Below are 72,089 nucleotides of genomic sequence, written 5' to 3'. Positions count from 1 at the left end.
TGCTTGATGCTCTTTTTATTGAATTATTCACCTTGATGACCTCTGCATGCATTTTCTACCCTGCTTTATTTAAATGAGAAATATTAAAGCCTGAGAATTCCATGATTAAATGAATGGTTTGAAAAATTACTGGATATGATATAGGAGATAGCTCAAATTGGGAATAGATCAGAAGGCTGGATGGTGACACTGTCAATGCAATTATGCCTAAAGCCTTTAAAGAGGCAATAACAGTGAGGTGGAAATAAATGAACTACATTTGATAAATAAATAAAAAACTGAATTGATAACAATTGGTAAAAGGTCCATACATGAGGTTCAGGATGAGAGGATAAATGTATCTATTACTTCCAGAGTTTCTGGTGGTGTTGTTCAGTATTAGGAATAATGGAGGAAAGGGATGTTTGAACAAGTTTAGATTTTGGTACTTTGATTTGAAATGTCAATGGGATTTCAAGCCAGGCCCAGTGGCTCACGCCTGTAATCCCAGTACTTTGGAAGGCCAAGGCGGGCAGATCACCTGAGGTCGGGAGTTTGAAACCAGCCTGACCAACACGGGGAAACCCCGTCTCCACCAAAAATACAAAAGTAGCCGGGCATGGTGGTGCATGCCTGTAATCCCAGCTACTCAGGAGACGGAGGCAAGAGAATCGCTTGAATCCGGGAGGTGGAGGTTGCGGTGAGCCGAGATTGCACCATTGCTCTCCAGCCTGGGCAAAAAGAGCAAAACATCAATCAATCAATCAATTAATAAGAAATGCCTACAGGATTTCTAGGTGGAATGTCTACCAGGCAGTTGGATATAAGCCTGCAAATCAATAAATGTGATTCATCACATAAACAGAACTAAAAATGAAAACCACATGATTATCTGAATAGATGCAGAAAGGGCTTTCAATAAAATTCCACATCTGTTCATGTTAAAAATTTTCAACAATAGGCATTGAAGGAAAATACTTCAAAATAATAAAAGTTGTCTATGACAAACTCACAGACAACATCATGCTGAATGGGTGAAAGCAGCAAGCCACACCCCTTGAAAACTGGAACAAGACAAGAATGCTCTCTAGCAGCATTCTTATTCAACATAGTATTGGAAGTCCTGGCCAGAGCAATCAGGCAAGGGAAAGAAGTAAAAAGCATCCAAACAGGAAGAGAGGAAGTCAAACTATACCTGTTTGTAGCCAATATGATTAAATACCTAGAACATCCCATAGTCTCTTCCCAAAAGCTCCTTGATCTGAAAAATAGATTCAGTGAAGTTTCAGGAAGTGAAATCAATGTACAAAAATCAATTGCTTTCCTACACACCAACAGTATCCAAGCTGAGATCCAAATCAAGAATGCAATCCCATTTACAATTGCCAAAATAAAATAAAATACCTAGGAATACAGCTAACCAAGGAGGTGAAAGATCTCTTAAATGAGAATTAAAAAAAAAAAAAAAAAAAAAGACATCAGAGATGACACAAACAAATGGTAAAGCATTTCATGCTCATGGATAGGAAGGATCAATATTGTCACAATGGCCATACTTCCCAAAGATATTAATGGATTCAATGCTTTTCCTATCAAACTACAAATAACATTCTTCACAGAATTAGAAAAAAATTATTTTAAAATTCATATGGAACGAAAAGAAAGAGCCAGCGTAGCTAAGATAATCCTAAACAAAAATAACAAAGCTGAAGGCATTACTGTTACCTGACATCAAACTATATGACAACGCTACAGTAACAAAAACAGTATGGTACTGATACAAAATCAGACACACAGACCAATGGAACAGAATAGAGAGTGCAAAAACAATACCACACAGCTACAACCATCTGATCATTGCCAAAGTAGACAAAAATAAGCAATGGGGAAAGGATTCTCTAGTCAATAAATGGTTCTGGGATAACTGGCTAGCCATATGCAGAAGACTGACATGACCTCTTCCTTACACCATATGTAAAAATCAACTCAAGATAAATGAAATACTTAAATGTGAAACCTAAAACTGTAAAAATCCTGGAAGACAACCTAGGAAATACCATTCTGAACACTGAACTTGCCAAAGATTTCATGATGTAAACATCCAAATCAATTGCAACAAAACCAAAAATTGACAAAAGGAACCTAATTAAACTAAAGAGCTTCTGTACAGCAAAAGAAACTATCAATAGAGTAAACAGACAACCTACACAATGGGAGAAACTATTTTCAACCTATGCATCCAACAGTGGTTTAATATCCAACATCTGTAAAAAACTTAAATTTACAAGCAAAAAATAAACAATTCCATTAAAAAATGGGCAAAGAATATGAACAGACACTTTTCAAAAGAAGACATACCTGCGGCCAACAGAAATGACAGATGTTCGACATCATTCATCATCAGGGAAACACAAACCAAAACCATAAGATACCAACTCACATCATTCAGAATGGCTATTGTTAAAAATTAAAAAATAACTGTATTAGTCAGTGTTCCCTAATGGGACAGCACTAATAGAATATATATACATAAATCATACATAGAAGTTAAATGTATAAATGATAAGTATATATCATATATGATAAATATATATCATATATTTACATATTTAAATAAAGGAGAGCTTATTAAGTATTAACTTACAGGATCACAAGATCGCACAACAGGTTGTCTGCAAGCTTGAGGGGCAAGGAGAGTCAGTCCAAGTCTCAAAACTGAAGAACTTGGAGTCCAATGTTTGAGGGCAGGAAGCATCCAGCACCGGAGAAAGATGTAGCCTGGGAGGCTAGGCCAGTCTCGCCTTTTCACATTTTTCTGCCTGCTTTATATTCACAGGCAGCTGATTAGATTGTGCCCACCAGATTAAGGGTGGGTGGGCCTTCCCCAGGCAACTGACTCAAATATTAATCTCCTTTGGCAACAGCCTGACAGACACACTCAGAATCAATACGTATTTGCACCCTTCAATTCAATCAAGTTGACACTCAGTATTAACCATCACAATAAAAGATGCTGGCAAAGTTGTAGAGAAAAGGGAACACTTGAACACTGCTCATGGAAATGTAAATTAGTTCAGTCAATTTGGAAAGCAGTGTGGTGGGTCCTCAAAGAACTTAACACAGAACTACTGGCCAGGCATGGTGGCTTACACCAGTAATCCCAGCACTTTGGGAGACTGAGGCAGGTGGATCACCTGAGGTCAGGAGTTTGAGACCAGCCTGGTCAACATGGTGAAACCCTGTCTCTACTAAAAATACAAAAATTAACCATGTGTGGTGGCGGGTGCCTGTGATCGTAGTCACTTGGGAGGCTGAGGCGGGAGAATCACTTGAACCCAGGAGGCAGAGGTTGCAATGAGCCGAGTATCACTGCACTCCAGCTTGGGCAACAGAGCAAAATTTCATCTCAAAACAAAAAAACAAAAAAACAAAAAACAAAAAACAAAAAAAACAAGCAAAAAAAAAAAAAAAAAAAAAACAAACAAACCAGGATTACCATTTGACCCAGTAATCCCATTATTGGGTGTATATCCAAAGAATATAAATCATTCTACCATAAAAACATATGAACACATACATTTATTGCAGTACTATTCACAATAGCAAAGGTATGGAATCAACCTAAATCAATGGTAGGCTGAATTAAGAAAATATGGTACATATATACCATGCAATACTATACAGCCATAAAAATGAAAGAGATCACGTTCTTCGCAGCAACATGAATGGAGCTGGAGGTCATTATCCTAAGTAAACCAATGCAGGAACAAAAAACTGAATACCACATATTCTTATGTGTACTGGGAGGTAAACAATGGGAACACACGGACACAAAAAGAGAAACAACAGACACTGGAGCCTACTTTAGGCTGGAGGACGGCAGGAGAAAGGAGATTTTAAAAACTACCTATCAGGTGCTATGCTTATTACCTGGAGGATGAAATAATCTGTACATCAAACCCCTATGACATGCAGTTTACCTATATAACAAACATGCACATGCGTGCCTGAACCTAAAATAAAAGTTAAAATGTATACTGTTAGAGAAACTTGGCAAATATTGTTAGAAGAATTGAAAGTAAAAAATCTGAAGCTCAAAAGTGCACAGAAATGCAGTAAAAGCAGTAATTCTAACATAAAGAGAGTTCTGATAATAACAGATTATATGACCATAGTTTACGTGTATTGATTTTTGGCTCATGGTTAAAGGTATAAGTTTCAGGCAAATAACTCATCAGAAAGTGTTTGATTGTTTCAAGATTTTCAGTAATTTTCCAGAGGTGGTGACTTTGATGCTCTTCCTTAGGCATATATGACAATGTCTGGAGACATTTTAGTTTGCCTCAGCTGGACAAGGCATGCTGTTGGAATCGAATACGTAGGAACTAGAGATTCTGCTAAACATCCTACAATGCTCAGAACAACTCCCCGCTCCAAACAAAGAATTATCCAGCTCAAAATATTAGTAGGGTAAGGCCAAAAAAACCCTGTGCTGGACTCATCTGATCTCGTCATGGATGAATATTTTTATTACAAAGTGATGCATATTTTTTGTAATTTTAAAGGTGTAGATTAAATACTTTTTCAAGGACCACAGACTCTAGCATCAGGTCAGCCTACCCCTGGGCCCAGGCACAAAACCCACATGCTAAAGGTCCCTACTAGCTAGTCCATCAAAAATATCTGGCCAGGATGACAGGTAAAGGGCTTTCCATGTCAAAGCCAGTCTGTAAAGACTAGAAGAGTTGAGTATTTCTACAAATGCAGAGACATGAATGCAAGTTTACAAGAATCATGAAGAACCAGGGAAACATGACACCAGCAAAGGAAAAAAACAAAGCTCCAGTAAACCATCCTAAAGAAATGGAGATGTAACCATTGCCCAGTATTGTACCTCAAGAAACAAGAAAAAAAGGACAGCCTTAATTTAGAGGATGAAAGGAAATAATAAATATTAGAGAAGGAATAAACAAAATAGAGATTTTATTAAATAATAAAAAAATAAATTTTAGGGTTAGTTTTGTGAAAAGATATAAAATGTAAAAACTCTTACCTAGACTAATTTAAAAAAGAAGAGAGAAGATTCAAATAAAATCAGAAATGGAGGAGGCAATGTTACAATCAATGCCACAATTTTTTTAAAGAAAGAGATTTTAAGAGACTATCATGAACAATCATACACCAACAGGACAACCTAGAAGAAATGAATACATTCTTAGAAACATACACTCGACTGAGTCAAGTAGAAATCAAAAGGCCGAACATATTAATAACAAATTAGATTGACTCAGTAATTAAAAAAGAAAAGCACATGAATTAATGACTTCATAGATAAATTGTACCAAACATTTAAAAAGTATTACCAATCCTTCTTAAACTCTTCTGAAAAATAGAAGAGGGAACAGCTCCGAACTCTTTTTATAAGGCCAGCATCACCTTGATACTAACAGACAGAAACCACAAGAAAGAACAACTGAAGGTCAATATCCCTGGTGAATCTGATTGCAAAAATTTTCATCAAAATATTAGTAAACAAAGTTCAACAGCATACTAAAAGGATCATACACCATGACCAAGTGGGATTTACCCCAGTGAGAAGGGATAGTTCAACACATACAAATCAAATGTTATCATATACTCCAGAAACAGAATGAAGAATAAAAAATCAAAAGGTCTTTTTTATAGATGATGAAAAGTCATTTGACAAACTTCAACACCCTTTCATGATAAAAACTCTTAGGTGTAGAACGAACTTAGCACAATAAAAGCCAAACAGGCATACCTATAAGAAATTGCAGGTGCAGTTTCAGACCACTGCAATAAAGGAAATATTACAATATAATGAGTCACGCTGGTTTTTGTCTATTTTTCAGATCATATAAAAGTTATGTTTTTACACAATATTATAGCCTATTACGTGTACAATAGCATTATGTCTAAAAAAAATGCATTACTTAATTAAAAAATACTTTCTTGCCAACAAATGCTAATGATCATCTGAACCTTCAGTGAGTTGTAATCTTTTTCCTGGTAGAGGATTTGCCTTCTTGTTGATGGCTAATGACTGATCAGGGTTGTGATAGCTGAAGGTAGAGATAGATGCAGACATTTCTTAAAATGAGACAACAATAAAGTTTGCCACATAAATTTGCCCTTCCTTTCATTAAAGATTTCTCTGTAGCATGCAATGTGTTTGAACGCATTTTACCCAGAATAGAGCTTCTTTCAAAATTGCAGTCAATCCTCTCAAGCTTTGTCATTGCTTTATCAATTGAGTTTACATAATATTCTAAATGCTTTCTTGTCATTTCTGCATTGTTCACAATATCTTGACCAGGAGTATATTGCATCTCAAGAAACAGCTTTCTTTGCTTATTCATAAGAGGCAATTTCTCATCTGTTTAACTTTTATTATGAGATTGTAACATTCATTCACATTTTCAGGCTCCACTTCTAATTCTTATTTCTCTTGCAATTTCTACCATATCGGCAGTTATTTCCTTTACTGAAGTCTTGAACCTATTAAAATTGTCTATGAAAGTTAGAATTAAGCTGTACTTTCATATTATCCTGATGGCTTCTTTCCCTTAAACCCCGTGAACCAACCTCTGCTTTCTTCATTTTTTTTTTCCTTCAGATTCCTTACCTCTCTTCACCTTCATATAAGTGAAGAGAGTTAGAGCCCTACCCTTGAATTGTCTTTGGCTTAAGGGAAGGTTGTGGCTGGTTTGGTCTTCTATCCTGACTACTCAAACTTTAGCCATATCAGCAATAGGTCTTGTGTTAGGCCATTCTTATGTTGGTATAAAAAAACAATCTGAGACTGGGTAATTTATAAAGAAAAGATGTTTAATTTGCTCATGGTTCTTTTGGCTTTACAGGAAACAGGATGCTGGCATCTTCTCGGCTTCTGGGGAGACCTCAAGAAACTTACAATCATGACAGGAGTTGAAGTGGGAGAAGGCATGTCACATGACCAGAACTGGAGAAAAAGAGAGAGTCAGGAGAGGGGGGAGGTGCCAAATACTTTAAAATAACTCAAACTCGTAAGAATTCACTCACTCATCACCTAGGGGATGGCACCAAGCCACTCACAAGGAATACATCCCTCTGATCCAAATACCTCCCACCAGGTCCTAACCTACAACACTGGGAACCACACCTCAATATGAGATCTGGTGGAAACACAGATCCAAATCATATTAAGTCTATCTCACTTTCTTATCAGTTGTGTGTTCACTGGAGTAGCACTTCTAATTTCCTTCAAGAACTTTTCCTTCATATTCACAAATTGGCTAATTATTTGGGGTAAGAGGCCTAGATTTCATCATATGTTGGCTTTTGATATACCTTTCTCACTAAGCTTACTCATTTCTAGCTTTTGATTCAAAGTGAGGGACATGTGACTCTTCCTTTCACTTGAGCACTTAGAGGCCATTGTGGGATTATTAATTGACCTAATTTGAACATTGCTTTGTCTCAGGGAATAATAGTGAGACCCAAAGAGAGAAAGAGAGATGGGAATTGCTGGTCAGAGGAGCAGTCATAACACTCATAACATTTATGGATTAAGTTCACTGTTTTATATGGGCCTGGTTCATGGCATCCCAAAGTAATTACAATAGTAGCATCAAAAATCATTAATCACTGACCTCCATAACAGATATAATACTATTGGAAAAGTTGAAAATATTATGATAATTATCAAAATATGACACAGAGACCCGAAGTGAGCACATCACATTAGAAAATGGTACTAATGAATTTGCTCAATACAGCGTTGCCATGAACCTTCAATTTGTAAAAATAACACAATGTCTTTGAAGCACAATAAAATGAAGTGCTATAAAATGAAGTATTCTTGTACATAGAAAGCCCACAGCTAACATTACCTCAGTAGTGAAAAACTAAAGCTTTTCTTCTGAGACCTAGAATGAAGAAAGAATGTCCACTCTCACCATTTCTATTCAACCTAGTATTGGAAGTTCCGTACAGAGCACTTAGGCAAGAAAATTTTTAAAATGCAATCAAATCAGAAAAGAAAATATGAATTAGCTTTCTTTGTAGATGATGTGATTTTTATGTAGAAAATCCTAAATACTACACGCACACACACATGCGCGCACCCACACACACAACCTCTTAGAACTAATAAATTCAGCAAAGTCGGAAAATAAAAATCAAATATAAAAATAAGTTACATTTTTATGTACTATGACTATCTGAAAAGGAAATTAAGAAAACTGTCACATTTACAACTTAACCAAGGATGTGAGATTGGTGCACTAAAAACTATAAACACTGATGGAACAAATTAAAGCAGACATAAATGAAACAATAGCTCATGTTAATGGATTGGAAAAATTCATACTGTTGAAAGTTTATGCTATTCAAAATGATGTAAAGATTTAATGCAATCCCTATCAAAATCCAAAAGGCATTTTTTACAGAAATAGAAAAACAGTTTTAAAATTTATAGGGAACAATGAAAGAACCCAGGTAGCCAAAGAAATTTTGAGGAAGAAGAATAAACCTGGAGGAATCACACTTTTTGATTTCAAAATATATTACAAAACTATAGTGATCAAAACAGTATGGTGCTGATAAGAAAAAGCACATACATAGACCAATGGGACAGAACAGAGTTCCCAGAAATAAACTAACATATTCAGGTTGAGTATCCTTAACTGAAAAATCTGAAATCCAAAATGCTACAAGGTTTGAAATCTCTTGAAAGCTGACCTGATGCTCAAAGGAAATGTTAATTGGAACATTTTGGATTTTGGATTTTGAGATTAGAAATGTTCAACTGGAAAGTATAGTGTAAATATTTGAAAATTTAAAAAAGTCTGAAATTGGTCCCAAGCATTTTGAAAAAAAAATACTCCACCTGTGTATAATAAACTGATCTTCAAAAAGGATGCCAAGAATATACAGTGGGAAAAGGATAATCTTTTCAATAAATGATGTTGGGGAAACTGGATATCCACATAAAAAGGAAGGTGACTGGATCTAATGACAGACAGAAATACACTCAAAATAAATTTAAGAGTTAAACCTAAGACTTGAAACCATAAAACTTTCTGAAGAGAAAACAGTGTAAAAACATCTTGATATTGGCCTTAGCAATGATTTCTTGGATATGACACCAACATACAGGCAATGAAAGCTAATATAGACAAGTGGGATTGCATCAAACTAAAAAGCTTCTGCATGGAGAAGGAAAAAAATCAGCAAAATGAAAGGGCTACCTAAGTAATGGGAACAAAATGTGTAAACCATATATCTGCTAAAGGATTAATTTCCAGAATAAGTAACTCCTACGACTTCATAGCAAAAAAACAAAACAAAACAAAACAAAAACAAACAAACAAAAAAACCCCATAATTTAATTAGAAAATGGGCAAAGGAATTGAATAGACATTTCTCCAAAAAATACATACCAATGGCCAACAGGTATATGAAAAGGTGCTTAGCATCACTAATTATTGGAGAAATGATAATCATAATTACTGTAAGATGTCACCTTACAACTGTTAGGATGGCTATTATCTAAATAAAAAAGATAACAGCCGGGTGCGGTGGCTCATGCCTGTAATCCTAGCACTTTGGGAGGCTGAGGCTGGCGGATCACAAGGTCTGGAGATCCAGGCCATCCTGGCTAACACAGCGAAATCCCGTCTCTACTGAAAATCCAAAAAAAAAAAAAAAAATAGCCGGGCGAGGTGGCGGGCGCCTGTAGTCCCAGCTACTTGGGAGGCTGAGGGAGCAGAATGGTGTGAACCTGGGAGGCGGGGCTTGCAGTGAGCAGAGATCATGCCACTGCACTCCAGCCGGGGTGACAGAGCAAGACTCTGTCTCAAAAATAATAATAATAATAATAATAATAATAATAATAATAATAAAAATAAATAACAAATGTTTGCAAGGATGTGGAAAAAAAGAAACCTATGTATACTTTTGATGAGAATGAAAATTGGTGCAGCAACTGAAAATCTATATGTAGTTCTTCAAAAAATTAAAAATGGAACTACCATATGAACCAGCAACTTCTCTTCTGGGTCTATGGTAGTGGCTTCCGTCCTGTTATTCATGGAGGATACTTTTCAAGACCTCCAGTGGATGCCTGAAAGCGCTGATAGTACCAAATTCAATGTATACTATATTTTTTTCCTGTACATACATGTCAATGATAAAGTTTAATTTATAAGTTAGGTATCATATGAGATTTAAAATAACAGAAAATAATACAATAGAAAAGTTATAACAATGTGTCAGCATCACTACTCTTGCACTTTCGGGATATTATTTATTATTAGGTAAAATGAAGTTTACTTAAACAAAATTATTGTGATACCACCACAGTGGATCTGATAGTTGCAATACCTATGAAGCGATTAAGGGGTTGGGGACATCTACGGTGTGGGTATGCTGGACAAAGGGGTGATGCATTGTTTGGGGGAATGAAGAGGGATAATGTGAGATTTAATCACATTTCTCAAAATGTTGCACAATTTAAAACTTAGGAATTGTTTACTTCTAGAATTTTTCATTTAATACTTTTGGACCATGGTTTTTACAGGTATCTGAAAACCTGCAAAGCAAAACCATGAATAGGAGGGAACTACTGTACATCTGAAGAAATTGAAATCAGGATCTTGAAGAGATATCTGCATGTCCATGTTCATTGCTGCATTGTTTAAAATAGAGAAGGACACAAAAGCAGCAAAATGTCCATCAAAGGATGAACTGATATAGAATCAATGCATACAACGGAATATTATTCAGCCTTATAAGAAAGGAAATCCTGCCAGTGGCAACAACATGGATGAACCTTGGGGACATTATGCTCAGTGAAATAAGCCAGATAAAGCAAACACTAGACGATGTCACACATATAAGAAACCCCAAGTAGTCAGCTCATAGAAACAGACAACAGAATGGTATTTGCTGGTGTCTTCGGAAGGAAAAGTGGGAAGGCATTAGTCAAAGGCACAAAGTTATGGTTTTACAAGATTAGTAAGTTCTTTGGATCAACAACAATATTGTACAATGCCTTTCATTCCAATTATTGTATTATATCCTTTAAAATTTGCTAAAGTCCTGACATGGTACCTCATCCCTATAATCCCAGCACTCAGGGAGGCCAAGGCAAGAGGATCACTTGAAGCCAGGAGTTTGAGAACAGCCTGTGCAATATAGTGAGACCCTGTCTCTACAAAAAATAAAAAAATAAAAAAATTATCCAGTCAGTACATGCACCTGTTGCTCTAACTACTCAGACAGCTCAGGCTAGAGTCCAGGAGCTCAAGGTTGCGATGAGCTACCATGGGGCCACTGCACTCAAGTCTGAGAGACAGAGCAAGACCTTGTCACAAAAAAATGTGTGAAGAGGGTAGATCTTATGTTAAATGTTCTTATCCCAATAATAATATAATAATAAACAGGGTACAACGAAACTTTGGGAAGCGATGGATAAGTTTAGGGCATAGATTGTGTTGATTATTTTATGGGTGTGTACATATCTCCAAACTCATCAAGTTGTGTATGTTAAATATGTACAATGTTTATACATCAATCATACTTCAATAGAGTGGTTTAAAAGCACAATTTTATATTCATATTCATAATTCATCTGTAAGTCTGTAATCAACCAAAACAAACATTTAATAGCATAGCTAAAAATCTGGAAGAAGGTAAACAGGAACGGTTTCTGGGAAGGAGCAAACTGCCATCAAACCCATGAACTTTGCTCTGCAGAGCTTCTATAGAAAAATACTCACATCCTCATTCAAGCAAATTAGAAAACTAGACAGTAGAAAGGATGTAGCAGGGTAAGCCAAGAGCCACAAAGGAATTGATGCTGAAGGAATATCATAAAGGCACAGTGCCTTAGAGTATTTCGGTATAAAGACAAAAATAAGAACCATTCGTTAGGCCCTGTAGATGTTATTGTATCTTAATATAGTACAGCAGAAGTAATATTATATAAACTACATGAGTTTTTCATATAGATGATTTATCTCCCTTTGGTTATCATTTCTAAATTTATCTTTTAAAAATCTGAAATTTTGTTTCAAGTCATTTTCAAATGTTTAAATCTCTTCAATGTCTTCTTAAATAAAATGTAGGGAATTTAATTAGCTTTCTTCTCCCTATATATACAAAGATTGTAATCTCTGAATAGCCTCACCCACATGTAATATATAGCACACACATATATAACAAGATTATTCCTTTATAATTATATTAACATGTAAGTATAGGCTGAAAGACTGGTTAAAATCTAATAAATCATAGACAAATTTTTAACAGTTTGAATCATTTATGAATTGACTCTGAATTTGCCAAGTATATAATTGTCAGTTATACTGCCTTCTGAAAGCATAAAATAATGATGATAGAGACATATGAGGAGTTGTCCAAGTTTAAATTACTCAGCAATTGTTGATACCTCCCAGATGACACTGCCTAACTTCAATCATTAAATATTGACACTTGATTTTCCTTGGCAACTTACAAGTATCATTTAAAAGAAAAGCATTAAACACTAGTCTACGTATGACAATTAGCCTTTAGAGACAGTGAATAATACAGTTCAGTCTTCTTTAACTAGTAATTTCTCAATGCCAATATTAGTTTTACTCAAGTTAAGGAAATTTATTCCTAGAATTTTGTTCCAATTGTCCTGAAGAGAACATTTTAAATGATAGTTGGGGCAGATTATCTCCCATTCTTATCCTATTCAGAAGAAGAGATTTAGTAAAGAGTGAGAATCAGATTAGATAAGTATTCAGCAAACACAGATTAAACAGATTAAATATTTTTGAGTTGGGCAGTGATCCCTATACACTTGAGAACCTCACAAGGAAAGAAAATGTCACAGCTTCTTCTTGTTAAGTTATTTATAAAATATGCAAAAGCAGCAAAAAAATAAATAAATAAATAAAAAGAATGAAAAAGAAAAAGAAACTCCAAAGCTCTCACAGGAGCCCTTCAACTCATAGACAGGTGCATAAACATACATGCATGTGCTTGCACACAAAGTTCCTCAGATCAGGACTCCTGGAGATGTCCTATTATCAGGAGACTCTCTGTGCTGTTGCCTGCCAAGAACTCTAGCACAGCGTATCAGGCTATAATGACAAAACTGTTCATTAGCTAGCGGGTGGCTAAGTTAATTGATTTGGGAGGCAGTGTGGTGTAGCCAGAGCAGAAGATCAACCTTTGGAGTCAGACATCTCTTTATCTGTAATCATCGTGATGGGACTGTCTGTAATTCCTTTTCCATTTTTGAACCTCAGTTTCGCCAACTCCAAACATCAGCTTGAACATCACTCCTTCTAAAGTTACAGATTGAAGTGTCCTCAGGAGTCATTTTCTGTTTTTCTTTCCCCTACATGTTGGTATTGTTAAAAGGTTGACTCAAACACAGAAATGAACTCTCTCTCCATAACTAAGTAGCCAAGTCACTAGTCAGGAAAGAAGCTAGTGGTTCATCATTAGTCTAAGCTATTTTAATCGTAATAGTAATACAAGATTAACTGACTGTTGGCTTCAAACCCAGAAAGGACTGCAACTGAGTGCAGAACTCCTGTGGTCAACTGGTGGGCTGAATCTCCTGCCAGGGAGAAGTTTGTCTCAGGCTCCCATGACCTAACTGGAAAAGTCTTGCGTGATTACATTAGACATATTCAGGATTGGGTGTCATGATGGATTTAGTAGCTGCCATTCAGATCAATGTGGATTTTTCAAGAACCGTGCTCTGGAGATAGTAAAGCCCTGCCCTTAAAGCATGCACAGATTTATGGAGAGATAGCCATACACTGATAAATTCAATACAACACAGATTTCATTAGAATGCCAAGAAAGACAAGACCCAGCATCTGGTACCAAGAAAAGCTTCCTGTAGGACAAAATACTTGAAAAAAAATACAGACATTAAATAGGGAAAACAGGAAAGGACTTCAACAAAGGATATAACAAGAGGAAAATTCTTTCCAATGTGTATATTCAGATTGCACTTTTTTTTTTTTTTTTTTTTTTTTTAGACTGAGCCTTGCTCTGTTGCCCATACTAGGCTCATAGCAACCTCCATCTCCCAGGTTTAAGTGATTCTTGTGCCTCAGCCTCCCAAGTTGCTGGGATTACAGGTGCATGCCACCATGCCTGGCTAATTTTTGTATTTTTAGTAGAGACGGGGTTTCACCATGTTGGCCAAGCTGGTCTCAAACTCCTTATCTCAGGTGATCCACCCACCTTGGCCTCCCAAAGTGCTGGGATTACAGGTGTGAGCCACTACTCCCAGCTGGTTGTATTTTTTTTTTAAATTATATTAACTTTTGGGGTACATTTGAAGGTTTGTTACATAGGTAAACATGTTTCAATGGGGTTTGTTGTATATATTATTTAATTACCCACGTATTAAGCCCAGTACCCAATAGTTATCTTTCTCTGAAGAAAATCACACAGTAAATTTAAATTTATGACTGTTGACAGATTCCTTAATGCTGTCTAGGAGTTGCTTTGTAGTGTTCTCTCTCTCTCTTTCTCTCTCTCTCTCTCTCTCTACTCTCTATCTCTATCTCTGTCTCTCTCAATCTCACTCAACACTCCTCTCTTCACCTAATTTACTTCCTACTCATCTTTAGGTCTCAGGTTAAATAGCCAAACAGTGAAGTGCCTTTCATTTGGGAAACATTTTCTGCCCACTCGGTCTAAAGTCTGAGTTACGTGTTTTTATAGCAACCTCTATTTTCCTCCATCAGCATTTGTTCCAGCATACAATAATTGCCTCTTTACTTTTCTTGCCATTCTCTAGTTCTTTTGAGTTCCACAAGGACAGAACCTCTTTTCATCTTGTTTATCCTTATGTTTTTATTTTTATCATACATTGTATGCATCAATAAATATGCCAAATAAACTGATGAATAAATGCATAGATATAAAACTACATGAATATATGTGTATACCTATGTACTTACACACATCTACGGTGAAATTTTTATTTCTTTTATTTTTAATATTTCCAGTTTTTCTAGCATGTACTTAATGCGCCGGGCAGGAAATGAAGGTAGGCACAAAGTGGCAGTTGTCAACCAGAGGCAATTACTGGAAGTTTGTTCTAGGCAGGTTCTTGACTACAGGAAACAAGTTAAATGTCCGATGACTAAAGCTGTGTAATATATCTGCTTTACTATTGTAAATATCAAACTAGCACAAAATTGGGGCTTTGTACATTTCTTATTGAGCTCAATATTAGCCATGGGAGATTGAAATCATGGGGTGTAAAATACTACGATTGCATAAATTAGAATGATGGATTCAGTCATAGAGACTTACACACGTAAAATGTTTTCTTTGCCTCTCTTCCAGTACCATAGCCTCAACCAACAGAAACTACAGTCACTAAAACATTAATTATATTCTTGTTTCCTATTTTCTATTTGATTGCTTTGGTTTTGTCAAAAGATATAGGTATAGTTCCAAGAAGCTCCACTACCTGAAACATCTGGAGAAAGAAGTAGCTACCTTGTTTATAATAGTGTCCAAAAAGGTATCTTGCTTAATAAATTTCTCTTTCTCTGGAAGCTGACAGACACCTGGGTAACTAGGCAACCACCCGTTTCTCACAACCAACAAGTATCGTATCACACATCATAAACTGAAGAGGTATCAATATGCTGCTCTCCACAAGAATGAACAAAGATTTACAAGTGACAGTGATAGAAGCCTGGAATAAGAGGTAGGTGAGGGGAACCAGATGAGGAGTAATAAATAGACCATCCAGCAGATGAATGTATGAAATGGTTGGGAATCTTCCCTCACCCTAACTGAGGGGCTGCAAGCAGTATTTCGTCAACATACCCTAGGACTCAGTTCACTTGGTGAATGACTTGCTGGCAATGACTGCTGCCAGCTGATGAACAACACACCATCTGAACAGCTGAAAGGAATTTTCCTGTTAGCCTTGTATATGTAATTGGCATTGGACGCAGGATTGCTAAGTAGCAAGGCCTTCTATGCATCTCCCCAGGGTGTTATAGCCTGAGGATTAAGCGAAATGGTGTGCAGGTCTTGTAGTGTGGCCAATTTGTCTAGGTGCTATGCTCCGTGCACTTTATTAATTAAATAGTGGAGAGGCGAGATATTCCTTTCCTCTAATACTTGGAAAGCCCTTCAGCTCAGAGGTAATCTGTTTTCTCTGCCTAAAGCTCTAAAGAGGATGTGTGAGGCAGTGTTCTATTCAGTCTTGAAAGGGCAATCAAGGAATTGGTGAGCCCCAGGAAACAGGTCTCTGGAAATGATGGCGAGGTCTGAGCAGACATTGTGTAGTATTTTTATGTGGAGTAAGTGGTTTTCTCTGTTATATTAAAAAGGGCAAGAATTCACTATAACATGAGACCGTGGCCCTGGCAAAAGCCCTGAAAGTTAAACTCAGAGCAATTTCTTTGGGGTCTCATCCCACTACCTTCCAAGTACTGATTGTAGCAACAAGTGTAAACTCTCTCTGTCCCACTCCCCCTGTTGTCAAGTTCTGATAATAATGCCAGTTTCAGTAGTGCTTTTAGGCACACCAGGAGAGAGATAGTGGATTCTCAAATTAAGAGATAGGGATCTAGCAATAGACGATGCTTATTTAATTACAGTGAATAACAAAAATGTAACTGTCGATAATAAAAACAGTCAACTTATTGAGCTCTTACTATTATCAGGCGCGATGGTGGGCTTTAAATACATAATTGTATTTAACTTTCACAAGAGCCCTTAAATGATAAGTACTAGTATTATCCCATTTTGTATATGAGGAAACTGAGACATGGACTTTGGACCTTCCTAAGATCTACATGTCAGTGAATGGCAGGAATTTGAACCCAGACAATTTCATTAGAGAATCTATGCATTGTGCTGCTTTCATTTGAGCACATATTTTCAGCTTTCAAAACCTTGCACAGCAGTCTGTCAAACCTCATTACTTTATAAATAGATAGGAGGATAAATTACATTTTCTCAGAGAATGCTTCACTTTTATTTTTTCTTTGATTGACTTTTTTTATTTTTAAATTTTTACTTTGAAAGAGTTTTAAATTTACAGAATACAAAGACAGTTTTGAGTTTTTATATTGTCTTCAGTTCCCTTAATATTTACATTCCATGTAACCATGACCCATTGATGAAAACCAATAAGTTAACATTGATATATACCAAGATGTTAACTATTCAACAGTCTTTTATATTCTTTGATCTATTGTTAGAGGAAAACACAACCAATTCCACTGGTGCCAAAAAATAAACTTAGGCCAAATCTATCCAGACATTTCTCTCTGATTTGCAAATTGAGATCACGTTAGGAATTTGGATCCTCCCAACTCATCTGATGTAATCCCTGCTGATTATTATGAAATGTGGATTCTTAATGATGATGAGAGGAAGCTGGGTATGTTTTGTTGCTTTTGTAAGCTTTTTTCCTAGATGTGCTCCTTTGAGCCTTGCTCTCAAGAGATAGGAAACAGCTATTTCATCAAACAAGTCTCCTGAGAATCCAAACATGAGTAGATTGTATATTATCTGCCTTGTCTAATCTTTTTAAAGGAGGTGTATCCTTTCCCAGATTTTTCCTTCTGACCCGTGCTCAAGACATCTGAATTCTACAGATAGGATTCACTGGACTCCAGCCTCTTGTTGGATTCTGCCAATGGAAGAGGCAGGCAGGAGATGAGAAGATGAGAGAGAGAGAGATTGAAGTATGCTCCAATATGTTCTCCCAATCCAACTTTTTGAGCTGTACTTTTGGCAGTAGCTGTATCTTAGATTACAGGTTCTCTCTGGCAGCCATAGCTCTCAATTAGGCTGAGATAATATGGTTTTCTCTCTCTGAACCTGCATGTCCTGGCTTATAATGGGTCCCACTCTTTCTAGTGCCTTGGGTTCTCCCAGCTCTAGTTGGTTCCCCTTCCTCTGCCCAACCTCTCGAAATAGCCACTTCATTGAAATCCTTTTTGATAACCTTTCTGAGAGTGCCATCTGCATCCTGCTATGATCATGTTTATTATATTATATATTTAGAATAATAATTTGAACTCTTAAAAACTTTCCTGTGAAAAAAAATCATAAACATTTCTATTCATTTAGGTGAGCAAATTATAAACAAACATTTTCCATTGCCTAAAGTATCAATTAGAAATTTGTATATGAATCCTCTTTAAAAACCATACTTTAGGGATACTAGCATGTCCAAGATTCCAGTCACCTCAAATAGAAGGGAAGCATTTAAAAACCCTCTTTGTTTCTTCTTTGCCTGAGCAGAGATCCACCAAACTAGTAACGTCCTTCCTGCCTCATTTATCTGGTTAACTCTACTTGTCTTAATCAAGCTTAATTGTTTCCTATTTCACATGGATCCAATTGCTTTAAATACTTCACCTTTTTATTATGTAATAATTTTTATAGAAAGCACAAGGTTCTTGTATTAATAACTTTAAAAAGAATGTATCACAATATATGTATTGCTAAGAATTTATCCTAAGGAAATAGAAATCTGAAACCACATTGAAAGTATTATTTGTAATACTTTAAAAAATAAAAACTTAACCCTTCTGACTTACAGAAGAAAATGTGATGTACTTGAGTATGCAATGAAATATTAAGCAGCCATTAAAAGCCATCTTCACTTGGACTCGGGAAGGGGAACATCACACACCGGAGCCTATCATGGGGAGGGGGAGGGGGGAGGGGGGAGGGATTGCATTGGGAGTTATACCTGATGTAAATGACGAGTTGATGGGTGCTGATGAGTTGATGGGTGCAGCACACCAGCATGGCACAAGTATACATATGTAACAAACCTGCACGTTATGCACATGTACCCTAGAACTTAAAGTATAATAATAATAATAAAAAAGCGCCATCTTTTCAAACCATATTTATGATATAGATATAAAGTATCTTACACACACGGGGAGAAATAGAAAAACAGATACTGAAAGAAACACACACAAAAGTGTTGATGATGATAATCTATGTACACTTGGTAGTGGTCCCTGATTATATAATTTTATTTTTGATATTGAACATGCTTTACTTTTAAAATAACATAAAATCTAGAGTGCAATGCACTAAATAAAAATAGGAATTCCTCTTTTAAACACATAACTCAAACAGCCCACATGCTACCAGCACACATTCTGAGAATAAATTCTAAAAATCACTTCGTTGGGCAATGTAAAATTGGATTGTGAAAAATTTTGCATCGTAGAAATTGTATAAATCAAAAACTTGCAAGTGGGAACAATAGTCATTTGTTCTAAATTTACCTTTCTGTATTTCATGTGATGACTAGACCTTTTGTGAATCTTTATCTTGCTTTGTGATCCAGCTGTTTTGCCCAAGGTTGATGTAGCATTCAGGTCAGATATGCATCAAGCACTCTATTTTGTAGATTTCATGTTTTATTTATGGTTATTGTTTTAGATGCTATTTCTTCTATCTTTCAGCTGAATCCCTGCCAGAGTCACTCTTTAAAAATCACAAAATAGTGTGAACAATAGCAATTGTAGTTAGAATATTTTTCTCTGTATAACAGACACAGTCGACAGGAAGTGAGAATTTTGGCTTGGCCTGAAGGCTCAATGTAAATAAAAATCTAAATAGCTCGGTTTTTTTTTTCTTATTACTAAGCTCTGCCTGTGATAAAATTCTTTGTCACTTCAGCCCTTACAGGAAGAAGCTGACATAGGTGCCAGCCTGTGCCAGAATATTCAGTTAACTATGCATCAAGGTGACCCATTTGTCCAGTGGGTGCCAAGGCTGAAACTTAAAAAAAAAATCCATTATTTTTCCAGGTGAATGTATTAGATAACCTTGCCTGCCAACAAGTCCTTTCTGATTTCCTAATTGTTGGTTTGTGATTTTTTTTCAAGGCTCCATATGCTAATCTATAGATTACAGATACAAAATATAATAATACTAATACTTACATGAGGCTTTAGAGTTCACAAAAGTCATTTTATATATCTCACATCTCATAAGAATTCACAGTACTTTAGGTAAATAATATTATTGTCTCCATTTTACAGATAAGGAAATTGAGATTTAATTTAGTTGAAGGGCTTGTCCAAGGTTACTAGGTAATTGATGAAGCTGGTATTCACACTATAGGCTGTTAGCTCTTTAGGGTATGTATTTTTACTGTCTCATGTTGCTGTGTAATTGACTGTTTATAAATGCCCATGGTTCACATCACTTTACAGTTACTAATTAATAAAAATCAGTAAATTACAATTTTCTCCAATAGTTGCAAATTGAAACCCTAACCCTTTTAATTTTATCATTTCAGAACTATTTTTATAGCATTAAAGAATTCTGAGTTTCACATATTTTCAATGTCTATCACAAGTGTCTATCACATATTTCAGATCATCAATCACAGATGTATTAGTGGGAAAAGTCTCAAAGACACTCAATAGAATGCCATTCTGTTAGAAAAACTGACTTTGCTAAGAAAATACTGTGGTAACTATTTTGTTAATAGAGATATGAATAATAGTCCTCCAATTTGTATATTCTGTAAGTTTAAATGTTCTTACAACAATGGTTCATAAAATCTGGATGCTTACTTTTCCTAAAGCTAGGAAGAAACACTTTCGAATGTGAGTGGCTAAAAATCAAAAGGCATGTTTTGCTTACTGGCACCTTGTTCCATTTGAGCCATGCTGAAAGGTCACCAAAGAAAGAGACAGTGACTAGTTCATGTCAAAGCTGAGAGTTGTACTGGTTTAATATCAATTTGAAGAGGTACAACATTTTTAATAAGAGAAATAGTGACTTTCTTTTCTTTGTTTTTTTATTTTGATTCTCAGACCTAATACCAAATCCTACAGTTTTTAATACTCTCCCAATCCCATAATTCCTTCCTATCCAATCTAGATCACAGAACAAAAAACTCTTCAAACTTTTGCATCATCACAACTCTCTTCAAGTTGCTTTCCCTATCACCACCACCATCCCTATAATCATGTCATGACCCATACCTTTCTCTTTACTTCCCGCATATCACTAAGAAAATAGTGGATCTTTTTATTTATTTATTTATTTACTTATTTTTGAGATGGAGTCTCGCTCTGTCACCCAGGCTGGAGTTCAGTGGTGCGATCTCGGTTCACTGAAACCTCCACCTCCTGGGTTCAAGCGAGTCTTCTGCCTCAGCCTCCTGAGTAGCTGGGTGCTATGGACATGAGTCACCGCACCCAGCTAATTTTTGTATTTTTAGTAGAGATGGGGTTTCACCATATTGGCCAGGCTGGTCTTGAACTCCTGACCTCGTGATCCGCCTGCCTCGGTCTCCCAAAGTGCTGGGATTACAGGCATAAACCACTGTGCCTGGACTATTTTTAATCAAAACTCCCTTAACGTACTGCACTTTATCTCCTCACCCCAAAACTCAATTGCATTTTGATCTCTTCTTCCTTCTTAGTTCCATGAAATTGTCAGCCATTTGCCAAAACTATTTTTTAGAAGTACTTTACTGGGTCCAGGCTCTTCAAAGAACTGTTGTATTAATTAGACCTTTCCCTTTACTTCAGCCATTACTCTCTCTCTATATATATATATAGATACAGATATATATGGACATATCTATCTATAAAGATAAGAAGTCTATGCTTTCATTGGTTAAAAGACATATCTTATATATATAAAGGCATATATATGCATATATACATATATACACATATGTATTTTTTAACCAAAGAAAGCATAGACTGTTTCCGTATTAAGTCAATTTATCACCCTGTTAATCATATACAGGTCTCCTTTTAGTAATAGCACTAACTCTACCACCAAAGTATTGAGTCTTTATGTATTGTTTTCATTTTCTCATCACCTATTCATATTTCAACCCAGATATGGTGTTGAGCCTCCTAGCCCCTGATCATATTCTTATGAAAGTATTCCTTTTTGTGCCCTTGATGGATTTCATATTTTATAAAATTAAATGAATATATTTTCCTTTTGAAAAATAATACTCATTTCTGATGATGAAATCCAACAATATACTCTTATTGTAAAATATTTGACATATATTTGAAACACATATACTCTTTATCATTTTTAATGATATAAAAATAGATTTTAAAATCTATTTCTATTTTTTAATCTTAGATTTTCCAAATCTAAGAGTTTTTTGGTAGAGTCTTCATGTTTTTCTAGGTATCAGATTATGTCTTCAGCAAAGAGGGGCAATTTGACTTCCTCTTTTCCAATTTACATGTCTTTTATTTTTTTTTTCTCTTGCCTGATTGCTCTAGTTAGGACTTCCAGTACTATGTTGAATAGCAGTAGTGAAAGTGTGTATTCTTGTCTTGTTCTTAGAGGAAAGGCTTTCAATTATTCCTTATTTGGGTATGATGTTAGCTGTGGTTGTTACATATGGCTGTTATTATGTTAAGGTATACTCCTATGCCTAGTTTGTTGAGAGTTTTTATCATGAAAGGATATTGAATTTTATTAAATGTTTTTACTGTGCCTAATGAAATGCTCAGATAGTTTTTTCCTTGATATAGCTTGGATTTGTGTCCTGGACCTAATCTCATGTCAAATGGTAAGCCCCAGTGACGGCAGAGGGGCCTGGTGGGAAGTAATTAGATCATGGAGGCAGATTTCCTCCCTGCTGTTCTCATGCTAGCAAGTGAGGTCTCACAAGATCTGGTTGTTTAAAAGTGTGTAGCACCTCCCACTTCACTCCCTTCTTCCTCCTGCCTGGCCATGTAAGACATGCCTGCTCCCCTACACCTTCTGTCATGATTGTAAGTTTTCTGAGGCCTCACCAGCCATGTTTCCTGTACAGCCTGCAGAACCGTGAGCCAATTAAACACTATTCTTTATAAATTACCCAGTCTCAGATATTTATTCATAGCAGTATGAGAATGAACTAATGTAGAAAATTCATACCTAAGAGTGGGGTATTGCTATAAAGATAATTGAAAATATGGAAGCGGCTGTGGAATTGGTTAACACACAGAGGTTGGAACAGTTTGAAGGGATAAGAAGAAAACAGAAAGATGAGAGAATGTTTGGAACTTCTTGGAGACTTGTTGAATGGTCTTGGCCAAAATGCTGAGAGTGATATGAACGGAAATGACCAGGCTGAAGAAGTCTCAGATGGACATGAGAAACTTATTGGAAACTGGACCAAAGGTCACTTTTGTTATGCATTTGCAAAAAGGTTGGAGGCACTGTGCCCCTGCCCTAGGGATCTGTGAAACTTTGAACTTGAGAGAGATGATTTAGTGTGTCTGGCAGAAAAAAATTCTAAACAGCAAAGCATTTGAGATATGGCCTGGAGGCTTCTAAGTACCTAAGCTCATATATATGAATAAAGAAATGACCTGAAACTGGAACATATATTTAAAAAGGGAGCAGAGCATAAAAGTTTGAAACATTTGCTGCCTGGTCATGTGGTAGAAAAGAAAAAAAACTATTTTCAGGGGAGAAATTGAAGCAGGCTGCAGAAATTTGCATAACTAAGAGAAAGGGAAGTACTAATAGCCAAGATGATGGGGAAAAGGTTCCGTTTCTGGTATTTCTTTATAGCAGTGGGATAATGGACTAATACAGTCCTTCATTCTGTTGATATGATGTATCATGTATATTGATTTGCATATGTATCCTTGCATCCCTGATGCAAATCCTATTTGATCATGGTGTATTACTTTTTTGATGTGCTGTTGAATTTCGTTTGTTAGTATTTTGTTGAAAATTTTTGAATCTATGTTCATCAGGGATATTGGCATGTAGTTTTCTTTCGTTGTTGGGACTTTGTTTGGTTTTGATATCAAGGTGATGCAAGCGTCATAGAAAGAATTCAGAATTCCTTCTTATTTTATTATTTTGCAATAGTTTTAGGAGAATTGGTATTAGTTCTTTCTATAATATATTGGAAGAATTTGACTATGAATCCATCTAGTCCTAGGTTTTTCTTTATTGTAAGACGTTTTACTACTGATTCAATCTTATTACTTGTTATTAGTCTGTCCTAATGGATACACCTTTGGCAGACTAATAAAGAAGAAAAGAGAGAATAAAAAGGACACAATAAAAAAGGATAAAAGGGAGATCACCACTGATCCCATAGAAATACAAACTACCATCACAGAATACTATAAACACCTCTACGCAAACAAACTAGAAAGTCTCAAAGAAATGGATAAATTCCTGGACACATACACCCTCCCAAGACTAAACCAGGAAGAAGACAAATTCCTGAATAGATCAATAACAAGTTCTGAAATTGAGGCAGTAATTAATAGACTACCAACCAGAAAAGCCTAAGACCAGACTGATTCACAGCCGAATTCCACCACAGGTACAAAGAGGAGCTAGTACCATTCCTTGTGAAAATATTCCAAACAATAGAAAGAGAGGGAATCTTCCCTAACTTATTTTATGAGACCAGCATCATTCTGATACCAAAACCTGGCAGAGACACAACAAAAAAAGAAAATGTCAGGCCAATATCCCTGATGAACATCGATGAGAAAATCCTCAATAAAATACTGACAAACCTAATCCAGCAGCACATTAAAAAGCTTATCTACCATGATCAAGTCAGCTTCATCCCTGGAATGCAAGGCTGATTCAACAAATCAATAAACATAATCCATCACATAAACAGAACCAATGACAAAAACCACATGATTATCTCAATAGATGCGAAAAAAATAAAGGCCTTCAATAAAATTCAACACCCCTTCATGCTAAAAACACTCAATAAACTAGGTATTGATGGAACATATCTCAAAATAATAAGAGCTATTTATGACAAACCCATAGCCAATATCATACTGAATGAGAAAAAGCTGGAAGCATTCCATTTCAAAACTGACACAAGACAAGGATGCCCTCTCTCACCACTCCTATTCAACATAATATTGGAAGTTGTGGCCAGGGCAATCAGGTAACAGAAATAAATAAAGGGTATTCAAATAGGAAGAGAGGAAGTCAAATTATCTCTGTTTGCAGATGGCATGATCGTATATTTAGAAAACCATATCTCAGCCCAAAAATCTCCTTAAGCTGATAAGCAACTTCAGCAAAGTCTCAGGATACAAAATTAATGTGTAAAAATCACAAGCATTCTATACACCAATAATAGACAAACAGAAAGTCAAATCATTATCAAACTCTCATTCACAATTGCTACAAAGAGAATAAAATACCTAGGAATACAACTTACAAGGGAGGTGAAGGGCCTGTTCAAGGAGAACTACAAACCACTGCTCAATGAAATAATAGAGGACAGACACAAATGGAAAAACATTCCATGCTCATGGATAGGAAGAATCAATATCATGAAAATGACCATACTGCCCAAAGTAATTTCTGGATTCAACGCTGCTTCCATCAAGCTACCATTGACTTTCTTCACAGAATTAGAAAAAAACTACTTTAAATTTCATGTGGAACAAAAAAAGAGTCTGTATGACCAAGACAATCCTAAGCAAAAAGAACAAAGCTGGAGGCATCAGGCTACCTAACTTCCAGCTATACTACAAGTCTACAGTAACCAAAACAACATGGTACTGGTACCGAAACAGAGATATAGACCAACAGAACAGAACAGAGGCTTCAGAAATAACACCACACATCTACAACCATCTGATCTTTGACAAACCTGACAAAAATCAAGCAATGGGGAAAGGATTCCCTATTTAATAAATGGTGTTGTGAAAACTGGCTATTTGTAGAAAACTGAAACTTCCTTCCTTACACCTTACACAAAAATTAACTCAACATGGATTAAAGATTTAAATGTAAATCTTTAATTTTACCAAAAACCACAAAAACTCTAGAAGAAAACCTGTGCAATACTATTCAGGACATAGGCATGGGCAAAGTCTTCATGACTAAAACACCAAAAGCAATGGCAACAAAAGCCAAAATAGACAAATGGGATCTAATTAAACTAAAGAGCTTCTGCACAGCAAAAGAAACTATCATCAGAGTGCACAGGCAACCTACAGAATGGGAGAAAATTTTTGCAATCTATCCATCTGACAAAAGAATGTGCTAAAATCCAGAATCTATAAGGAACTTAAACGAATTTACAAGAAAAAAATTAAACAACCCCATCAAAAAGTGGGCAAAGGATATGAACAGACAGTTTTCAAAAGAAGACATTTATGTGGTGAATAAACATATGAAAAAAGGTTTATCATCACTGGTCATTAAAGAAATGCAAATCAAAACCACAATGAGATACCATCTCATGCTAGTTAGAATGGCAATCATTACAAAGTCAGGAAACAATAGATGCTGGAGAGGATGTGAGAAGTAGGAACGCTTTTACACTGTTGGTGGGATGGCAAATTAGTTCAACCATTGTGGAAGACGGTGTGGTGATTCCTCAAGGATCTAGAACTAGAAATACCATTAGACCCAGCAATCCCATTACTGGGCATATATTCAAAGGATTATAAATCATTCTACTATGAAGACATATTCACATGTATGTTTATTGCAGCACTATTCACAATAGCAAAGACTTGGAACCAACCCAAATACCTATCAATGTCAGACTGGATAAAGAAAATGTGGCACATATACACCATGGAATACTATGTAGCCATAAAAAAGGATGTGTTCATGTCCTTTGCAGGGACATGGATAAAACTGGAAACCATAATTCTCAGCAAACTAACACATGAACAGAAAACCTAAAACCACATGTTCTCACACATAAGTGGGGGTTGAACAATTAGAACATATGGGCACAGGGAGAGGAACATCACACACCAAGGCCTGTGGGGGGTGTGGGGCAAAGGGAGGGATAGCATTAGGAGAAATACTTAATGTAGATGACAGGTTGATGCGTGCAGCAAACCACCATGGCACATGTATACCTATGTAACAAATCTGCACAGAACTTTTTTATAATTATAAAAAAATAAATAAATGAAACTACTGTTTAGAGTTTTCTGAAAAAAAGAGTGGTATGTTAAATACTCTTGTAACAATTGTGTTTCTGTCAAAATGTTGACAGGGTGTCAATGCTTATGTTGATGCTATATCATTAAATGCCTAATTATACTGGTATGAATTTTATTTTATAACAGTATAAAATATTTTGAACTACAATTTACCTTATCTGGTGTCAATTTTACCAGCCTTTAGTTTCTTTTTAATCATTTTACGCATTTTGAGTTTCTCTGGACCATAATTTATTGACATCAGGACCTCTGAGCCTTTGGTTGTAATATTTTGGGATTTGGTAACTATGACAAAGTCCTGTGTTGATCGGAGTAACCACTGGACTTGTTACTAATTTTCTATTGTTCATTTGGACTATAAATTATCTGGCACTATAGATGTTGCCACCCTAGCCACAAGTGAGATTTAATGACACTAACCCAATATAGATGTGAAAAAATTTATAATAAAAATACAGATTTTTGGCTTTTCTTGAAAAATCAGAAGGTTAAGAAATTGGACCCTGGACCTACCTTTCCTTTAGTGGTAATAATGAGCTGAAGCTGGTTTAGAGCTACCTCCTTTATATAGAACATGTACTCTCAAGCCTGTATCACGCATTTGTTACCTATCTGGTCTTACAGTCATTTTTGTTTTCAATCATTGTTTATACACTTGTGGACATTGCTACTGCATAATCACCATCTTTTAGTACTGATTTGTCTTTCTTTCTGTCTTTATCTGTAACTATACATTTGTAATTCCCTTCTTGTCTTTGCACTTCAGAGAAGCATAGCAACCCAAGTAGAATAATCTTTGCCATTGGATCAGAAAACACAGCCCTATTTAATGACTCTTCTCCTGTTAGTCTGACAAATACCTGAATTATGTACTAGACCCTAACTTTCATGTCCTAACATTTGGATTTTCTGGTCTTTTTACTTTATTTGCCTACTTCAATTTGTTCTATTGCCTTTTTCAAATTCATTCTGGCAACCTGGGTTTGGTCTCTCTCCATTAACATAGCTCTCCCTCACCTATTTACAAGAACTTTATACACTTTAATATTGAATTGAGACCAACTTGAATCCATTGCTTTCTGCAACAGTGGTATTTACACTAACTGTTTTTTAAAACTTGGATTTAAAGAAGAGTTTTCTATGTTGGCTTCTGCTTCTGAATTGGTGAGATGCTGGCTCAGAAAGAGGTGAATATCGACTCCATGCATGAAGAAGAAGTCATTACTATAGTTCTGTAAAGGTATTCTACTTCATATCGAAGTTCCCAAATAGGAATCAAACCACTCAAAATAAAAACTGTAACAATACAATTATCTGAAAAGTGAATATATTCTCTCTCCTGCATTTAGAGGGAGTTCTCAATAAATGATCGTTGCAAAAGCAAGATACCTGAAATGTTTAGGCCCAGGGTGTTTAACATTATAACGGGAAAATAAGCAGAGCTGCTAGATACAGTGCTATTCTCTACAACTCCATCATAGATGCTTATGTTTCTGTGGCGTATTTTATAAGGCTGTCATGTTCAAATTTATTCTGCCAAGCAGTTATTTTCTCTTCCACTGAATTGTTCTATATATCTAACTACATATCCATATCTTCATCTCTTCTTTTTACCACTCATCCTTCAACCATTTATTTTTATTTCCACTATGACATATATGTTGACAGCTCCCTTTATATTTTCATGGTTTAGTTTGAGCTGGACTGCCATTCTTTTTAAAGATGTAAGGTGCCATTAGAAATAGCACCAGTTGCATCTCTTGATCATCACCATCTTCTTACCCAAGCAATTTTCACTTTAACATGGCAAATTATACTGACGTACAGTGCACATTTCTCTCTAGTGATAGTAATTAAAATGGGTTTCATGGGATTTTATAATCAGAAAGGATGACATTCTTGAAAATAAATGTGTTAGACAATTAACTAATAACTATTTATTTATATCCAAGACATGTTTAAATGTACATGGCACATGTGTTGTATATGTTAGTATCTTTGTATATGCCATTAATTAAACATTGTGGTATTTTGGTTTCAGATGTGCACTTTGCATTTTGAATGTGTTTCCCTTGATGCTTTTCTTTGTGCTGCTTCATCCTGTTCCTCTCTCTTACTGGCTGTTTCCACTGCTGCTGCCTGTGAAAAACCTAGAGGCTGAATCTCTTTGTTAAAAGATCAGTAATTGCTAAACAGTGTTAACCAGAAGTGATAATGGCTTATTAACACCTAAGTGTTATTTCTCCCAGAAAAACTAAAAGATCACAGAAGAAGGCAGAATATTGTTGAGATATATGGGCAGCCTTTGAGAACAAATACCTGCTGATGGAGACCATATTTGTGGATTTCCATAATTCTTTGCCTTTTAAACCAGCAACGGGTTAGTTACTATGTGAACTACATATGCTTAATCAGTGAGCGTTTCAAAGAGAAATTAGCTTTGATTTGAATTTAAGAGAGTGACCTATCTTGATAGCTGGGAATTTTTTATTTTAGACATTTTTGCAAGCTGATCACAGAGATGATAGGCAGTGAATAGATGACCTTTGTAGAAAATATTTGCTGGTTTTTAACTTTCTAGCACCCATGTCCCCTTTCTAATGATACCCTGATTTCCTTTTGAAAATGGTCTTACCAAATATTTTTTATGGTTGTGGTAGGTGATAAGTTGAGATCCTTGACTCCTCAATGGAAGAGCCGCCTTCTCACTGACTGGCACGTACCAGGAACAGGCTTCTGATCTAAGATTGGCTGAGTGCTGCTCTCTGCTAGGATACTGAATCATGAGCAGATGTAGGAAAGAAAAAGGTGGATAGTGCTCAGTTATTCTAGTGGTAGTGTCCCCATCTGAGGATTCTTTTCAAAAATTATTGCTGATGTTTCTGCATTCTGGGCCTTTTAATTGAACTGCAAGTCTGCAATCTTTCCATGGTAAAATACAGCTTCTCAGGAAAAAAAAGAAACACAAGATACAGCTTTATATGTTAACCCAGAACTTAAGAGCATCAGTATTAAAGTCAGCTTGCATTGACTTTGTGCTGACTTTCAATTAATTAGATGACTTTGGGCATGATGTTTAGTCTCCTCAGTTTTCCATTTCTCCTCTATTAAATAAGGATAAAAAAGCTGTTTATCCCACGCAGTTATATGTATATAAAGCACTTAGAATAGAGCCTGAGATAGTACATGCTCCCAAGACTTAACTATCGTCAAATTTTAATTTCATTCTCTTGCTCTCTCTCTCTCTCTCATCCTTAAATACCCCCACCCAATTATCTCAACTAACCTTTTCACAAAGTCCTGTACCATCCTACTTATAACAAATGAAAAATATGCTTAAAATATCCAAATAAGTTCTCAATGAAACAAGTCAAAATTACCAAGTTCCTTACTCAGCGAACAAGTTAACATCACTATTTTCCAAAACATGTGCATTGAATATTATTTTGCCAAAAAATTGCATGGTGGTGAATTTGAATGCCATTTGTATTCATTTCAGCCAATGTCTCAAAGAAGTTACGGCTGTCATAATTGAGGGACCACCTTGTCAGAAATCTCATCTTCATAGCATCTTACAGAATTCACAACAAAAAAAAATCACAGAGAGTCCGTATTGTTGCGGTTTCATTCCAAGCTCACTGGCTATTGTGGACATATTGCTGTTATGAGGTGGTTGACTGACTTGGAAAACATCAGGCTAAGAATTAAACTGCAGCATGGAAAACAATTGAAACATTCTGAGGCTTTTTGACATATTGAGTGTCCCTATATTCAAGGTTAACACTCACTGCTCAAGGGTAAAGTAAAAGAAGAAAAGCTGCAGTGATCTGGAAACCTATATCAACTCTTTAGGAGTCATAATACTTGAAAGGACTATTTGGCCATTCCAATTGTTTATATATTTTTTATTACACTTTAGGTAAAAAAGCCATATATCCTAAAATGCTCTGAGTGAGCAAAGAGAAATGTCCTGGAATGATAACTAGCTGGAAGTAATTTAAGTAGCTGGCCAGTTCTGGTATCTGTCAGCAAATAACACTAATAACATACTATTCACTCAGAGTCTATTTGTAAGATTAATGGTACCAGATAGGATATTTTATGTCTTTACTCTGTTTACCAGCATATCAGTCAGAATTAAAATGGTTTTGAAAGTGTAGAAATTCCATTGTATATTTTACTGAGAATATTTTTCAAGGTATTTCTATAATATTAGCATGCTTCGGACACATTTTACTGTTCTAAGAAGATTCAAACTACAAAATACATAAGCAGTCCCAAGGATAAAATGAAGAGATCAGAAAGGGAGGGGAGACAAAGCACTTTATTGTAGACTCTTCTGATAAAGAAAGAAGTTGAAAAATGTTCCTTTATCTGTTTGAAATTTAGGCCGCTAATTCCATAGCCATTTTGTTTTACATATATATATATGCCATAGAAAATTAGAAAATAAAATATTTAAAAATATTTGAAATATATTTCAAAAATATTTGAAAAATATTCAAAAATAATAGCACATTTTCAACGACTAAAATCAACATAAAGCTGATTTCAAATGTTGTAATTCTCACGCCACTGATTTTAAAAATATGGTCAATTATCCTATTGTGATGCTACAAAGCATTAGGTGGATTTTTCCGACTCAGTATTTTTATTTCTTATTGCATAAAAAATAAGGAAGTAGAATTTCTCAATTATTGGATAAGTTTAGAGTTGGTTCACTTTGGCATCAATATACCAGCAAAGACATTAAGTTTTCTACAATTTAATAGGTAACAGTTTCATTAATATGAATGGCATTTCCAGTAGGTCCTTTAATTACATTGTTTCAATAAAAAATAAATGAAGCAGTACTGAATTAATATTAAAATTTGATAAATACATTTTATGAGAAAGTTATTATAAGTACAAGATAAGAAAATACAGGATAAGGGACATGCTACTAAATGTCATTTTAACAAAGCTTCAATTACTTTCAGAGAGATACTGAACCAAAGTTGACATATTTGGAAGCAGTTCTGTAATATAGAGAAATGTCTTAATGAAGACTCTGCAAGAATATAGAGATATTCTGTGTGAAGGGTTGAAATACGTGCATCTATTACAATACTTTTTGTTAGGCTGGTACATATATAACCTCAATGTACTTTGCATCTCCTTTCATGGACTTTGCTACATTTATTTTACTTTATCTAAAACTCTATCACCAAAATCTTTTGAATTTCTCAAGTTTATTCCTCCCCATCCTCCCAACAAACTACATTAAATGGATCTTTACTCTATCACCACTACAGTCAGCAGGATGTGTGTAATAGGCATGGGTTAGAATCTATGAGAATACCCACCTACCTGGTTGATAGGTGGGTATTTCACTGAAAGTGTATGGTAAATTATGCCTCCATCAATAATTGACTGTGGAGGAACAAGAGTCAAGGAGGAGAAAAACATAGGCCAAGCCAATATTGACAATTCCAAGCTGTGCATCTGTGCATTGTGTGTGTGTGTGTGTGTGTGTGTGTGCGCGCGTGCATGTGTGTTGCAAAAAATGAAAGGTCAAATAGGTAAGTTGGCACTGAGGACATTTGAAAGTTTTGTTTTCCTACTTTGTGTAGTGCATAGATATTTAATGGATCCCTATAATGTACTAGGTTCCGAAGTATTGGTAATACAATGTGTACAGTGGAGTCCACAGGAGACGGGAGGAGAAAACAAGCATACAGGCAATTATATATTTTGCAAATTCCCTAACTGAGAAAAGTACAAGGAACTAGAGGAACATGTTAGACGGACACCTCGAACAATCTCTGATGCAAAGAGTAAAGCCTTCCCGGAAGAGATGCCTAATCTGAGACCCAAAGGATAAGTGAAAAGTCAACCAGTGGATGAAGTGGGTGAGTAGGTTCTGCCACATCACAAGGACTTTTTTTTTTTTTTTTTTTTTTTTTTTTTTTTTTTTTTTTTGAGACGAAGTCTCGCTTTGTCGCCCAGGCTGGAATGCAGTGGCGCGATCTCGGCTCACTGCAAGCTCCGCCTCCCGGGTTTACGCCATTCTCCTGCCTCAGCCTCCGAGTAGCTGGGACTACAGGCGCCCGCCACCGCGCCCGGCTAGTTTTTTGTATTTTTAGTAGAGACGGGGTTTCACCACGTTAGCCAGGATGGTCTCGATCTCCCGACCTCGTGATCCACCCGCCTCGGTCTCCCAAAGTGCTGGGATTACAGGCGTGAGCCACCGCGCCCGGCCTCACAAGGACTTTCTAAAGAGAAGCAGCAAAATGTACCAAGGTTGTACAGCGTATTTGGAAAGTAACATGTAGCTTACTTGGGTGATAGAGGTTTGAAGATGTGAAACTTGTCTTGTCTCTCTTGGGATTAGTTTTGGGATCTTGGCTAAGGTAGCAGTTGGAGATATTCTAGGAAAGAATTAAGGAAACACTTGAAAGCAGAGATGAAGAGGCCAAAGAAAATGCTGAGAAGCAAAAACAGCCCTTTATTGCCTTCACCCTGCTTCTAAAAATAAAATCTCTCAATTCCCTACGAGGAATTATAACGCTTAAGGTTGTGTCTGGTCATAAGCCAATTCTGGCTAACTTAACCAAAAGATAATTTATTCCAAGAATAATGGTGGCCTAAGAAGAAAAATAAAAATGACAGAAAATTAGCCTTGGAAGTAAGCAGGAAAGAAGTTCATTCTATATTCAACTGGGACTCAATTTCTATTTTAATTCAACAAAAACATTACCAAGCACCTGCTATGTGTCAGACAGCATACAAAAGTGGGAGATGAGGAAATATAATTGAACAAAACAGTTACATGCCTACTATTATTGACCTCAGAATCTAGTAAGGTTGGGGGTGGAGGATGGGTACATGAAATATTCCTAGAAAATAATTATGTAACTATGAAACATGGTAAGTGCTATGAGTGAGAAACAACATAATTTTAAATTAGGGTGTCACAAAAGACTTAGCTAAGGGGCGATTTTTAAACTCGGATGTAAAGAATAAGTAGTTATCTAAGTGAGAAGCATGTGTGAATTGCTGACATGTGAATGAAGTCAGTGCACTGGAACATCCTAGAGAGACAAAGCAGAGTGAGCCAGTGGGTGGAGTGTGGAATAAACAAAAGCTTTAGAAGTAATGCTGAAGCTAGGTCATGCAGGTTTAGTAGATCATGCAAAGGTTTGGTATCATATCCTAAGTGCAATGTGGGGGATTGCAATCTGAAATATAGAATCAGGTTTGCATTTTAAAGATCGATCTGGATATTACTTAAAGGATAGAGAGTAGGAGGCAAGAATGGAGATGAAAAGCGCAGAACAGTGATTCTCACAGTAATCTGGACACATCAAACTGTCACGTTAACCTTTTCTGTGCCCACTACGTTTTTACATTCCTCTTCTTCTAGTTGCTTTGGGGAATCTCTCCCCCTACCACATGTCCTAGAGAGGTTATTAGTCTTGGAGCCCAAAGAGGGTTGCTCAGAGTGCCCCCATCCCTCTAGTCAAAGTGCTTGTCACAAATGGACAATGACCCCATTGGAATAAATCAGTATATTCTGTGGGATTCACATACACATGACAGAAAAGAGAAATTCTTTTTCACTGCAGTGGCAAAGCTAGTGACAGGTGCTCACAGTGCTACTGGCAGCCACTTTTCAGAATACAGTGAACTAAGGGAGGTGCTATCCCCGTTCAAGGCTGGGCAAGGCACTTAAGATAGGATCGGTATTGCTGACTTCCCATTTTGCCTCAGCCCAAATATGGTGCACATGGCACTGGTATTGATCCTTTATTTCAAATTTTGACTTTTTGTTTATTATTACTGTTTTCATGCATTTATTTTTTAATATGACATTAAAGCAATCTTTATATTGATTTTGTTTGGTGATTCCTTAAATCTTGCACACTGGATGAGGGCTCACTCCTCTCACCCTTGTGAACATTTATCAGTTTGGATCTGTCTAGCATTTGAACCCTACTCTTGTGTTCAGGAAATACTTTGTACATCTTGATGGAAAGTAGTTTTCATTATTAATCTAAAAGTACTTATTACACTTATGATGGATACTGCAGGTTTATTTGCTTCACTTCCATTTTAGTGGGCTTACATATTGTCTTCCTCTATTTTAGAAGCTGGGAAACTAAAAAATATATTCCTCATACTTTCTTATAACTACTGGGCAGGTATATAACCTAGATTCTACAAGTCTTATAACTTCACATAAGTCTTGGTTGCAGATGAGGTAGAGGCTGGGTGTGTAGTGATCAGATATTTTTGTAAGCCGTATGGCAGAGGTAGACGTATGTAAACTTTTGTGAGGCAACTGAAATAGAGCATCTGGTTTCCAGTCCTGAGCCAGAGAAGTGCTAAGTAGCAATCTGTAACAGTATCTCACAATGCAAAAGTGCATTGATTTTATTGTATGGCTATATAGCATTCACAGTTGGTTGTTTTCACTGTCCCAAATATTCTGAGAGTTGGCTATTATTATTTTCCTTATTTCTTTCCCTCCCTTCCTTCCTCCCTTCCGTCCTTTCTTTTCTTTCTTTTCTTTTCTTTTCTTTCTTTCTTTCTCTCTCTTTCTTTCTTTCTTTCTCCTTCTTTTCTGTCTTTCTTTTCTTTCTTCTTTCTTTTTCTTTCTTTTCTTTTCTCCTTCCTTCCTTCTTTTCTTTTTTTCTTTTTCTTTTTTTTTTTTGCTTAAACAAGCTAAAAGGATTCTATGGTATGTCACAAAGAGTTCTGTCCCTATGATAGCTTTTCCAGCCTCCCTTGCAGCAAAAGCCCAGACACACAAATTAGATTCAACAAGCAGCTGTGTCGGCTTTGGATATTAAATCAGAAATTAATGACAAAATAACAAAAGAGGCCCTGAAATATCTTTGTTTTGATGGAAATGGCAGTAGAAACAATATCCAATTTGAAAGCAGCAGTGGCAAATACCAGAGGCAGCAACTAAATACCTTGATTTCAGCCCAGTGAGACATTGAACAGAGGGCTTAGCTAACCTGGATCTAGGCTCCTGTCCTAAATACACTGTGAGATAATCATTTTGTGCTGTTTTAAGTCCCTAAATTTGTGATGTGTTACACAACAATAGAAAATTAAACAATGTATTGGTATTTACTTAGGCATATGTTTGTTTATTTCTTAACAGTACATAAACCAATGATATTTCTCAGAATTGATACTATCAAGCTTAAAAAACATATTGTTCATAGTGATTTAAATATTTCTTATTTTGTTCAGAAGTACAGCTTTCAACTGCATGATTAAACAAATCAAGTAAATTGGTTTATTCTGTTGGAGTGGGATGAAAGGAAGAATCAAAAGTGTTGAGAGTATTTGGAAGGTTTTATTTATGATAAGGGCCCACATTATATAAGCTAAAGATGAAAATAATGGGGAAAAATGGATAACAAGAAGTGGAACTGCCACTTCCTATCTATGAGACTTTAGATAACTTATTTATATTTTAAGTCTTTTCTCATGTGTAAAATGGAGCTAATTATACTACTTCACAGAGTTCCGGTGATAACGATAAAAATAACATATTTATACCATGTATTCCAATGTCCAGCATATGGTAACTGTATTCTGCCATCAAACCCTATTTAAGAGAATCTCTAATTTCTTTCCTTAGAGGTGATTTCAGTGAAAATAAAGTTTCTTAAGTTGCCACTCCATTGATCACTCCATCGTGTCTTGAACCTTTCTAGGCTCATGGTTCAAAGTGAAAATAATTTCTTAGTTTTATAGGACAGAATAAAGTTTTAACTAAATCCATAAGATAGTAAAAAAATGTGACTATAGTTATTCATGTCCAAGAAAATATACCGGTCCTTCTCTCTCTCTGTCTCATGCACACCCCACCCACACACAATCACACACACACACACAAAATCACACACACACACATACACACAACCTGGCTTATTCCAGCATGTGTGCAACCCTACATAGTTTTTAAATTCTATATTTTTAAAATAGATTTTAAAATGCTGAAATACAACACTTTGGCAATTGAACAAATCTTTGTGAAGTTGAGTTATATTCGCCACATGTTCAAGCTGTCTGTACCAGCATTTCAAAACTACAGGCTTGAAATCTTTCTTTCCTGAAGGGAGGTCCTTCTTCCTCAGTATGTTACTTATCTAGTATTTCAGTCTCATAACAAATAAGTATTGTAGGGAAACCTTAGTAAATCTTAGCTCATGGTATGTTTTGCATTGGCAAGCTTAACCAACTGGAACAACTATTTAGTGATGCTTCTTTGAATATAACTGGCTGAAAACTCAAAGCCACTGCAAGTTAGAGATCCATCTAAAATAAATACATTATAGCTAATTTGTAAAACTTCCTGTAAACATTATTTTTCTATAGACATTCACATTCCATATACATATATGTACATATTTATACACACACACACAGACACTCAATTGTTTGTACAGCTCTTTGCAGATTACAAGAGGCCCCACAAATATTATCCTATTTACTTCTATTGGTTTACTACAAAACCAGGGAAGTTCTGACTACCAGCAGCAATGTTACTTTTTTAAGAATCTCTGAATTCAGCTCATTTACTTTATAATAATCTAACTTGTAAGAACATCGAAATCTTCACATTGAAGGTGAGCAACATTCAACTACTTCTCATTGAACCCTTGTAAAACAGGAAGCAAAACCTTCTATAAGAAGATTGATATTAACAGTATTTAATAATCTCTGTGGCCTGCATACTGAACTAGATAGAGTAGGCTCTATCAAAACAATAATGTATGCTGCACATCAGCCCTGATCTATAATAGTTTCAGATTTTTAATTTTTTATGAATACACTACTAATGATACAATTATAGTATACTTCTGTAAGACATCAGCTTTTTATAAGTTCTGTATGCACATTTAATCTTATACCAATTTTAATTTTGTCAATGATTTTATAGACATGAGAACAGAGAATCAGTAAACAATATATCCAGCATCATACATACAGTTGATAGAGGGGTATAGATTCAAACTTGAGAATCCTGGTTGTAAGTTTAGGCCTATATCACTTGTAATATATTTGTCATCTATGATTACAGCTATATATATATATATTTTTTTCTTAATGTTTAGCTCAAATGCCAAAAACCAAAAATCTAATTTCATTAACTGAAAATCTGCTAAGTTTCTCTAATTCTTTCAGTATTTTGGATGTCTTTATGAAAATATGTTACAACTCGACAATTATGCTTCTTAGCTTTCGAATAAACAAGACTTTTCATACGAGAGGCATGCACCAGAATAAGTAAAAACAGAAACATGCATGCTGTTTCCTGTTCCAACTCTGGTCCCAACACTGATTCTGATTCCAAGGAAATACATTACTCTACATATATAAGGCAAATGTCCTAATGAATCTACCTCCAACTCAATGAAAAGATACTGAATCCTCCCATGGGAAAACTAACATGCTTCAAGAATTCTGTGCTTCATTTGACTCTGTAGAAAAGGGTCCCAGAGTGAGAAGAAACCATTCTAAGCATTAAACATAGAGCCATGCTGGACCTGTACTTCCCTAAATTAAAAGACTGACATCTAAAGCATCTGCGTTTTAGAAAATATGTCTTTTTTGTATTCATTCATGGTACAGTCTATTTATCAGAACTTCCCTCCTCCTCTGGCAAACAAACAAAATGCCTCCATCTCAACAAAACATTTCTACATGCTGACTTTAGTCAAATTGCAAAATATAAGCCTTTTAAAATCTTTTAGCTTATCTAAATAAAAAGACCATTGACTTTTTATTTAGATAAAATATTTCTATGTATTATTTATTTTAAAACCCATTGGAAAATATCCTGTTCCTCAAAAGGTGATATCACTTACAGTCTTCTAATACTTTAATGCCCTGCCTGAAACTATCCCTCAAAACTGGATCATGCTCAGCCTAGACCTAAACACAGAATTCATTTTATTTTCAAGAGATATTTACTGAACACCATGTGTCAAATGTTGTGCTAGACACAGGGACACAATGTATATACATGGCTTCCATAACCCAGTGCTTTGGGATCTAATTATGAATGAAAACCAACACAAAAATGAATTACACTATGCCCTGTGTTATGAGATACAATGTTGGCAAAAAGTAAATCATAATCAACACTGCCTGGGCATGTCTACAAACTGTCAGTCTGAAAAGATTTTGCAGAAAAGGAGCACAACTGAGATGAAGCCTTCAAGGAGAAACACACCCATTATGAAACAAGAAAAAAATAGAATCCTAAGCTGAGGAAATTTTATGTGATGAGGTGTGAAAGGGGAAAAAGAAAATACTGAGGTGCTTTAAATGCTTGCATTTTCTCAGAATATCACATAGAGGGGAGAGAACAGTACAAGATAAAATTTGAAAGGTAAATAGGAGCCACATCCTGGAGGACCTAGATACCACAAAAAAAGGGGGTTTGGATCATTTCTGAAGTTCATTGAAGGGTCTTATTGAAAGGCTATGTAAGCCTGTAATCCTAACACTTAGGGAGGCTGAAGCAGGCTGATTGCTTGAGTTAAAGACTTGGAGACCAACCTGGGCAACATGGTGAAACCACGTCTCTATAAAAAATAAAAAATAAAAACATTAGCAAAATTAGCCAGATGTGGTGGTGCACACATGTGGTTTCAGTACTCGGGAGTCTGAGGTGGGAGCCCAGGGGACAGAGGTTGCAGTGAGCAGAGATTGTGCCACTGCACTCCAGCCTGGGTGACAGAGCAAGACACTGTCAAAAAAAAAAAAAAAAAAAAAAAGCTACATAAAATGAGGTCACCATTTCATAAATAACACTCAGAAAAAGCAATGAAAAGACATAAGGGAAAACTAGAGACAAGAAATTGTGGTAGCCTGAGGATCCTGTTCCAAATATTTAGTTCACATGTATGGCACAACTGTTCTCTTACATGTCCATGAAATCTTCGTTATTAAGCCAAACCAAGGATGGGGGTACTCTTCAAGAGCCTAAGTGTCTGCAGAGGTACATTTAATCTTACACCAATTTCATTTTTATCAATGATTTTACAGACACGAGAACTGAGAATCAGCAGAGAGACGATATACCCAGCATCACACATACAGTTGATAGAGAGGTATAGATTCAGAGTTGAGACTTCTGATTGTTTCTGGCCTATTTCTCTTGTTATATATTTGCCATGTATGACTAAAGCAATATATATAAATATATTTTGTTAATGTTTGGCCCACATGCCAAAAAACAAAAACCTAATTTCCTTAACTAAAAATCTGTGATCCACTTCTATTTGACTGGAATTTACCTCTATTTGACCTGAATGACTTTCTATATGTTTAGTGTTATTTAATTAAAAGTAATAAATCTCATGCTGAAGAACACCTTCATAAAGAGGGAAAAGTAACCTACATTACCTACAGAAGGGTTATATAATGAAGCATCTCAAGAATTTGGGAAGCCAGTTCATAGAGTGTTACAGTATTCTTGTAAGAGATAATCAGAATATGAACCAAAGGAGGGATATAGAGAAGAAAATGGCCTAAGAAATCTTTGAGAGAACTGGGTGATTGATCAGAGAGGGAGGCAATAAAAAAGGAGAGATCAGTGATGACTTGTGTACTTAGGTGATGGAGAATACAGTAGAGATTTCTTTTCTTTTGCAAAGGTTAAAAAATACAGGTTATATTCCAGAAACCTTCAAGCTCGCATGATATTTTAAACCCAATCAACAAACATTTGACTTAATATTACAACTCTAAAACAGATAGTGTCAGAAAAATTAGTGTGTATTAGAAATTAGAAAGCTAGCAATTTCTAAAACACTTACAATTGAATTATGTAATAAAATGACTATAAGTAACACTTGGTTTAGCTACATTACAGTCAGAGTAATGATTTCAGTCATTGACATTTTATAAAACAGAATATTATAAGAATAGTTATAATTAGGCAATTAGTTCTATCACTCACGGCATAGAGTTGGAAGCACAAAGTCTCCAAATGGGTAATCAATACTTCTACATGTAATTAATCAGTTGAATTTGGACTATAGGTAAACACAGGGCTAAAATAATTGAGGTCAACTATAACTATCCCAATGTGATTAAACATCACTGTTGAGATGTATAAAAACATTGGCAAAAACATATCCATTGCTTCCAGAATAAACTAATCTTACTTTTTTTTTTTTTTTTCACATGAGCTGAAATTTATTTAATTTAGCGGGCCAAAACTTTCCATTATTGAATATCAGAATTAATTTTTCTTTATTATTTGCAAGCAAATACAAGTATAAATGTGTTAAGTAGGTAAAATCTTAGGAAAATCTGAAATATGGCACTCAGAGACTCTGAAGTGCACAAACCAACTGCTAAAATATTGAAGAATCAATTGGATAATAAAGAGGTGAAATTAGAAAGCTGCCAGTAGAGTATAAATTCTGCAGAGCTAGCTACAAAATGTTGATCAGTGTGTCTATATTTTTCCTGCAGTCATTGCATAAAGATATCATTTTCATCAATTTTGGAAATGCCAATCAAATAGAAAGTCGCATTTAAAAGTTCTTAAGGAAAATAATATAGTGTATCATAATTCATTTGCAGTCATAAGAAGTATAACAGGTCATCAGTTTCAAAAAGAGTGTGTTTACTTGAATACCCCATAATTTTATTATCTGTATACAGTTGGTCTTTGAACAATGGAGGTGTTAAGGATGCCAACCCTGGGCATGGAATGACTTTTGACTTAATTAATCAATTAATTAAGTATTTAGAGATAGGGTCTTCCTCTCTTCCCTAGGCTGGAGTACATTGTCACTGCAGCTAGAACTTCTAGGCTCAAGTGACCCTCCTGCTTCAACCTCCCGAGTAGCTAGGACCATACACCAGGCAACCTACAGAATGGGAGAAAATTTTTGCAATCTACTCATCTGACAAAGGGCTAATATCCAGAACCTACAAAGAACTCAAACAAATTTACAAGAAAAAAACAAACAACCCCATCAAAAAGTGGGCAAAGGATATGAACAGACATTTCTCAAAAGAAGACATTCATACAGCCAACAGACACATGAAAAAATGCTCATCATCACTGGCCATCAGAGAAATGCAAATCAAAACCACAATGAGATACCATCTCACACCAGTTAGAATGGCGATCATTAAAAAGTCAGGAAACAACAGGTGCTGGAGAGGATGTGGAGAAATAGGAACACTTTTACACTGTTGGTGGGATTGTAAACTAGTTCAACCATTATGGAAAACAGTATGGCAATTCCTCAAGGATCTAGAACTAGATGTACCATATGACCCAGCCATCCCATTACTGGGTATATACCCAAAGGATTATAAATTATGCTGCTATAAAGACACATGCACACGTATGTTTATTGCGGCACTATTCACAATAGCAAAGACTTGGAATCAACCCAAATGTCCATCAGTGACAGATTGGATTAAGAAAATGTGGCACATATACACCATGGAATACTATGCAGCCATCAAAAAGGATGAGTTTGTGTCCTTTGTAGGGACATGGATGCAGCTGGAAACCATCATTCTTAGCAAACTATCACAAGAACAGAAAACCAAACACCGCATGTTCTCACTCATAGGTGGGAACTGAACAATGAGATCACTTGGACTCAGGAAGGGGAACATCACACACTGGGGCCTATCATGGGGAGGGGGGAGGGGGGAGGGGGGAGGGATTGCATTGGGAGTTATACCTGATGTAAATGACGAGTTGATGGGTGCAGCACACCAACAAGGCACAAGTATACATATGTAACAAACCTTCACGTTATGCACATGTACGCTACAACTTAAAGTATAATAATAATAAATAAATTTAAAAAAAAAATTGGATGAATGAACAAGTCAAATTTAAAATAAAGCATTGATTTGTTTAATTTTTATTTTAAAATAATGTACCAATGCCAAAGAAAATATGAGAAAAAATCTGTGATATCAAGCCTCACTAAATTTTAATTTATAAGTCTACTTAATGCAAATTTTGTATTTTATCATCATTCTTGAAGCAAAAAATAGTACACTTAGAACTTGAGAGATTAGTTGACCGCGGAACAAGTTGAGAATGAGCTCTCAAAATAATCAGATATCACTCTTCATGGCAACAACAATTTAGTTATGCAATAATTCTATATTTTATTGTTAACTGAACCCTCTTATAAGGCAAAGGGTTGTTATCAGAGGTACACGTGTTTTTATGCAGATCATAGCACTAAATATAAGAAAAATAAGCTGGGCAAGGTGGCCCACGCATATAATTCCAGCACTTTGGGAGGCAGAGCCACGAAGATTGCTTCAAGCCAGGAGTTTGAAACCAGCTTCAGCAGCATAGCAAGACCTTATCTCTATAAAAATTTTAAACATAAGCTGGTCACGGTGGTGCACGTGTATAATCTTACTTTTAAGACACTCGTGTATTCATTCAATCTACAGTTACTGAGCACTGATTAAGAGCCAGACACTATGGTAGTGAGTGCTGGGGACACAATGATAAATACTATAAGCTGGAGACCTGGCCTCTATGGTTTAGAGTTTAGAGGAGAAGATAATTGTGCAATAACCACAAAATCCTATAGTCACAAACTGTGATAAAACTTATGAAAAAAGATGTTGTTGACAGAAAAATATTTCTTCCTGAAGACGCCTACATCCCAATCCCCAGAAACTACAAACATGTTGTTACCTTATATGGCAAAAGAGATTTTTCATATGCATTAAGAATCTTGAAGTAGGATTATCCATATGGCTACAAAATAATCACAAGTGTTCTAATAAGAGGCAGGTAAAGCGGTAAAACTCAGAGAGGGAGATGCGATGATGGAAGCAGATGGTAGGAATCAGAAAGAAATTTGAAGGTGTATGCTCCTGGCATTAAGGATGGAGGAAAGGCCCATGAGCTAAGAAATGCCAGCAATGTAAAAATCAAGAAAAGGCATGGAAACAGATCCTCACCAAGAGCCTTAATAAGGAGCACAGCCCTGCTAACACCTTAATTTCAGTCCAGTGAGGCCCTTTTTGAACTTCTGACCTCCAAAACAATAAGGTCATAAATATGGGTTGCATTAAGCAATCAAATTTGTAGTGAAAGTTTGTGGTAGCATATAGGAAATTGGCACATTAGAGTTGAGAAACAATGTAGAGAATATGCAAAAAGAGTATCTCTTCCAGAATCCCTCATTTTAAACATGATTTGGAAATTCTAGTATAATTGTGCTAATCTCCTTTAAATGTCTTCATTCCACATTGAAAACACATTTCAAGATACCACAGTATACCCCATAAATATATACAATTTTTAGTTTTTAATTAAAAATAAAGTGTTAAAAATGTTTCAACCATTTTCTTTTGCCATTAGGATGAAGAACAAAATCCATAACATGATGGGCAAGGCCCCAGTGACACATCAGGTGTCAATTTCTTCAATCTCATAGAATGCAGCATTTCTCTTGGATCTCACCGATTCCAGCCTGCTGCTCTTCTTTCAGTGCTTTGAAATAAGTGAGATATTCACTCCTCTCACCACAAGGCCTTTACACAAGAGGTTTGCATATTTCTCCTGCAACCTTTGCCCTTTGTCCAGTTTATTCAAACTTATCCTTTAGATCTGTGTTCAACTGTTACTTTCCCAGTTCCAGGAATGCTAAGTAACTAAATATTGGAGGAAATTTAAGCTTATTTTTGTATTGAGGGAGAACACCAATAAAATAGAAAGAGGTAGCCAACACAAGAAAGGATAATCAATACTGTGAGTTTCCTGAAAAGATAGAAAGTCATGATATCCAGGGGGCAAAAAAAAAAAAAGAGAAAAAATAAGAAAGAAAGGATTAGTCTTAGATTGAAGGAGATGACATTTCTTCATTTTTTCCTCTCTTCTTTGCTATTCATTCCCATCTTCACCACCATCAATTTGAAATGTCTCAAGTCTTAGTTCTAGGACCTTTTTATATTGCAAGGTGCTTTGTTTTCTCTTTATTTTATTCTTGGTAGCCTGGTGTGAAAGTTACTATAAAGGGAACTGGGAAGAACTGGTTATCAAACTGCATGCTAAAGGCTTGGCTTTCAGTGACCACAGTGAAAAAAGAAAATGAAGTTTTGGGTTCCTGAGAGAAAGAGATGTTGAAATTTAAATAAATGCCTTAATTTAGCCTACACAAACATAAATCTGGCTAAGGCAACATGACAAAAATTTCCATGAGAAATAAATTGTATTTGTCATAAGAGAGAAAATCTGCAGGCATGAAACAAACAAAACAAAAATAAAAGGAAATTGAGACAGAACAAAGGATTAGAGTCCCAAGTGCACGAGGAATAGAATTCACAGAGAAATCATACTCCTGTGTGTATATATTGATTAAAGGATTAAGGAAAGAATAAGAGAACATAAATATAAATGGACTGAATTGAAGGACAGAACAAATACAAATTCTAGAAATTGTGTCTTCTTTATGAATTTTTTCTCATTGTGAAATATTACTCTTTATCTCTGATAATATGCCTTGTCGTGAAGTCTACTTTGTATATAGCTTCCATATGGTTAGTATCTATATGAAATGTCTTTTCCCATCATTAACTTTCAAATTTCTGTCTCTATGTTTAAAATGTCTTTCTTCTATAAACATCATAACTGGGTCTTGCATTTTTGTCAAGACTGACAGTATCTGATTTTTAATTACGGTGCTTAACCTGTTTACATTTACTGAAAATATTGATGTGCTTAAGCCTACTATCTTGCTATTTGTTTTCTATACATTCCATCAATTTTTAGTTACCATATTCCTCATTTTCTACCTTCTATTAGGTAATTCTGCATTTAAAAAATGCTTTAGGGATTAAGATAAATATTTTGAACTTATTCATTCATGACAGGGCTCCCTGAGCTAAATCAATTAGTTCATAATACAAATAATTCTGCATGCATAAAAATTGGGATGGAAAAGGCAGAGGTAGAAAAACACTGAGGGTCGGTGATGGCATCTCAAATGGTACAGAAAATCAGAAGGGTTTAGAAAAGCTTTAGATGTTAAACAAGGTTTTTTGATAAATATTTTCATAATCTTTCTAATGAAAATAGATCACATTAACTCTAATGATATGGTTTGGCTGTGTCCCCACCCAAATTTCATCTTGAATTGTAGCTCCCTTAAACCCCACATGTCATGGGAGGGACCAAGTAGGAGGTAATTGAATCGTGGGGGCAGGTTTTTCCCCATGCTGTTCCTGTGATAGTGAATAAGTCTCATGAGATCTGATGATTTTATAAAGGGCAGTTCCTCTGCACATGCTCTCTTTCCTGTTGCCATGTAAGACATGCCTTTGCTCCTCCTTCACTTCCCTCCATGATTGTAAGGCCTTGCCAGCCATGTGGAACTGTGAGTCTTTTAAACCTAATTTTCTTTATCAATTATCCATCTTGGGTATGTCTTTATTAGCAGTATGAGAACAGACTAATACATGTAATAAAATCCTGTAGGAAAGAAAATAATCTGTCCTTTGGAACCTTTAAGTATAGGCTCTTTAACAACTGGACATAACACTCAGGAGTAAATCCTGAAGCAAATGGGAACATGTTTACTTCTCACTTTTTCACTTTGTGTAAACAGCCTTAACCAGAAATAGGGGATTTAATAAGCAAGCAAAACTCAAATGATATTTGTTAGATATTCTTCTCAGTGAGTAAATATGCTGACAGAACCTTAGAACAAAAATACAATAGGATCTAGAATAAACTGAAGCCCTTACAACTAAAAACAACTGAATGCTTCCCTCCCAGTCAAAATATCATAGGAGAGAGTTTCTCCTTAAAGATGCCAATGCAGAGCATAAGCAGAAAATATAATTGACCAATGATGGTTAATGGGTGCAAAAAATAGTTAAAAGAATAAATAAGACCTACTATTTGATAGCACAACAGGGTGACTATAGTCAATAATAACTTAATTATACATTTTATAATATTGAGTGTAATTGGATTATGTGTGTCTCAAAGGATAAATGCTTGAGGAGATGGATACCCCATTCTCCATGATGTGCTTATTTTATATTGCATGCCTGTATCAAAACATCTGATGGAATGCATCTACCATGTACCCACACACACACAAAAAGAATTTCTAAAGAAAATCTGGTAATCAATAAGGATGACCCAGGGGAAATTCAATACTCAATTTTCAATATTCTGTTTTATTTTTAAACTTACAAGAAGACATTTATCTAAATAATAAAGGACAACTTGTGTGCATATATATATATATCATATGTATATATATAATTTTATTCTTCACTTTTAATTTTTGTGGGTTCAGAGTAGGTATATATTTATGGGGTACTTAAATAGGTACACAATGTATATAGGTATACAATGTATAACAATTACATCAGGGTAAATGGAATATCGATCACCTCAGGCATTTATCAGTTATGTTACAAGCAATCCAATTACATTTATTTATTTATTTATTTATTTTGAAATGGAGTCTCACTCTGTCGCCTAGGCTGGTGGGCAATGGCATGATCTCAGCTCACTGCAACCTTTGCCTCCCAGGTTCCAGCAATTCTCCTGCCTCAGCCTCCTGAGTAGCTGGGATTACAGGGGCATGCCACCACGCCTGGGTAATTTTTGTATTTTTAGTAGAGATGGAGTTTCACCATGTTGGCCAGGCTAGTCTCGAACTCCTGACCTCATGATCCGCCCAGCTCAACTTCCCAAAATGCTGGCATTACAGGCATGAGCCATCACACCTGGCCTTTTTTAGTTGTTTTTAAATGTATAGTTAAATTACCATTCACTACAGTTATCCTGTTGTGCTGTCAAATACTAGTTCTTATTCATTCTAACAATTTTTTGAATGTATTGAGCATTCCCACTTCCCCCTCATCCCACTACTACCCTTGTCCCTGGTAACCATTCTTTTACTCTTTATCTCCATGTGTTCGAGTGTTTTAATTTTTAGATCTGACAAAGAAGTGAGAACATGCCATGTTTATCTTTCTCTGCCCGGTTTATTTCACTTAATGATCTCCAGTTCAATCTGTGTTGCTGCAAATGACAGGATCACGTTATTTTTTTATGGCTGAATAGTACACCATTGAGTTTATGTACCATATTTTATTTATTCATTCATCTGTTGATGGACACTTAAGTTGCTTCCAAATTTTGGCTGGTGTGAACAGTACTGCAACAAACATGAGAGTGGAGACATATCTTCAATATCCTGATTTCCTTTCTTTTTGATATGTACCTGGCAGTGGAATTGCTGGATCATATGGTAATGCTAATTTTAGTTTTTGGAGGAACCACCAAAGTGGTCTCCACAATGGTTGTACTAATTTACATTACTACCAAAAGTGTAGAAGCTTTCCCTTTTTCACACATTTTTGCCAGCATTTGTTATTGCCTGCCTTTTAGATAAACGCCACTTTAACTGGAGTGAGATGCCATCTCATTGTAGTTTTGATTGGCATTTCTCTGATCGGTGATGTTGAGCACTTTTTCATATATCTATTTGCCATTTTTATTAATAGGTCTTCTTTTGCGAAATGTCTATTCTGATCTTCTTCCCAATTTTAATTGGAGTATTAGATTTTTTTATTTTACTACAGAATTGTTTGAGCCCCTTATACATTCTGGTTATTAATTTCTTTTCAGATGGGTAGTTTGCAAATATGCTCTCCCATTCTTTGGGTTGTCTCTTCACCTTGTTGATTGTTTTCTTTGCTATGAAGAAGTTTTTAACTTGATGTGATATTACTTGTCTATTTTTGCTTTGATTATCTGTACTTGTGAAGTATTACTCAAGAATTCTTTGCACACTGCAATGTCCTGAAGAGTTTCTCCAATTTTTTTCTCTTAGTAGTTTAATACTTTGAGGTTTTAGATTGCTTCTATACCCAGCTTTTTGGAAGTTTTTATTCATGAAGGGATGCTGAATTGTATTAAATGCTGTTTCAGCATAAATTAAAATGACCATATGGTTTTTGCCCTCCATTCTGTTAATATAATGTACCATATTGATTTGCAAATGTTGAACCATCCTTACACCCTTGAAACAAATCTCACTTGGTCATGACCTTTTCAATGTTTTTAACGTGTTGCTGAATTCAGTTTGCTAGTCTTTCATTGAGGATTTGTGCATCAGTATTCATCAGGGATATCAACCTGAAGTTTTCTTTCATTTGGTGTGTCTTTGTCTGGTTTTGTTATCAGGGCAATACTGGCCTTGTAGAGTGAGTTTGGAAGTATCCTTCCTCCTCTATTTTTGGGGGTAGTTTGAGGAGAATTGGTACGAGTTCTTCAAATGTTTGGTAGAATTTAGCAGGGAAGCCCTTGGATTCCAGACTTTTCTTTGCTGGACAACTTTTTATTACAGCTTTGTTATCACTACTTGTTATTGGTGTGTTCTGGTTTTGGGTTTCTTCATGGTTCAATCTTGATAGAGTGCATATTTCTTGGAATTTATCCATTTCTTCTAGATTTTCCAAGTTATTGGCACATAGTTATTTATAGTAGCCAATAATGATCCTTTGTACTTCTGCAGTATCAGTAGTAATGCCTCCTTTTTCATTGCTGACTTTATTTATATGTGCCTTTTCTCTTTCTTTCTTAATTAGTCTGGCTAATGGTTTGTGAATTTTGTTCACCTTTTCCCAAAAAATAGAACAACTTTTCCTGTTATTGATCTTTTGTATTGTTTATTTATTTCAATTTCATTTATTTCTGCTCTGATCTTTATTATTTCTTTTCTTCTACTCATTTTGGGTTTAATTTGTTCTTGCTTTTCTTGTTTTTTAAGATGCATCATCAAGTTATTTGTTTGAAGCTTTTTTGTTTGTTTGTTTGTTTTGTTTTCATGTGGGCACTTGTAGCTATAAACTTTCCTCTTTGTATCACCTTCACTGTATCCCATAGGTTTAGGTATATTGTGTTTCAATTATCATTTGTTTCAAATAATTTAAAATTTTTCTTTTTATTTTCTTCATTAGCCACTGGTCATTCTGGAGCACATTGTTTAATTTTCATGTTTGTATAGTTTCCAAAATTCCTCTTGCTGTTGATTTCTAGTTTTATTCCATTGTGGTCAGAGAAGATGCTTGATATTATTTCATATTGTTTGAATGTTTTAAGACTTGTTTTGTGACCTAACATATGGTTTATCCTTGAGAATGATTCATGTGCTGAGGAGAAGAATGTGTATTCTGCAGCTGGCCATTGGATGAAATGTTCTGTAAAGACTTGTTAGGTCCATTATATCTATAGTACAGATTACGTCCAATGTTTCTTTCTTTTCAGTCTAGATGATATGTCTAATGCCAAGAGTGAGATATTGAAGTCTCCAGTTATTATTTTGTTGGAGTCTAACTTTTCTTTAGTTTTAATATTTGCTTTATATATCTGGTTGCTTCAGTTTGGGGTTCATACATATGTACACTTGTTATGTTTTCCTGCTGAATTGACCCCTTTGTCATTATATAACGACACTCTTTGTCCCCCTTTTTATAGTTTTGGTCTTGAAATCTGTTTTGTCTACTTCATCAATTCTGCTCTTAAGACACAGGGAGGGGAACGTCACACACCGGGGCCTGTCAGGGGTAGGGGGCTGGGGGAGGGATAGCACTAGGAGAAACACCTAATGTAAATGAGGAGTTGATGGGTGCAGCAAACCAACATGGCACATGTACACCTATGTAACAAACCTGCACATTGTGTGCGTGTACCCCAGAATTTAAAGTATAATAAAAAAGAAACGTCTATGTATTCTTTAGTATGTCAATTGCATTTTTCAACTACAGAATTTCTGATTGATTATTTTAAATTATTTTAATCTCCTTGTTGGATTTATCTGATATAATTCTGAATTGCTTCTCTGTGTTATCTTGAAATTTTTTGAGTTTCATCAAAACAACTATTAAAAAAAAAGCAAGAAAAAAAGCATACTATCAAGAAATATAAAAAAATTAAATCCAGACCCATATATGACTGATGTTGAAATTTCTCATTTAAAATTACTATAATTAAAATGTTAAAGGTATAATAAAGAAGGAAGCATACTAGATTAGATGAATGATTTCAGCAGAAAAATTAAAACTACTTTTAAAAAATCACATGTAAACACTAGAAATAAAAATTAAAAAAACAAACAACCCCATCAAAAAGTGGGCAAAGGATATGAACAGACACTTCTCAAAAGAAGACATTCATACAGCCAACAGATACATGAAAAAATGCTCATCATCACTGGCCATCAGAGAAATGCAAATCAAAACCACAATGAGATACCATCTCACACCAGTTAGAATGGCAATCATTAAAAAGTCAGGAAGCAACAGGTGCTGGAGAGGATGTGGAGAAATAGGAACACTTTTACACTGTTGGTGGGATTATAAACTAGTTCAACCATTGTGGAAAACACTATGGTGATTCCTCAAGGATCTAGAACTAGAAATACCATATGACCCAGCAATCCCATTACTGGGGATATACCCAAAGGATTACAAGTCATGCTGCTATAAAGACACATGCACACGTATGTTTATTGCAGCACTATTCACAATAGCAAAGACTTGGAATCAACCCAATGTCCATCAGTGGCAGACTGGATTAAGAAAATGTGGCACATATACACCATGGAATACTATGCAGCCTTAAAAAAGGATGAGTTCATGTCCTTTGTAGGGACATGGACGCAGCTGGAAACCATCATTCTCAGCAAACTATCACAAGAACAGAAAACTGAACACTGCATGTTCTCACTCATAGGTGGGAATTGAACTATGAGATCACTTGGACACGGGAAGGGGAACATCACACACCGGGGCCTGTGGTGGAGATGGGGGAGGGGAGAGGGATGGCATTAGGAGTTATACTTGATGTAAATGACGAGTTGATGGGTGCTGATGAGTTGATGGGTGCAGCACACCAACATGGCACATGTATACGTATGTAACAAACCTGCACGTTGTGCACATGTACCCTAGAACTTAAAGTATAATAAACAAAAAAAAAAAAAAAAAAGTACAGAATACTTCTGAGAGGTTCATCAGTAGTCTAGATAGAGCTAAGCAAAGATTTACGAGACCTGAAGATAGGTCAGTAGAAATTATCTAACTTAAACACAAAGAGTACAAAAGAGTGAAAAAGCAAAAAACACAAATAAACAACAACAAAAACAGCACAGAGCATCCAAGAGTGTGAACAGCATCCAACTCTTTACACATAATTGCAATATGTGAAGAATGGAATAGAATACATTTGAATAAATAAGCTTATTTTTTTTCAAACTTAATGACAGACATAAATCCAACAGGTTCAGAAAACACTAAGAGGGAAAATTACCACGCATAGATGCATCATATTCAAACTGCTTATATAAGGACAGAGACACTTTTGAAGGAAATCACATGAAAAAATACACATTACAGATTATCAGAGATAAAAATTACAATGGGCTCCTCAGAAACCATGCAAACTGGAAGACAAAGGAGTAGCATTTTTAATGAACCAAAATAAAAATGTCAGCTTAAAATTCTATGTCTAGTGAAAATATTTTTCTAAATAAAAGAGAAATAAAGTATTTCTCAGATCAATGCTGAGGGATACCTACTCTCCAAGAAAAATTAAAGAAAGACCTTTAGGTAGAAAGAATATGATTTCAGACAGAAATTTTTATCTATATAAAGTCATGAAGAGCACTCAAAATGCATAGTATTGCCTTCAAAAACTTTCCCAGTATCAATCAATTCTATCCCTTGAAGAACTTGCTATAAATCACCTGGGCCCAGATCGCAGGTTTTCTGTACCATGTTTTTCATTTGCAGCATTTTCATTTGATTATTCTTTAGAGTTTACATTTCTCTTCTGAAAACATCCCCCCTGATGACCTCTTTCAGAGGCACGTTTGAGGCTCCACTGAAATGTCTTTGACTTGCAAAATGAGTAAGTCTCCTTATTTTTGCAGGCTGCACACTATGAATATATTCCTAAGGAGAATGTATGTCAGTTCAAACATCAGCAAATAATTTGGCCATTCCCAGTGAAACGAAAGACATGGATACTGTTGAACCTGAGAATTCCACTTTTAGGTTTTACTTTATATGAATTAACTCATGCATAAGAAAGCACATGCAGGCCGGATGCAGCGGCTCACGCCTGTAATCCCAGCACTTTGGGAGGCCGAGGCAGGTGGATCACGATGTCAGGAGATAGAGACCATCCTGGCTAACACGGTGAAACCCCGTCTCTATTAAAAATACAAAAAATTAGCCGGGCGTGGTGGCGGGCACCTGTAGTCCCAGCTACTCAGGAGGTTGAGGCAGGAGAATGGCAGGAACTGAGAGGCGGAGCTTGTAGTGAGCCGAGATCGCGCCACTGCACTCCAGCCTGGGCGACAGAGCGAGACTCCGTCTCAAAAAAAATAAAATAAAAAATAAATAAATAAATAAATAAATAAAAAAGAAAGCACATGCAATGATGTCCATAACTACACTGTATAATGGTGAAAATATGGAAGAAATGTAGTGGACACTCACGTTGAGAAAACCTACATAAATTTTGTTATGATGACAAAATGGAATTCTGTCAAGCAGTGAATATTAATAATGCAGATATGATATATGAATAATCATACATTATTTTGTATTTAAAAGTTATATGCAATGCAATATACATACACAAATGGAACCATTATATATATAATAGGTTGAATTACATAAAATTCCTCTTTTGTGTATAGATCAAACAAGGTCAAATATCATCAGTTTTACAGTAATCAACCTAATCAAATTTAAAATACATTCAAAGAGTAATATATAGTTTGTGGAGATGTAGCTAAATAACAACTTACTAGCTAACTAAATTTCTTGGCCATGTAATATATGTAAAACACTGTTACAAGCATTTCATATATATTAATTTATTTCACACCATCAACAGTCGTATCAGGGAGAAAATAATATTATTTGTCCTCGTTTCTATTGATGATGCCAATAAAGAAAGAAAAATGCATGCCTGGGAGAAAGAACATCAATCTTATGTTACAGGTTATCCCTGGGAAGAAGGAACATGGGGTCAGATGATGGGCGGGAGGAGCTTACTCATGTATTATTACAAATAAACAAAGGGGAAAAAATCCAGAAGAGAATGGAAGACCTGAGGGTAATATGATAAAATGGCATAATCCATTTTATATCTCAGCAGTTTGTATTTATATATTTTTGTATACTTTTCTGAATGTTTGAAATCTCTCCTTTTTTTTTTTTTTAATTTCAAAGGGAAGATGACCCAAACTCTTGGTGACTCACTCCTCCCTAATTTCCTATCCTTTTTCTCCTCCAGCAGATATCAGTCTTTAAGTGATCTTCAAAGCCCTTCATAATAGCCCTTGATAATAACAACTGACACTTATATGTCCAAAACGTATCTGTAAGAAGTACAAAGAAAAAGTACTTAAAAAAAAGAAAAAGACAACTCTCTCTCTCTTTATATATATATATTCCTACTCTGTGGGTACTTTGAGAGTGACTCAAGAAATATTTTAGAGTTCCACAAATCATAGAATTATTTAGCTTCCCACCTATGAAAGATAAATTTGCTTTGCAATTATTCAGCCGCGAAGCAGTAGAAGGTAACAGAAAGCTCAATGAAAGTCAACTAAATATAGGGAAGTAATCAATTCACTCAAATAATGAAACTATCGTAGCACAGGGACACTTCCAAATTAAAAAAAAAAAATCTTAGTAGGAACTCCTCCCAGTTAATTTTTTAAAGCATCTATCTGTTTAAGGGTTAAAGGACAAAAAATATATACGGTTGATCTTTCTCCCAGTAAATTTGTTTTTAAGTGTGAATCATCTGAAAGGTCATAGGACAAAGTATTTTATTAACCATTATTTTAATAATTGTGGTTGGAATTTGAAATGTATTGAGGACAAGAGTTAGAGACCTGGGTTTCTCTGGAAGTGCAACGCTCCTTAGGACCATTTTCCTTCAATGAGATTTTAAAACAGAAACCAGCTGAGGGGAGTGCTCTTTCCTGGGAGCAAACCCAGCTTCACCACACTCTATCCCTAAAGCAACTGAAAGTGTATGATGCCTTGAAACTGTTAGGTTTAATCCTAACTCCAGCCTTGGCCAGTTGCACATTCTCCCTTCTGACTCTTTTTCCCGGGTAAGATAAATTAAGACCTATAACTGATTCTCTGATTTGGGAAGGTTTGGAAAAGATGGGTCCAACTATTAGGAAAATGATGTTCGCTCTTGCTTGTCATTTTTATCTTTATATGACCTAGTTTTTAGGCTCCATCTGCTTGTCTCACTGGAGGCCTTTACCTTAGCGTTAGAGATAGAAATAGTCTAGATTTTTAAGACTATCGCTGATTCTTTCTGGCGGAATTGGCTTAAAAGATGGGTGCCTAGGACAAAGGCTGATCTGTGTTTGAAGGTAAAGCCAGACAAACTCATGCATGCTCAGTCAAAATGTGAATTTTCTGTAATTAACATTATACTTTCACTACTGACACAAACCTTTAATTTCAAGTCCTGAACCCAGTCTTTAATACTTGTGATAACTTCATAAATATATACAATAGATTCTTCCCTCAATATCTCTGAGAAAAGAATCTATGTCTAAAAGGTTTTTAAACTTTAATCTGAGAGAAGGATTTAGTGTCAGTTATAGTCTCTTTCCTTTCTTATTTTATTAATAGTAGAACAGATATCTTGGGTCTTAGATCAGACTATGCATCTTTGTATTATACAGTCCAGTTTTTCCAAATTTATAAACTACTACCAACAGTAAGAAACATATTTTATATTATATTTACTTAAATATATCTGTGAACACATATTTATGTATATAGTACACATGCAGACATGTATCTATATGAAACAACACCTCCAAGAAGCAATACTTACCTTAGCACATGTAATGCACTCTAATATTTCTAGTCTAATCCTTTCTTTTTCAAATTAAAAATGTACTGGGGCTGGGTACAGTGGCTCATACCTATAATCTCAACACTTTGGGAGGCTGAGGGGGAAGGATTACCTGAGGCTGGAAGTTTGAGACCAGCCTGGGCAGTATAGCCAGATCCCATCTCTACAATATTTTTAAAATTAGCTTGGCATGGTATTGCCTACCTGTAGTGCTAGCTACTAAAGAGGATGGCTTGACCCCAGAAGTTTGAGGCTGCGGTGAGGCTGTACTTCATACTTCACTGCAGTTCAGCTTGGGCAACAAAGTGAAATCCTGTATCTAAAAATCAAAACAAAACAAAAACATGCTATTGCTGTTTTATTATTTTTATGTCCTACCACCAGGTTATAGACTGTAGCTTGAAAAACATTGATTAGACAACATAGATATAAATGTATCTGGTTAAAGCAAATTATCTAGCTGTCTGTATGTATACATATACATAAAGTCAGATAAGCAATAGTACATACATAGTATTATATGTTGTATTGTGTTCTATGTATAATACCATATGCTTATCTGATTGCCCTTCTTTTGTCAAAAATTTTAACTAAAGTAGTGAAATAAGGTATATTCAGCTTCTTCGTTTTAAGTCAGAACTTTTTGCAAACAACCGAAGGATTAGATCAATGGCTGAGTTCACAGTTAAGATGAAAATAAGGTACAGGTCAGGCACAGTGGCTCATGCCTGTAATCCCAGCACTTTGGGAGGATGATGGGGGCAGATCACCTGAGGTCAGGAGTTCAAGATCAGCCTGGCCAACATGGTGAAACCCCATCTCTACCAAAAAATACAAAAATTAGCTGGGCATGGTGGTGCCTGTAGTCTCAGCTACTAGGGAGGCTGAAGCAAGAGAATTGCTCGAGCTTGAGAGGCGGAGGTTGCAGTGGGCCAAGATCGTGCCACTGCACTCCAGGCTGGGTGACAGAGTGAGACCCTGTCTCCAAAAAGAAAAAAGAAAAGAAAAGAAGGTACAATTTATTATAAAATTGGCATGCATATAAATACATACAACTACCTATATACAAAATACTTCTTACTTTTTTTTCAGTGATAAAAACTCTTAGTCAGGTGTGATTAAAAAATAGTATTTCCACGCTGAATATTCTCAATCAATGCTAGTTTCTATTTAATCTTCTCTCTGGGTTGATAATTTTGTGTCCCAGCTTTATGAGTAACTGAACAAGATGCCACCAGCTGAAACGAGGCATTTAGAGTTTTTTTCATGGAATTACTCTGTTTGTCCCTAAATAATAATGAAAATTTGTGTTAAATTCTTAAGTTAACTTGAGGTTTCAATGGTGCTTATGATCAATTTAGATAATAAACATACAATTGTCTTACTCTTGCCTGTGTTATGTATTTTTTCCCCACTGTAATTTTGGCTAACGCAGAAGTAGAAGAATTTTGGCTTATGGTTTCACCCATTATCAGAAAATACTTGCTGTCATCAGTGATAAATGCACAGGAAGATCTGAGGAGGGTTTCCCACTTGGAAAGAAGAATGCTGGAAACTCTACCTACCTGTAACTGCACCCACGGATCACATTCCTGCAATATATAACTTTTTATATAATGTGATAAATGCCTTTTTTAACATGATTTAATAATTATTACTTTTGTTTATGAAAAAAATCACAAAGAAGCAAATTAAACTTACATGGTTTGAAAGCACAGGTAGAATTCTAAGATCAAATTCTAAGACCAGAATCTAATTCTGTAGCAGCCTGTAGAAGTTCAGAGAGGATACCTAAGCTTTTGAATGAGGGCCTCTTTTTGAGCCATTGGAGGAGTGCATCTTGATCTTTTCAAAAAACCAACTCCTGGATTCATTGATTTTTTGGAGGGTTTTTTGTGTTTCTATCTCCTTCAGTTCTGCTCTGATCTTAGTTATTTCTTGCCTTCTGCTAGCTTTCGAATGTGTTTGCTCTTGCTTCTCTAGTTCTTTTAATTGCGATGTTAGAGTGTCAATTTTAGATCTTTCCTGCTTTCTCTTGTGGGCATTTAGTGCTATAAATTTCCCTCTACACACTGCTTTAAATGTGTCCCAGAGATTCTGGTATGTTGTATCTTTGTTCTCATTGGTTTCAAAGAACATCTTTATTTCTGCCTTCATTTCGTTATGTACCCAGTAGTCATTCAGGAGCAGGTTGTTCAGTTTCCATGTAGTTGAGCAGTTTTGATTGAGTTTCTTAGTCCTGAGTTCTAGTTTGATTGCACTGTGGTCTGAGAGACAGTTTGTTATAATTTCTGTTCTTGTACATTTGCTGAGGAGTGCTTTACTTCCAATTACGTGGTCAATTTTGGAGTAAGTACGATGTGGTGCTGAGAAGAATGTATATTCTGTTGATTTGGGGTGGAGAGTTCTATAGATGTCTATTAGGTCTGCTTGCTGCAGAGATGAGTTCAATTCCTGGATATCCTTGTTAACTTTCTGTCTCGTTGATCTGTCTAATGTTGACAGTGGAGTGTTGAAGTCTCCCATTATTATTGTATGGGAGTCTAAGTCTCTTTGTAAGTCTCTAAGGACTTGCTTTATGAATCTGGGTGCTCCTGTATTGGGTGCATATATATTTAGGATAGTTAGCTCTTCCTGTTGAATTGATCCCTTTACCATTATGTAATGGCCTTCTTTGTCTCTTTTGATCTTTGATGGTTTAAAGTCTGTTTTATCAGAGACTAGTATTGCAACCCCCGCTTTTTTTTGTTCTCCATTTGCTTGGTAAATCTTCCTCCATCCCTTTATTTTGAGCCTATGTATGTCTCTGCGTGTGAGATGGGTCTCCTGAATACAGCAGACTGATGGGTCTTGACTCTTTATCCAGTTTGCCAGTCTGTGTCTTTTAATTGGAGCATTTAGTCCATTTACATTTAAGGTTAAGATTATTATGTGTGAACTTGATCCTGCCATTATGATATTAACTGGTTATTTTGCTCGTTAGTTGATGCAGTTTCTTCCTTGCCTCGATGGTCTTTACATTTTGGCATGTTTTTGCAATGGCTGGTACCGGTTGTTCCTTTTCATGTTTAGTGCTTCCTTCAGGGTCTCTTGTAAGGCAGGCCTAGTGGTGACAAAATCTCTAAGCATTTGCTTATCTGTAAAGGATTTTATTTCTCCTTCACTTATGAAACTTAGTTTGGCTGGATATGAAATTCTGGGTTTAAAATTCTTTTCTTTATGAATGTTGAATATTGGCCCCCACTCTCTTCTGGCTTGTAGAGTTTCTGCCAAGAGATCTGCTGTTAGTCTGATGGGCTTCCCTTTGTGGGTAACCCGACCTTTCTCTCTGGCTGCCCTTAAGATTTTTTCCTTCATTTCAACTTTGGTGAATCTGGCATTTATGTGTCTTGGAGTTGCTCTTCTCGAGGAGTATCTTTGTGGTGTTCTCTGTATTTCCTGGATTTGAATGTTGGCCTGCCCAACTAGGTTGGAGAAGTTCTCCTGGATGATATCCTGAAGAGTGTTTTCCAACTTGGTTCCATTTTCCCCCTCACTTTCAGGCACCCCAATCAGATGTAGATTTGGTCTTTTTACATAATCCCATACTTCCTGCAAGCTTTGTTCATTTCTTTTTCTTCTTTTTCCTTTTGGTTTCTCTTCTCGCTTCATTTCATTCATTTGATCCTCAATCGCTGATACTCTTTCTTCCAGTTGATCGAGTCGGTTACTGAAGCTTGTGCATTTGTCACGTATTTCTCGTGTCATGGTTTTCATCTCTTTCATTTCGTTTATGACCTTCTCTGCATTAATTACTCTAGCCATCAATTCTTCCACTTTTTTTTCAAGATTTTTAGTTTCTTTGTGCTGGGTACGTAATTCCTCCTTTAGCTCTGAGAAATTTGATGGACTGAAGCCTTCTTCTCTCATCTCATCAAAGTCATTCTCCGTCCAGCTTTGATCCGTTGCTGGCGATGAGCAGCGCTCCTTTGTCGGGGGAGATGCGCTCTTATTTTTTGAATTTCCAGCTTTTCTGCCCTGCTTTTTCCCCATCTTTGTGGTTTTATCTGCCTCTGGTCTTTGATGATGGTGATGTACTGATGGGGTTTTGGTGTAGGTGTCCTTCCTGTTTGATAGATTTCCTTCTAACAGTCAGGACCCTCAGCTGTAGGTCTGTTGGAGATTGCTTGAGGTCCACTCCAGACCCTGTTTGCCTGGGTATCAGCAGCAGAGGCTGCAGAAGATAGAATATTTCTGAACAGCGAGTGTACCTGTCTGATTCTTGCTTTGGCAGCTTCCTCTCAGGGGTGTACTCCACCCTGTGAGGTGTGGGGTGTCAGACTGCCCCTAGTGGGGGATGTCTCCCAGTTAGGCTGCTCAGGGGTCAGGGACCCACTTGAGCAGGGAGTCTGTCCCTTCTCAGATCTCAGCCTCTGTGTTGGGAGATCCACTGCTCTCTTCAAAGCTGTCAGACAGAGTCGTTTGCGTCTGCAGAGTTTTCTGCTGCATTTGTTATTGTTTACTGTGCCCTGTCCCCAGAGGTGGAGTCTACAGAGACAGGCAGGTTTCCTTGAGCTGCTGTGAGCTCCACCCAGTTCGAGCTTCCCTACGGCTTTGTTTACCTACTTAAGCCTCAGCAATGGCGGGTGCCCCTCCCCCAGCCTCGCTGCTGCCTTGCCGGTAGATCACAGACTGCTGTGCTAGCAATGAGGGAGGCTCCATGGGTGTGGGACCCTCCCGGCCAGGTGTGGGATATGATCTCCTGGTGTGCCTGTTTGCTTAAAGTGCAGTATTGGGGTGGGAGTTACCCGATTTTCCAGGTGTTGTGTGTCTCAGTTCCCCTGGCTAGGAAAAGGGATTCCCTTCCCCCTTGCGCTTCCCAGGTGAGGCAATGCCTCGCCCTGCTTCAGCTCTCGCTGGTCGGGCTGCAGCAGCTGACCAGCACCGATCGTCCGGCACTCCCCAGTGAAATGAACCCAGTACCTCAGTTGAAAATGCAGAAATCACGGGTCTTCTGTGTCACTCGCGCTGGGAGTTGGAGACTGGAGCTGTTCCTATTCGGCCATCTTGCTCCGCCCCCCTGGAGGAGTGCATCTTAGAAAGATTACTCTGATTGCAGTTGTCATATACAAGGTCAAAAAACAAGAGGAGAAATAATCTTCCTCACTTTTTAGCTCCACACTCAATAACTTCTAAAGCAGCATGAGTGTAGGATAATTGGGTACAACACAGGGCTCTGTAGCAACACAGAAAGAATTATCAAGTGTTTAGCTGTGAACAGAGCTGGTTAAGAAGCAGTTTTATTGCAAGCTGGCCACTTGGCACATGGCTGAGTTATGCAGAGTAAAAGGCTCTGGTTTGGAGATGTGGGTGCTAAATATTAGAAAATCACTCAGATTTGAGAATAAGCAAACTTCTTCACATTACTCTGCTTTTTCTAATTACTTTCTATGAAAATATGAATATTAAATATTATTCATATAAATATTTAAATGAAATAGAATCGCACTGGAAGAATTGAAAAAATAATTGCAAGGTATAACTAGATTCGATGCTCTCACATTAAGATGGTAATAAACTACACATGCATTTGAATGTGGGGCTATTTGTTTAACATTTTAATCTTACTTTCTCTCTCTGATCCACTTAGAGATATTTTTTAAACCTGATTTTATTGAAATAGGCGGTGGGTTGTATATAAATTTCTCTGAAAATATCTAGGTGAATTAGCTGACTCAGTGTTTTTGATGAAGTGTTTTCAAAGTTGAAGGAAAATCTAATCCTACTACATTAATTGCCTAGGAATCAAGGGTTCAATGTATGACAGAATTCCTAGCACCTCTAAATGGCCTTTGCTTTACCTTTGTGCAGTGCCTTTTGCAGTACAATATCATAGCCACAGGACACTGTTGGAATGTCCTCCCAAAGTAAAGTGAAGATATTGGCAAGAAATTTACCAAAAATGTCAGATGTCTCCTCCCTACCAATATTTTCAGCAAACTCTTTCAACAGGTTAAGTTTTTACACTTTCTGGCTAAATTAGCTGACACTGTCTTAGCATTTATCAGAGAAAAAGAAAACACACTTGGAAAACTTAGGCTTTCTTGTCTTCCCAAAGACATTTTCAATTTTTTTATCATTCAAGATATGATATATTCATTATGCTCCTGGTACTAATTCAACATTCAACATGCAACTTCTGTGCATTCCGTCACTCCCTATGCTAGCTCCTGAGAACACAGGAAGGAAAAGCACAAGCCCACCTCTGGTTGCTCACCTTTAGGGAATAAGATAGAGTCGTAATCTCATAGAGTGCCATTACTTCTGTGATACTGGCATAGAGGGTGTGAGTAGAACCCAGAGAACTGGAGAGGTCTGATGACTGGTCATAATATCACTCAAATGATATGGTCCATGGATAGATTCAACTGTGACATCAGATGATCTTCTTTGCAGTTCAGTCAAATAGAGTCTCTTGAAGCATAAGAGAACAGCAGGATCTGGCTAAGGAATTTTGTGTTGGATTTCAAAAGAGCTTAGTAGCGCTACACTGCTATGAATATATTTTCATTTAAAGGTTTAGACCATCTGTCCCCTAATTTCCCAATGAACAGCTCACTTCATGAAAACAATCTTTTTTTTTATATTCTACCTATTAAATAACACATATATCAGAACACATACAGAAGAAACTTCAGAAATGTACAAAATATAACCTTGTGGTTTTAATAATAGCACCATGGAAATATTTTGACAACTAGCTTAAATGTGATTTTTATAAGAATAATAAGAAAATTTATATTTAAAAAATGGGCAGTGTTAAATCCTCTTATAGATTGAAATAAAGGGGTAAGGTAGAGGTCAAATAAGGCATTTGGGTAATAGACAGGTATGTTTGGAATGGTAGCTATTGATGAGTGACTGACAAGCAGAGAGAGAGAGATAAATATGTATGTGAAGATTTTCAATTATTCATGTTTCTTAGGAGGCAGCTCAGGTTTAACCTAATGGCATCTCATTTACTGTCTGTTACACTTGGAGGTGGCGTGGCAAGCCTAAAGAAGAGAGTGACTTTTTCCAGAAAATCCCTTTGTGACACAGGGGCAATGGGAAATAACAGCTTCGCAACAGTTCTAGGAGAGAAGGAAAGGCTGAAAAATCCATGTAGCTTTGAATAAAGAATATTCAAGTGCATTTAAATCACTTACCTAAATTTATTATGATAAAATCATGAATTATGTTCACTCCACATTTGCAATTAGATGGTACAACAGATGGTGAAGATTTACAGAAACATTAACATTCTAGATAAGACAAGTTTAATAAATTTGTCAATGGGAGTCTCTGGGGCTATAGGAAAGTGTTTATATGCCAAATAAAATAGGTAGTTAGGTGTGAGGGAAGGCACGGACAAGGAAAGGAGGGTTTTCACATTCCCACTATGGAATTCTGAATCAGTATTTGCAAAGGTTTTTATTATTGTGAGGACTCAAGAAAACTTCAAAATTTGTTTCACAGAAGCCCACACATTATACTAAGTATAGGTCTGCCAGAAAAGATGCCTATGGAAAAACTGCAAAACATCTATCTTTGAACAGTCCCTAAACCCAGCAAGCATCGATTTATCTGGGACTTAACTTCCCTTTGCAATACAACTAATAGAAATGTCCTCAAAACACAATAATCTCCAGTCTTAGCTTTCACAGCTTTTTCATGCCACATAAACTGTACACCCTAGAAAGTCATTTATTCATTTATTCAATCAATCAAACAAACAAAGAAAAATCATTTATTCAACATTTCCTATCCCAATAGCATAATAGCAAATATTATATTATTTATGCTGGGAAAAGGTCTATTCCCTAAGCATTGTATTACTATGGTAAGAATCCAGAATCTTATGTAGAATAGCTTTAGCTTCATCAGTAAAATTCTTTCTTGAAGTACCTTTGATTGGATTTTTCTCATTTGCAGTGAAAAATCACAGTCATCAGATCTTTATAAATTCATTTTTACTTAGTCACTCTTACTCCATCATCTCAAACAAATAAACAATAGTCTTTGCAACAAATTTTCTGAAACAACTGGGCATCTACATACAAAAGAAGAAAAAAAGATTGTAGACAAACCTTCCTCTCCTCACAAAATAAAAAAATTCAAAATGGATCATAGACTGATACGTAAAACACAAAACTATAAAATTCCCAGAGGGTAACATAGGAGGAAATCTAGATGACCTTGGATTTGACAATGACTTTTTAGATGCAGTACCATAGGCATGACCTGTGAAATAAAGAATTGACAAGCCAGACTTTATTACAATTAAAATTTTCTGGTTTGTAAGAGATACTGTGAATAGAATGGAAAGACACACCACAGCCTGAGAGAAAATATTTGAAGAAAAATATTTCTGATAAGAAACTGTTATTCAAAATATACAAAGAATTTTTAAATATACATAATAAAAATTGAACAACCCGATTAAGAAATGGGCAAGACCTGAGCAGACACCTCACAAAGACGATATACAGTTGGAAGAAAAAATATGAATATATGTTTAACATCATATCTCATTAGGGAATTATAAATTAAAACAATAATTAGCTATCACTATATACCTAACAGAATGACCAAAATCCAAAACATTAACAATATTAAATAATGGCGAGGATGTGGATCAACAGGAACTCTCATTTATTATTACTAAGAATGAAAAAATGGTACAACTTCTTCTGAAGACAGTTTGGCAGTTTCTTACAAAACTAAACATACTCTCACTATATAATCCATGAATCATGTTCCTTGATATTTACCCAAATTAGTTGAAAACTTCTGTCCACACAAAAGCTTGCACAGGGATGTTTATAGCAGCTTTCCTCATAATTATCTAAACTTGAAAGCAACCACGATGTGGTTCAGTGAATGAATGGGAAAACAAACTATAATATATCCAGACAATGGAGTATTATTGAGTACTAAAAAGAAGTTAGCTGTCAGTTCATGAAAAGATATGGAGGAAACTTAAATGCATATCACTAAGTGAAAGAAACAAACTCAAAAAAGCTATCATTTGACATTTTGGGAAAGGCAAAACTATGACAACAGAAAAAAGGGATTCCAAGAGATAAGGAAAATATGGAATAATAGGCAAAAAAAGCATGGAAGGTTTTTAGAGCAGTGCAAATATTCTGTATGACACTAGAGTGGTGTATACATGTCATTATACATTTGTTAAAACTTACTGAATGTACCCACTAAGCGTGAACTCTAATGTAAACTCTGGACTTTGGGCAATAATAATATGTCAGTGTAGGTATATCAAGTTTAAGAAATGTACCACTATGGTGAGAGATTTTATGTGGGAGAGGCTATGCACGTGTGTTGGAAGAGGGTGTCAAGGGGTATAAGGGAAATCTCTGCAGCTTCTTCTCAATTTTGCTGTGAACCTAAAACTGTTCTAAAAATGAAGCCTGTTAAAAAACGATTTTAAGATAAAATGTGCAATGAGTCTTACTCTTAAGACTAGTTTCAAAGGTGTACGTACATACATCAAATACTAAAAATTCTGTAAGAACCATTTTACATTGGGTATGGTGGCTCACACCTGTAATCCCAGTGCTTTGGGAGTCAGGAGGATTGGTTGAAACTCGGAGTTTGAGACCAGCCTGGGCAACATAGCGAGACCCCTGTCTCTACAAAAAAGAAAAAATTTAAATAACTCAGCATGGTGAGGCATGCCTGTGGTCATAGCTACATGGGAAGCTGAGGCAGGAGAATCACTTGAGCCCAAGGGTTCAAGCCATGATCATGCCACTGCACTCCACTCTGGATAATGAAGCAAGACCCTGCCTCAACAACAAAAAAAAAAAAAAAAAAAAAAAAAAAAAGAACCGTTTTATATAATTTCATACCAGACTACATAATATCTTTTAAAAGGAATGCAAGGATATGAGTCAGACTTCTAACTTCATAGCTTCATAGCTTTCTAGTTTAAACGTTTCTATTAGAATAATACAACTACCACTGAGTTGACATTTACTAACCAACAACACTTTGTTAAATGTTTTACATCTATTATCTAGCTCCTCCCCATATCCCTATGAAGTAGATGTTAGTAAAATGTGCAAACTGAGATTAGGTAATGTCTAGAGTTACCCAACTATCAAAAGATGGGAATCAATCATCATCAAGCTCTCTGTCTGACTCGAAAGTCTCACTCTCAATATCTCTGCTAGCAATACTACCCATTCTACTTCATTTGTTCATGGGCGGGCAAGTACTTCATACTCAATTATTTTAATTTAATGATAACCTCTAGAAATCTGTAGCTTCTGCTAAAATACTGGAATATGTTCTGACTTTTTCCCACTTTTGAATAATTGAGATTCTACTTGCTTAACTCCAGAATTTGAAGTTATATTTTCTCCAGCATTCTTCTGACTACAGGATTGGCACCACTGCACCACTGGCACTCCTATTTTAGTCTCTGATGTTCCTGCTAATAGATTATCCATCTGTGATTCTGTCATTTTATTGCTGTATAACTATATTACTTTATGTAGCAGTGGACCGAGTCAATGAATATGGGATCTCCAGCAACATGGTGACAGGGTAATTTAGTTAGAAATCTGCCAAATTCAATAACTGATATGCCGTGTGTTTACTTCAGCAATAAACCAAAAATAATAAGGTTCCTAGTAGTAAGACTGTATAAAGCACAAGTTTCAAACAATTGCATTTTTAAAAATATTGGGCATATTCCAAGAATTATACTATAATACTGTGATTTGAAATTTAAAGATTAGAACATAGTAAGAAAAAGAAGTAAAAAAAGTGAAATGGAAGATACTTTTGATACTAAAACAAAGATATATGGAAAGAGAGACAGATAATGTGTATAATAATATTCTATTTAATCCAAACCTAGTAATACTTTCAGAAAAAGTTATTGTAAGAAGTTAGATGAGATGCAGATCTTCCTTGAGAGTACATGATAAGAAAAAATAGGTACTTGTGTTAAAACAAGATACTAGTAACAAGTTAAAATTTAATCCATGGTTGCTTTTTAAAAGACAAAAATAAATTGAGTTGTATATCCCACAGCTAAATATAAAACACAGTTGCAAGTAAGCAATATGTAGAAGAAGAAATATAGAATGTGAATACATAAAGATATGTATATATGTAGCAATAAACTAGAAAATGAAAAATAACTCATTATCATTAAAACAAATGAAAAAATATACCTTCAATAAAGACACTAGATGGAAGTTATCATATAAATATTTTCTTTCACATTTTTAAGGAACAGAAAAATTTCATGCTACATAAACTATTTCAGAACATTTAAAAATTAAAATGTTTTTAATTCATTTTGCTGAAATCATATGGCCCTGAGGTAAAAAAAATAAATAAATAAAAAATACAAAGGTAGTACAAAATAAATAAAATTATGAAACAATTTATTTTATAAATATAGATGAAAGTGTTTACACCCAATCTCACAAAATTAAACTCAGCAAAATAAACCAGAAATTAATTAAAATAATAAAACACCATGACCACATGAAGTTATTTCCAAAATATGATGTAATTTAATATTTGAAAATCATGCATTAGATCAATGGATTAATGGCAAAAATAATTATTTTGTAAAGGCTGAAAGGGTATCATGTAAAACTAGCATAACTACTTTTGATAATTGCTAGATAACTACTAGAATGAGGAAAACAAAAATGTCTTCATGTCAGTCTTAAGATAATAGCCAAAGGTTAAATGTACAAAGGGGGAAATAACATCACTCTTCTTGTTAACTCTTGTTAACTATTCTTTGGTTTGGAAAATTTTGTTATTTTGTTCAATAAAAGCATTGTTTATATTGATGTGCAATGGGTTTCTCATTATTTTAAAATTAACATTTTAAAAATCTCAGCTTTAATTTTTATTATGGTAAATATTGATGAATATAACCAATATTAAGAGAAAAGATCTTAGGTACCCTCAATAATTGTCAAGGATATAAAAATGTGGTCTTCTGGCTAAACAGTTTGAGAGTTGTTCAACTACAATCATGTAGTCACCTCCTAAATTATGAATTGAGTTTTCCCATCACTCCAGAACTTTTCCTTATGTTCCAGGACACCACCTATGAAACTACTATTCTGACTTCTATCACAATATATTATTTTTTGGGTTTTTTTTTTTTAACTTCAGGTAAAATTACATACTTTTAAAAACCATTGATGATTGTTATCATTTATAAAATGTATTATTTTCATATATTACACTGTATGTACATTTTTAGAATTAACTTCCCTTGATCATAGTGTTGTATTGTTTTAATTATTTTCTGTTTTTATGTTGTTGAACTTTGATTTCTTGAAATTTGAATGCAAATGTTTTACATCTGTATTTGTAAAATAAATGCTTTTATAATTTTCTTTATTTTGTACTCTCTTTGTAATTTTTTAATATTAAGGCTATATGATCTCAGTAAATATATTTCTTTTATGTTTATATTCCTTCCTTAAACACAATAAAATTTACTCATTCTGTTGCATGTCATTAGTTCATTCTTTGTATTAGTTTATAACACTAGTAGTAGCTCATACTACTCCTACCAGGTGGTATTAATTGTGTGAATATACCATCATATGTTTACCAGTTCCCCTGTTAATTAACATCGCATCTTGGTTGTTTTCAGTTTTTGGCTAGTATGAATACCACTGCGATGAACATTCTGTACAGTTATTTTTGTGGACATGTGCACTCATTTATCTTGGATGTATGCCTAGGAGTGTTACTGTCGGATTACAGAAGAGGCATCTACTTAACTTTGTAAGAAATGACTAAACACTTTTCCAAAGTGGTGTACCATTTTACGATAGCAATACATGGAAGTTCCTTTTGCTTCACATTCTAGTTAATATTCTAGTGGCCTTATAATAATATCTTATTGCAGTTGTAATTCCCAAAGAAATAATGGTGCTGAAAACTTTTCCAAATACCTATTTGCCATTTGGATATCTTCGTTGGTGAAGTACTCATTTCAGTATTTTGACTTTTTAACTTATTTTAGAAAGGAGAGCGTGCAGTGTGTCGTTTTCTTATAGATTTGCAACTGTTGCTTTACTCGGGATGCAAAAAACACAGAGAAATCCTTAAAATCTGAGTTTCCAGTGAGATGAGGAATACGTTGTTTCACTACATTAACTGTTTTACACACAAACAAAGTGCATATAACGTCATGGTGCGTGCCTTAAATATGTATAATAAAATATCTTTAAAAATAAATTTTTAAGAACAAGAAAATAATTTTTAAAAAAAATTGACACATCATTAGAAAAATGTTGTGGTATATGGGTTATAAAACAGCTACATTTTCCCCCTGTATTTGTATCCTATGTTATGTAGTTTTGCTATGCTCTCCCATATAGCATCTGTACTCACACTCCCTGACTTGTCCTTTTTTCTAGGCTCAGCTACATAATTTGTTTTGGTTAATGGGATAATAGAAAATATGATGTAACTAGGGGCTTAAAAAATTGCTTGCAAGTTTCCCCTTTCTCTCTTTTCACTGATTCCTTCATAAAAACATGGCTGGGATTGCCTTCTGGAGGATGATATATGAGGAGCAGTGCTATGTCAGTGTAATCATTACAGTCAATGATCTCTCTGAGCAGGTAACAGCCAACCAACCCTCAAACATGTGAGACAGCCCAGGCAAAATTAACAAAGCCTCTTTACCAAACCGGAGCTGACTACAAATGCATGAGTAAACCCAGACTAGATAATCACTCTGCCAATCCACTACTGCAAGGTAAATACATAATTATTTTATTAAGTCTCTGGGTTTTGTGGTTGTTGGTTATGCAACATGATTGTTGCCATAGATAACTGATTCGTGGGGGCAAATGATTGCATAAAAGGAATTTACACAAATAATGCAAAAAGTGTTTAAATGTATTAGTAACCGGGACAATTTAAACTCAATCAATAATGATACAGTTTTTCTCACCCATTATATTGGCAAATACTTTAAGTTTAAAAATATGCAACATAGCCCAGAGAAATGAATACAATAGTGGGACTATAGCTTGTGATATCTTTTCTAGAAGGCAAATAGACAATATGTAAACATTTAAAATATGCATTCTGAGGCAGACTGCTCAGCCAAAATCAGGTGGGAGCCTAGAAAGGCTCCCAAATGAGGTTATAATGTAAGTGAGTGACCTCTAGTGGTACACATTCCTACCATGGACTGCTGCGATCTTAGCCACCAGAAATCCCCTTAACCTCTGCAAGCCCTAAGAAAAATGTAAGGAGCCTGGAGCTCACACACTCCCTGAGGCATAAGCATCTACAGCAACGCATCATTTTGAGAGTGTAGCCCATACCAGAGTACGTCCTGTCTTGTGTCCCAACAGTCTCTGCACTTCTGCATCCCTAGATCCCTGCATGCCAATGATGGCTGTTGCTGTCAGGACTAAAGTATACGCCATTGGCAGCAAGCCCCACCACCCCTGGCAGCAGAGCCACCGTGTGTTTACAAGTGCCCTGAGGAAAGGCTACCCTACTTGCAGTTGCTTTAGGGCCAAAGCATGTACTCCTCAGCTGCTTGTTTCTGGCTGCTGCTACTGAAAGCAACCTTATACTCTCCAGCAACAGGGGCACACCAAAGCTGCTGCCATTCCCACCTAATATTTCACTGGGGGTGTGGAGATCACCTTGTTCCTGCCTACCACGGCTAGCACCTATGGGTACCACTGGAAGGCCTAAGGATAGTTTCACCTGGTTTAGCTCTATTGTCCCCCCCCAAAAAAAAATGCCCAGTTCTCTAGAACATTCCTGAAGCCTAGGGATCACCCTAACCTATAAACCGCTGTTGGGACCTGAACAGTCTGACTGGGGCCTGAGGACAAGCTGACTCAACCTGCCATCCCACAACTTGCACCAACCTGCATGTATCACCTGCAGCCTGGGGATTGCCCCACCAACCCCACCAAATCCACTACAAACAAACAACAATGTGAAATGAATGGAAGACAAAGGATTGTCCCGTGACTGCTACTGCCACTGTCCATGCCAGTCCCACTTTCCAGGTCCCAAGAACACACCAACCAACTCGACCTATTTTTGCCACTGCTGGTACCAAGCAGACTGCCTGAAAACCTAAAAATCGGCACACCTGCACCCATTAACACCAGGGCCAGCAAACAGTGTCCTGAAGTCCAAGGACAGGCATGTTTGACCTGCCACTGCCACCACTGGGCCCCAAGGACTGGCCCAACTGATGCCCTATCCCAGCAGAACTTTATAACAGGCCCCAATAACAACTGTGCCCTAAGCCACAAAGGAAATCACAGACAACACTGACACTGTTCATAGCTCAATAAATCAACAGAAACTACACTACTGCACACATCCAGATGCAAAGCCAAAGTGCCCTATACAACCAACACCATGGATACATCTTCAGAAAAATGTCCTCCCCTGTAAAAACAAATTTTAAAAATTGGAAGAAGTGACAGCTATGCCAGATGTACAGATATCAATGCAAGGACACAGAAAGTATGAAAAACCAAGGAAATAAGAAAAGTTCTCTGGCAATAAATTCCAATGAAAAAGAAATTTACACATTTCTAGAAAATAATTTAAAAAATTATATTCAAGAAGCTCAGAGAGATAAAAGAGAACTCAGAAAAACAATAAAAAATCAGAAAAACGAATCAGGATATGAATAAGAAATTTGTCAAAGATATATATATCATTAAAAAGAACAAAAGAGAAACTCTGGAATTGAATATTTTGTGTTGAAATACAAAGTACATATAAAACCTTCAAGATTAGACTATGTTGGGAGAAGGTGAGCGTTGGGAGAAGCTCAGGCAGTGCTTGCATGTCTGACATAATGTAAAAGAGTCTTGGAACATGTCTGGGGTCCAGGGTCTCAAACCCCTCATGGCCTTTGGAACACCAAGCTCTGTGCTAAAGGGTGGAAGGCAACCCTGACACACCATAATCTAAGCCCAGGGCCTAAAACCCCTCGTGGCTTCGATAGAATCCAGGGTTCAGGGCATAAAATCCCTCGTGGCCTCTGGAATGGGTCTAGACTTGCTGACTCCTTGCTTCTAGCCCTCTCATGCTCCTAGATCGATTGTGTTTTAGAATTGGCCATATAAATGCTA

This window comes from Macaca nemestrina, chromosome 17 (assembly GCF_043159975.1).
Source record: "Macaca nemestrina isolate mMacNem1 chromosome 17, mMacNem.hap1, whole genome shotgun sequence".
Classification (NCBI taxonomy): Eukaryota; Metazoa; Chordata; class Mammalia; order Primates; family Cercopithecidae; genus Macaca; species Macaca nemestrina.
The sequence above is the reverse complement of the archived record's forward strand: the minus strand, read 5'-3'. Positions refer to the sequence as shown.